Source organism: Micromys minutus (assembly GCF_963924665.1).
Source record: "Micromys minutus genome assembly, chromosome: 1".
NCBI lineage: Eukaryota > Metazoa > Chordata > Mammalia > Rodentia > Muridae > Micromys > Micromys minutus.
Window position 1 is genome coordinate 100,145,296 of NC_137969.1, and position 71,702 is coordinate 100,216,997.

Here is a 71,702-nt window from a genome sequence, read left to right on the forward strand (position 1 = left end):
CTGGTCCTATCCCAGGAGCAAAAACCATGTCAGTCTGTCTCCACCAAGGCCATGCCGGACCCGGCAACTGTGACCCCCGTGAGAGCAGAAATTAAGTTATATACCTTCAACATCCAATGGAACAGGATATACATTACTGCTCCAGAATGGAGGGAAGGGAGCATAGTTAGGCCAAACTCAGCAGGGCAAACTCCAGATTCTGTAGCTCTATGTCTGATATCCAGGGGTTTAGCTGCCTCTTTCCTTCTTTCAGCTTTGCTCACTGCAATAAATCTCTCCCTTGTGCTGGCTCCACACTCTGTTGGAAGCTTCTCTTGGCAGACATCCCACAGCTCTGGCATCTCTAACATCTTTGAGTCTCCACGAAAGTCCAGGCTTCACCATCACTGCGGTGGGCTGCTAAACTACACAGACCATCTCATGAAAGCATTCTTAAGGAAAAAACTCCGAATGCTAACATTATCTTGGGTGAGCCGTCATTGGTCATACATTTCTGTACAATGTGTCCCTGACCTCAAGATTAAGAACAGCCTGACTCTTAACTGCTGCCTTTTTGCTTCTGTAAACAACGCTTGCTTGCTTCCTGCGGATGTCCACAGCCATGGATGTGTGACACAATTATGGTTTTTTTTGCTGTAAAAGCTGAAGCAAATTTGGAGGTTGGGGCTGCTTCCCATTGCCCATTGCTCTGATTGGGTTAGCCCGGCTGGTAGAAAATGAAGGCTCCATGTCGCTTGTCTCGAGTGGTCTCTACAGGTATCCCATATCATCTGGAGGTCCCACTGAGACTCCAGAGGTGGAACTCCTCCTAGGCCAGGGTAAGGGTTGTTGGCCGTAGGGGAGGGCACTGTGAGAACACTCCTCACCCCAGGAATTAACTATCCCTCACCAACTTGTCTTCTAAAACTTTTTGAAGGGTCCACCTGTGTACCTGTATCTGGGACCGCTGGAGGTAAGAAAAACCTGTGTTTCTGGTTTCTGGCCGGTCTGGGATGCCAATTGGGAGAACTCACGAAAAAACTGGACATGGCATAAAAATTTCTGAGACTAGGATGCACACCCTCAGGATGTGGTTTGTCTTGTGGACACTGATTTGTGTCCTGTGTGTCTGATGGTTTCATTTTTGTCTCTGCCTTTATCTGTGTTTCTGTGACTCCGTTAATCATTTTCAGTTATGGCAAACATGGGGAACTGAACCTCATCAATGCTTTCACACACACACACACACACACACACACACACACACACACATACATACAGAGCATGTTACAGGCTTCAAAATGTGGGAATCCACATTTGTAGTCCACTTCTCCAAGGGAACTCCGTTGGCCAGATTTTCGTGTACGTTGGCCTGATACCTGGTCACTTGTCATAAAGGTTGCTGGCAGGATTTAGTCCATTGTTCTAGATACATGGATCAGTTTCCCAGTCCTGGGAACAGGAACACAGTCTTCCTGGCTGCTGGACTACCACAACCATTGCTAAGACTCCGGAAGGTCTTAGCAATGTGGGAGGAAGGGCCTCCCATACTCCTAGTTTCGGCTGCCACCCTATCCTCTGCCTGTGACTCCTGAACCTACTGCCCCTGACCAATTGTGTCCTTAGTCTTTCCCACACCCTACTGGGTCCTTCTGTGCCTGACCTCCAGACCAGTTACCCTTTCAGGTCCTTGGCCACCTTCCCCAAAGGAAGCCTCAGGCAATGAAGGATGATGAAATTCTCCCTATAGCTCCATTTATGGTCTAAATGTTCCTGTTTCCACCATCAGTTTTAATCCAGGAAAAGTCAAACCTTCCTTCTCAAGACAAACCTTAAGGTGAGAATCAAGGAACACCACAGTCTCTAAGGAACCCCCTCTCGTTCTGGAAACTGTCTTTCCTTTTACCAGACTTCTGTGAGACCCCAACACTGAACTAAAGAGGGGGCTCTTGATACCTATCGCCTGACTCTGATCAATGTTCTCTCTCTGCAGTACTGCCTGGTGGGCCACAGATTTGTCTAAGGCTAGAGAACTGTTGCAGGGGCCAGCGGGAATTCCTGCCACAGTTCTGGTAAAGCTGGTAGAAGCCTACTGGACCTATAATCCACTGAGCTGGAAACCCCGGAGAACAGACAGGTGATCAGCATAGCCTCTGTCACCCAGTAGGCCCTGGATATTAGAAAGAATTTTTAGAAGCTAGAAGGCTTTGAGGGAAAGAGGTGTCAGAGCCCTCAGAAGTAGCTCAGAGAGTCTTTAATAACAGAGATTTAGCCAGGAGGCAGAGGCAGCTGGATCTTTGAACCCCAGGCCAGCCTGGTCTACAGAGAGTTTCAGGATAGCCAAGGCTGTATGTAGAGAAACTCTGTCTTGAAAAAAACAAACACAAGATGATAATAGAGAAATTGAGAAGGTAGATGGGCAGAAAGTTTAGAAAGGCAACTATGAGAACATTAGGAGGAACAGAAATGGAAGATCCACCAGATGGTAATGGACAAAGCCTCTAGAGGTGAACAAGGTATGTACCAAGACCACTCAGACCCCCTCTAGCCCAGGATCAATGTGCACACTATAAAAAAAAAAAAGACATTGGAAAAATGATGTTCAAACTAGCAGGTTGAAATGACCAAGGTAAAAGTCCTTCAACTAGAACCTGAAACTGCCTGACAGAACCAGGGCTTGTTTCCAGTATGTCCAAGTCAACCCTGAAAGTGGTAGGCAGGGCAGTTGGTTTCCTGGTAGACACTGGGGCAACTTCTTCAGTCCTAAAGAATCCTGATAGACCCCTGGCATGAAGAGATTAAATTAAAACCCAAGGTGCAATAGGGGAATTCGGTGATTGCTCCTGGACAAATTGGGTTCTGGACTTAGGAAGGGGTACAGTCACCATATGTTCCTGATTATGCCAGCCTGCCTCTATCCCCCACTAGTCTGAGATCTATAACACAAACTACAGGGCACTATTACCTCCTCTGATCCATAAACCCAACACTAACGATTACAGGCCAGCCTATGACTTAAGGGAGGTAAGGAAACAGGTAGAGACTATCCATCCCATAGTTACAAACCTGTTTTCCCTCTTCAGTCTCCTCTTGTCCTGAGAAAAATAATCTAGCCTGTTCTGGACCTGAAGGATGCTTTCTTCAGCCTGTGGCCGGCTAGGGTGAGCTGACCTAATTTTGCTTTTAAATGGAAGGATCCAGAAGAGAAATTTTTAATGGAAAATGTACTTGGGCTAGATTGCCACAGGATTTAAAAATTTGCCCACCTTGTCTGACAAGGCTTTTGGTGCAGATCATTGTGCCTTAGGCAGAATTACTCAGAGATTACCCTCTTACAGTATGTAGCTGATCTACTTTTGGCCTCTAATGTTGAGGCCAATTGTAAACATGCTGAAGAAGGTCTACTGTGAAAGTTTCAAGACTGTGGCTACTGTGTCTCTACCCAGAAGGCCCAATTATATACCACAGAACCTAGATACCTGGGCTAACAGGTAGGAAACAGGAAAGCACTTTGTCCCAGAGATTTGTTAGGAGTCCTACAAACCCCTCAGCTAGAGCCCAAGAGGCAAACCTGAGAATTTCTCAGGATGGTGTGATATTATCTACTAAGGATTTCAAGTTTTGCTGAAATTACAAAGCCATTTTCCTGTTTTAGCTGAGAGCCTGCTTTCCTCTCACGGGGTGAAAAGGAACAAGAGATCTTTGAGACTTTAAACAGGTCTTCACCATAGCACTGACTCTCCCTGACGTAACTATGTCATTGCATTTGCTTTTAAACTGAGGCCTGGGAATAGCAAAGGGAGTCCTAACCCAAACTTTAGGACCCTGGAGATGACCTAATGCTGACGTAACCAATGGATTAGACTGCTGGCTGGTACCCAAGGAGAAGGAATAGCCCTTTTTCTTTTTTCTTTTTAAAGAATTATTTATTTATTCCATGTATATGAGTATACTGTAGCTATCCTTAGACACACTAGAAAAGGGCCTCGGATGCCATTACAGATGGTTATGAGCCACCATGTGGATACTGGGAGTCGAACTCAGGACCTCTGGAAGAGCAGAGCAGTCAGTGCTCTTAACCACTGAGTCATCTCTCCAGCCCCTGGAAGCAGCCCTTTTCAAGGAGGCTGACAAACAAACAATAGGTCAGTCAGAACCTTGGTCTGACTTCTCCACATGTGGTGGAGGCTTTCCTTTGTACCACCCCTGACTGATGGCCACCCAGTATCAGGCCTTTCTCCTTGACCAGCCCCACACCCAGTTCAGAAAGACCACTGCTTTTACTGTGGCTGCAGACTCCTCCCAGATGATAACCCCAATGAGCCCCTTCATGACTGCCTTGAAGTGGTCCACACTAAGTGTTCTTCACATTGTGTAAAGGTCAGTCTGTATTTTCAACTGCTAATTCTGGATGCAGAGAGCTAAGTGCTGGCAGGATTTTGATATGGTCATTTCTGTGTCCCATTGCCGGGTTTTCTACTTTGTAAATGTTCATTCTTCCTCACCAGCCTAAGGGCATAATGGAACTGTAACATAGGTTGTCTAGATACTGACTGGTTGTCATAAAAAGCCGACAGCCAAAGCTTGGGCGGGAAGCAGAGGGCAGAACTTCTGGGAAGGGAGAGTTCAGCAGGGAGAGGAAAGCAGAAGCGAGAGATTTGAGAGTGGACGTGTAGGGAAGTGGACCAGACCAGAGCAAGGTACAGAACTGTCCATGTGGCAGGTTGTAGGCAAAGATCGTTGGGTTAAGTTAGATGAGTGAGCTGGGAAACTGGCCAAGTAAAAGCCCAACGCTTTAAGTCCCATCAGGCAGCCTCTGTGTCATTATACCTCTGGGTCTGAGGAAGTCCTCCTATATCTAAGGGTTTTAACCAGGCCTCTTCAACATCCCCCGGGTTTCAGCCCAGTGAGGTACTGAACACTGAAATAAGTTCTTCATGTCACAAGTAAAAGAAAAGAGGATCTGGAACATGATCAGGTAGTGTACAAGTTGTATCCAAACAACCACTGAGCCAGCCGTCAATCCAAGGTACCCACGGGAGTCAGGAAGTAAGGGGAGATTCCCGGAGAACATCACTGTGGTGGTGTTCACAAGCGGTGGACTTCACTGCGGTAAACCCAGGCCAAAATGACTTAAAGTACCTCCTGATATTTATAGATCCCTTTGGGTAGATGCTTTTCCTAGCAGCTTGCAAAAGGTGCAGGTTACGGTAAAGAAGCTAGTATAGGAAGTAGGTCAATGATTTGTCATCCTGTTGGCAACAAGGGCCAACAGTGGCCTGGCTTTCATAGCTGGAATCTCTCAATTACCAGCTAAAGTCTTATGAATAACTTGCCTACATATCTCTGGGCTTGGCACAGGTAGAAAGGATGGATTGAACCCTGAAGAAAATGCTAACAAAATTAGCAATGGAGACCAGTGAAGGTTTGGTTTGTCCTCTTATGGGCCCAGTGTACTTTTTCTCTCTGTGTTTCTCTAGCTGTCCTGGAACTAGCTCTATAGACCAGGCTGGTATTGATCACAGAGCTCTGCCCACCTCTGCCCTCTGAGTGCTGGGATTAAAGGTATGTGCCACCACAACCTGGCTCACTTTAATCTTTTTTCTGCCGTGTACTTCTTATAGAGGGGAATTTTCTCCATTTGAAACTTATTTTGGCTGACCTCCTTCTCTTCTACCTAGACTATAAAATGTACACGCAGCTGAAATTCCTAACCATTCCCTTCTCCAGTCCCACAAAAGGTTCTTCAGCATGTCCCCCAAACTGTGAGAGAGACCCAGCCAAGAGCCTCTGACTTGACTTCCCATCCTTACCAAGCCAATGATGCTTTTGATGTCTGGGTTAAGAGATATCATCTAGAGACATCTGAGCCTTGCTGGACCATATCCTGTGGTTCTCAACATACCCATTGCTATTGAGGTTGCTGGGATCACTCCTCTGGATTCATCACACCCAGCTCAAACAGGCAACATACACTCCTGACCATCTCTCATTCAGAGGACCCTTTAAAGGTTAAATTTGCCTGGTAGGACTGCAAAGGAGCACCCAGGCTACAGGCAAGGCCTGTAGTGCATTTTCCTAATTAGTGATTGATGGGGGGATAGGGGCAGTCTGCTGTGTCTGATGCCAGTAAGCAGCTCCCCTTCATAGCCTCTGCATCAGCTCCTGCCTCAAGGTTTTTGCTCTGAGTTTCTGTCCTGACTTCCTTTGGTGATGAATAGTGATATGGAAGTGTAAACCTTTCCTCCCCAACCTGATTTTTGGTCATGACATATCACTGTAGCCCTAGGAATGTTAGCTAAGATAGGTATCCCTAAGCCTATCAGTTATAAGGAGTCTTACAAATGGTGATGGGCTTCTAATGACAAAGCACTAGATAACTCCACACTCCCTATGTTATAGCACATCTTAATGAGATGCTAAAATACAAAGCTGCACCCAGAAATGCTTAGACACCCCTGAGGTACAAATAAATTGTTCCCATACTGAGGGCATTCTGAACGGGACAGGCCACATTTCTTTGCCTGAAGGATGGTTCTTCACCTTCAAACAATACACGTGCAATTCCATTCCTGACAGCCTGTCTCATAATACCTGTTGCTGTTTAAGCAGACTGTCTAATTTTTCCTACAGTCCGGGAAGACAAAGCCCAATGTCAGACACCAATGTCAGAGGCAGAGTGAGCCCCTGCCTGAAGACTGTGATAACATAGCCCTCTTCTCAAAACCTGAGGCTGTGGCCATCACATTCTCTGTGATGACTGTGTGCACTGATAACCAGCTTACCTGGAGAGCCTGCAACATAGGTAAAGGTTTATACTATCCCTCTGTGGCTGTTGCCTTAGTAAATAAGAAACAAAAAGACCCGGCAGGCTATACTGTTTAACTGGGCTGCTGCTGATCGCCTGCTGTTACTGTAACCTCAAGGATACCAATTTAGGGAAATGTGCTGTTTTAATCTGACAGTAGCAACTCAGTTAATGAAAAAAAAAAAAAAAAAAAAAAAAAAACAATCAGAGTTACAAAAACTTGCAAAAAGGGTTCCTCAGGGTGGGGCTGAGATCTGATTGGATGGCTCACTTCACGGTTACCCAATTTTACCTGGGTAGGGTGGGTGATTATTTTTCCTGTGCCTTTTTGTTTTATACATCCTGATGCTCATTTATAGATGTCAGTGACAACCTTTTTGTATCCCCACCACATCAATTAAAAACAAAACAAACAAAACAAAACAAACAAACCTAACAGGCTGAAGAGATGGCTCAGTGGTTAAGAGTACTGACTGCTCTTCCAGAGGTCCTGAGTTCAAATCCCAGCAACCACATGGTGGCTCACAACCATCTGTAATGGGATCTGATGCCCTCTTCTGGTATGTGAAGACAGCAACAGTGTGCTTTTATATAATAAATAAATACATCTTTTAAAACAAAAGGGCCCTAACATTAAATTCTCCAAACGATTAGTGGATAATCCAACTCATTCTCCTAGAGCCAGTGGTGAATGTGATGAACTACTGCCATCTTGTATAAAAGTTTTTTTTTTTTTTTTTTTTTTTTAAGTATACTTTGCTTAGGTTGGAGAGATGGCTCAGCAGTTAAGGGCCCTGGCTGCTCTTCCTGAGGTACAGAGTTCAATTCCCAGCAACCACATGGTGGCTCACAATTATCTGTAATGGTGTGTCTGAAGACAGCTGCAGTGTACTCATATACAGAAATAAATAAGAAAAAAATAGTGTACTCAGCTGAGTGATGGTGGTACACACCTTTCATCCCAGCACTCAAGAGGCAGAGGCAGGAAGACCTGGGAGTTCGAGGCCAGCCTGGTCTACAGAGTGAGTTTCAGGACAAGCAGGGCTACAAGAGCAGCCCTGATAGGAGACAAAACAACAAAACCAAAATACTTTTCTCTGTCAAATCTTAGGCCTGTGACTTGGGGAAACCCATTTTGTCCCTTTCTTCAGTTTCCTTACCTAATACAAGGAAGCATGGGCCCTCAGTATCTGTAAAATACATATTCATATGAAATATTTGAAAAAGAAGGGAAGGAGGGAAAGCTAGACAAGTGGTTTTCTGCCCAAAGACTTTAGTGATTTCATTGATATTTTAGCTCTGTCTGAAATCTTTGTAGTTTCTAAAAGGTTCTGATGGGATAAAGTGGAAGAATGTGGAAGCAGGAGCTACATGCTTATGTGGCTTTATTTATTATTTAGGATTTATCTTTCCTTATAAGGCTGGTTGCAGATTCTTAGAAACTCCTCATTAGTTATTTTGTAATATTACCCAAGTAAAGTTCACAGTGCACAGTGAAGACTGGGTAGGGATAGTCATTGTAATAACTCATTAAGGAAACAACTGAATAAGCTATTATACCTCTCTGAGCTGCCTTGAAAGACCCCTTCTCAAGGAAAAAAAGGACAAGAAACAGACCCCAAGCAATTAGAAGTCTGTATATACTTATGAAAGAGAACAAATTATGTAAGGAAGGCTGTGTCTTGCTATAAACCCTGCTAAGATACTCATGCAAGACCACACTTTTTTTTCCCTTCGATATTTTAAAAAGATTTTATGTGAATGAGGGTTTTTGCATGGGGGCTGGGAAGCCAGAAGAAGGCACCAGATCTCTTGGAACCAGAGTTACCAAGAGTTGTGGGCCACTTTGTGGGTGCCTGGGAGGGAAAAGTGATCCCCTGCTAGGGCAGCAAGTGCTCTTAAATGGAGCTCTTAAATCTCTCTCTCTCTCAATTCCATTTTCCTTTAAAAAAAATTAAAAATACTATTAGTCCAGCATGGTGGAGCACTCTTTTAATCCAGCATTTGAGAGGCAGAGGTATGTGGATCTCTGAGTTCAAGGCTAGCCTGGTCTACAGAGGGGGTTCCAGAACAGCCAGGGATACAGAGAAATCCTGTTGCAATCCCTCCCATCCCAATCTAAAAAATCAAATTTTCTTGAGAATATTCATTGTATATGGTACTTTTAAAAAAGACTTTTAAAGATTTATTTTTTTATTATATATAAGTACAGTGTAGCTGTCTTCAGACACACCAGAAGAGGACATTAGATCCAACTACAGATGGTTGTGAGCTACCATGTGGTTGCTGGGATTTGAACTCAGGACCTCTGGAAGAGCAGTCACTGCTGAGCCATCTCTCCAGTCCCATATATGGTACTGTTTTATAAGGATTTCTTTCTTTCACTTTTCACATTTTATTTAGTAAACATCGGGTCCCTACTATGTGCAAAATACCAGTGGAGGGGGCCAAGACTGCTGGGCCATAAAAACTGACCTCAAGAAATTATATTCAGGTTGAGAGACAGCTATTAATGAATCAACAGACGAGAATCCTCAGGAAAAGGACAAGGGGATTCCAGTTCCAGGCTGAGTACAGAACATAGTATTCAGGGATAGACCCATTTAAAATGAGTTTATGTATCTGCACGTGCGAGCACATGTCTTTGGACACCAGAGGACAATACCGGGGGTGGTTCTGCTGGCTCCATTCCTTGCTTTGTCACAGGGTTGCTCGTTAACCCAGGACTTGCCAAGGAAGTAAGATGGCTGACCAGTGAGTCCTAGGGAATCTGCCTGTCCCTGTGTCCCCAGTGATGGGGTTATAAGCCTGCGACACCACAGATGGCTTCATAAGGACATTTTCACACAAATATTTATGTTGAATATATTCCTCCAGTCCCCCCCCCATCCCTGCACTGCTTTTTTCCCAGTGCTTGGCGCATCCTGGCAGTGCACCATTTTTTCCCCCCAACCAGGTATCTTTTGGTTTAAGAGAGACATAAGAAGTGGGAGGATCTGAGATGTGAGCATGGCACACACAAATGGTTATTTTTACTTTCCACCATTTCCTTTCAGTTTACTATCATGCATGTGCAATATATCTTTTAACAACCAAGATCAAAAGACAAAACATCTCGGGAGGCAGGCAGGCAGATCTCTGTGTGTTCGAGGCTAGCCTGGTCTACTCACTCTGTACAGCCAGGGATACACGGAGAGATTCTGTCTTGAAAAACCAAAACCCAACCATAACAAAGAAAATTCGGATGGTGTGGCTCAGGAGTTCCAGGGCAGACAGGGCTACACAGAGAAACCAACCTTGTGTTCAAAAAATAAAAACAAAACTCCCAAACAAACCAAATCTCAAATCAATCAAACAAGTTTATCCAACTCCAAATCAATTCTTTCATTCCACAAACATCTAACCTTTCTCCTGGAGTGAGAACCTGCTATGGCCTTTTGCTTTAAGGGCAGGATGAAGACCTTGCAGTGAAAAAACATTCTAGGAAAAAAACCCGATATTTTACTTGTAGGTAAACTGGAGGCTTTAGGTTGGTTTCCCCCCCATGCTCCCCCTCCCCCTTCACCCCCCCCCCCCTACCCCGCCAATAAGCAGGACTACCAAGAAACAGGTGAGAAGACCATTAAAAAGCTAAAGGTGGACACGCGCTGCATGCCGGGATTTGTAGTCCGGCACGGGCGAGAAGCGCCTGCGTGGAGCGACGCGGCGCTTTTTCGGCGCACGCGCGCGGCGACGGCGCCAGGTTCCGCGTCTCCAGCTTCCGGCGCGCGGTCCTTGCGGAGGGAGGCATGGCGGCGCCCACCGCGGTCCTGGGGCCCTCGGCCCTTGGCCAGAGCGGCCCCGGCTCGATGGCGCCCTGGTGCTCCGTGAGTAGTGGCCCGTCGCGTTACGTGCTCGGGATGCAGGAGCTGTTCCGAGGTCACAGTAAGACCCGCGAGTTCCCGGCGCACAGTGCCAAGGTGCACTCGGTGGCCTGGAGCTGCGATGGTCGTCGGTTGGCGTCGGGGTCCTTCGACAAGACTGCCAGTGTGTTCTTGCTGGAGAAGGACCGACTGGTGAGTTTGTGTGGCACGGGCCTGGCCGGAAGAGGGCTGTGTGTGGAGGGAGAGAAGGCAGGGTGGGTTAGAGAATGGAGGGAGAAGGGCACAGCATGTCGTTGGCGGTGATGAGGAAAGGGTTTGAGGGGCTGGAAGAGTTGGGGTGAGGCCGCCTGCCGGTGAGCAGTGGCAGTAAAGAGGTGTGGCGGGCCAGGGGAGGTTGGAGTTAGGTGGCCGAGAGTGGTGAGGGTCTACAAGAGCCCTGGGTAGGAATCCTCGGTGAGGAATGGCTAGGGACTGATTGGGTGGTTGGTAGAGTCCCTAGGGTGGAGAGGAGGGTTTTATTTGAAAATGACAGTGCATCTTTTGGGAGTGGACAGGTGGGTTGGGTGGTGGTGTTAAAAAGCTCAGGGAGGTCCATGGGAGTTGAAGTTTCGGGAAAAGGGCCGGATTTTTTTTTTTTTTCCTGAATTATCCAGATCTTTGCTGGTTTCAAGATACCACTGTTTGGATAAAAGTGGCATCTGGATTCTGTTCTTCTAAGGTCAAAGAAAACAACTACCGGGGACATGGGGATAGCGTGGATCAGCTTTGCTGGCATCCAAGCAACCCTGACCTCTTTGTCACCGCATCTGGGGATAAGACCATTCGCATCTGGGATGTGAGGACTACAAAATGCATCGCCACTGTGAACACGAAAGGTAGTGTGGTCTTCAGCAACCATTCACTGTGTTCTTTGTAGCTGGCGCTCTACCTTGTAGGTTATCAGGATGGGATGCATATGTCTTCCAGGAGAAGACAAGGACAGAATTTGAGCACTTTTCTGACAGGTCATAGACATATAGGTGAGCAGTTGGAGCCATACAAAGAGTAGTGTGTGCAGAGGCATGGAGAATTTGGGAGATTCTGGCAGGTTACAATGGCTGAGAAATCCTGGGTGATCTGGAATTAAATGTAATTGCATTACATTTAAAGTCTGTGTTCAGAGAAGCAGTGTGGTAGTTTGTGTAAGCTTGGCCCAGGGACTGGCACTATTAGGAGGTGTGGCTTTATTGGAGGAAGTGTGTCACTGTGGGCATGGGCTTTGAGACCCTCATCCTAACTGCCTGGAAGCCAGTCTTACGTCTGCCTTTGATTAAGATGTAGAACTCTGTTCCTCCAGCCCCACATCTGCCTGAATGCTGCCCATGCTCCTGCCTTGATGATAATGGATTGAATCTCTGAACCTGTAAGCCAGCTCCAATTAAATTTTGTCCTTATAAGAGTTGCCTTGGTCATGGTGTCTGTTCACAGCAGTAAAACCTAAATTAAGACAGGCAGTTCTGTTGATTTTAGATTTTGTGTGTGTGTGTGTGTGTACTCGTGTGTGCACCACATGTGTATAGGTGCCAGAAGAGGGTGTCTTATCCTCCATAAATGTATTTATAGGTTACTATGAATTGTGGGTGTTGGGAATTGAACTTGGGTCTCCTGGGGGGGAAAAAAACAAGTGCTCTTAATCACTGAGCCATCTCTCTAGTACCATGGGGGGGACGGGGGTTTGAGGGGGAGACAGGGTTTCTTTGTGTAGCCCTGGCTATCCTAGAACTCACTCTGTAGACCAGGCTAGACTCCTGAACTCAGAGATCCACCTGCCTCCGCCTCCCAAGTGCTAGGTTTAAAGGCACCACCAAGCTCTCACAACAGAATTCTTGATATACTTTTTGATAGATTTTAAACTGCACTGTAGACAGTAAAATGTTAAAAAAAAATTGATGCTTTGATTTAATGGAGTTGAAAAGTTTAACTTCTGTGCTCATTGTGGACACGCCAGCCTTTGAGACTGGTGCCAGGGGTGGAATGGGGTGGTGCTTTTGACAAATGTTTAGACTTACGGTTGCCCTCTTGGTCAACAGAAGCTTCTTTTCATTGACTTGGTGACGAATTAGTGCTGAAAGCAGCTCTGATCTTCTTTCCAGGAGAACAGAATAAGCTCTGGAGGCTGAAGGGCACAGGTGAGCTTGCTGACGGATTGTATCTGGGTTCCCAGGGGAGAACATTAACATCTGCTGGAGTCCTGATGGGCAGACCATCGCAGTGGGCAACAAGGACGATGTTGTGACCTTCATTGATGCCAAGACGCACCGCTCCAAGGCGGAGGAGCAGTTCAAGTTTGAGGTCAATGAGATTTCGTGGAACAACGACAACAATATGTTCTTCCTGACCAACGGCAACGGCTGTATCAACATCCTCAGGTGAGGTTCCGGCCGGGGGGTTGTCAGACCTCTGCGTTGGCTGCCCTGTCAAGGTTAGAGATGATTTAGCTGTCAGCCTGAGCTGAGGCTTGTGCAGATTCAGTTATCAGCCAGCCAGCCCGGGAACTTGATGCACCTTAAATCGTGGCTAATTCATTCTCTTAAAGTTTCAGCATAAATATAATTTCCTTCTAGCAAAGTCACTTCATCCTATCCTCTCCAATATTCGAGGGCTTTAGTGTATCTTATGTCCTTCTTATTTCTTCGTATGTATGTGTGTATGTATGTATGTATGTTCTTTGGTGGTTTGCCTGCATGTATGTCTGTGTGAGGGTGTCAGGTCCCCTGGAACTAGAATTATAGATAGTTGGGAACTGCCATGTGGTTGCTGGGAACTGGACCTGGGTCCTCTGGAAGAACAACCAGTGCTCTTAACTGCCGAGTCATCTCTCCAGCCCCAGGAAGCATTTCTTTAATGCTCTATTATAATGTCCACTTTATTTCTCTCATTTCACTAGCAATTTCATGGCGGAGAGGACTGTGTTTGTATTGTTTTCCATTGATTTACTAATACCTAACTTAGTGCTGGTCTTAATAGTGGGATATCAGTAAGTATTCAGTATAAGTAAGTGGAAATGTGAAATCAAGATTCAGGGCGTTGAGGCTGTGCTCATTGCAGTGCCAGTGAGTAGTGCAAGACAGTTGGCCATAGTTTCTTGGGTGGAGAGGATGAAGATTGCTGTGAATCCCGGAGCTTTTAATTTTGCAAAGCCTACTTTTAATGATGGCTCTTGTACCGGCTGGTTTTGTGTCAACTTGGCACAAGCTGGAGTTATCACAAAGGAGCCTCCCTTGAGGAAATGCCTCTAAGAGATCCAACTGTAAGGCATTTTCTCAACTAGTGATCAAGGGAGAAGGGCCCTGCCCATTGTGGGTGGTGCCATCCCTGGGCTGATAGACCTGGGTTCTATAAGAAAGCAGGCTGAGCAAGCCAGGGGAGCAAGCTAGTAAGTAACATCCCTCCATGGCCTCTGCATCAGTTCCTGCTTCCTGACTTGCTTGAGTTCTAGACTTCCTTTGGTGATAAACAGCATGTGGAAGTGTAATAAACCCTTTCCTCCCTAACTTGCTTCTTGGTCATAATGTTTTGTGCAGGACTAGAAACCCTGACTAAGACAGCTCTTAAATGATTTAACCTCCCTTCCAACTCACTATTTACCAGAGGTAGTGGGAAAAAGGGATAGAGGGGCAGTAGACCTGTTTAGAGATTGTTCTTTGGAGCAACTCCTATCTGAGTTGTCAGGAAGTCAGCAGTTCAGTTCACAGGTCAGCAGCGGCAGTTCGATCTACTAAGAACTACTTCATGAATATATTCTAGCTTGGTAGAGTCAGGAGAGCAGCATGAGTCAGCAGTGGTGGCACGGCCTAGCAGAGACCCATAGGCCAGCTGAATGGCAAGAGTCAGCAGGAGGAACTGGAGCAAGTAGGGACACACTGGAGTTCTCTTTCAACAAAATGGAGGTCAGCGAAGATGTGAGAAGCATAGAGCTAGCTCTACAGACGCTTTGTTTCTTCCTTTAGGGATGTTTTTGTTACTGTTTTTTCATTGGTATCTTAGTGCCCTGTCCCTCTTCTGCACATTGACGGCTGTGTGTCTTGTTTCTCAGCTACCCAGAACTGAAGCCTGTGCAGTCCATCAATGCCCACCCTTCTAACTGCATCTGTATCAAGTTTGACCCCATGGGGAAATACTTTGCCACAGGAAGTGCAGATGCCTTGGTCAGCCTTTGGGATGTTGACGAGTTGGTGTGTGTGCGGTGCTTTTCCAGGTATGTAGCTGACAGGCTTTTCCTGTGGGAAATCAACCTTTCCTCCCTTTTTTTGGGATAACTGATGTTTTGGGGTAACTGTGTTTCTTTCCATCCTGTCATAGACTTGATTGGCCTGTGAGGACCCTCAGTTTTAGCCATGATGGGAAAATGCTGGCATCAGCCTCAGAGGATCATTTCATTGATATAGCTGAAGTGGAGACAGGTATTTGAATTTGAATCCTTCGTGTTTGATACCTGGCCTCAGGCCTTTTCAGCTCTGTGCACTGCTGCTTCACCAGTGCAGATGGGTTTGTTCTGTGGAGACTGTTGTTGAGACCATCAGTTTCATGTAGTTATGGGACGGAAGGACAGGAGCAGAGTGCCAGGTCTGAAGAGAAGTGCCAGCAGAAACACTGCGTTTCCTTATTTCTTCCGTTCTTGAAAACACGTTCTTATCGAAGATGGGTTTTTTTTTGTTTGTTTTGTTTTTTTTAGACAGGGTCTCACTTTGTAGCCACTCTGAGTGGCTGGAACTCAGATGTAGATGAGACTGTCTTTGAATTTGCAGAGAGCATCTGTCCCTGCTTTCCGAGCGCTGGGATTAAAGCAGGCCGTCATGCCTAGCTAGACACAGAACAGGCACTCATGCGTACTACTCCTAAACCCACTGCCCCCTTTCTGACAGCTGTCGGTTTTCTGTATTCCTTGGTCTTGCTTCTGTGAAGTTGTTTGTGAATATGTGATTTTATGTATATGTAAAATTTGGATACCCAAATGAGAGCAAACATGGAGTATTACTTTAAATACTTCATATATATAACAAAAATGTATTTATGTATATACATGAGTACATTTTAGTAGTATACAATATAATTTGTGGACCATATAGTTGACCTGTTAGATATATACCATTCTGCATATCCGGCATCTTTATATTGGTACCATACTTTAAGTCTTATAAAAATAAAAACAAAACAAACCCAAAAACATTTATTTATTTGCTGTTTGTGGCTGTTTTGCATGTATGTATATCTGTGCATTACAGTGTGCCTTTTGCTCAGGGAGGCCAGAAGAGGGAGTTGGATGCCTAGGTGCTGGATCCCATTGGGTTGGAGTTAACAGATAGCTGTGAGCTGCCATGTAGGTGCTGGGATTTGAACCTGGATCCTTTAGAAGAACAGCCAGTGCTCATAGTTGTTAAATCATCTCTCCAGCTCCCACATTATAAGTCTTAACTCTTAGAGAGAAAATTTGGAGCAGACCTAAAAGAAATCGTATAATTTAAACACATTTGGGAAAAAAAATTATTTGCAAGGCTTTGTGGCTTTGGAGACAAACTGCCTTCATTTTCCTAAGGTACCACGCCCTCTCATTTAAGAAGCATCTCTGCCTCACAGGCCTGCCACTGGCATGCAGTAAAGTTCAGGCTGTCTGAGGTGCTTACCAAACCGTAGCTGGTAGTTGTTTTTCCTGGGAACATAGAGTAGAGGCCTGCCTGTCACCTGCTTGTGTGTGACATCTCTGTACTCCAGCTACTTGATGAATGTGCTACTTAATAACATTCTTTCTGTTCCTTTCTATAGGAGACAAGCTATGGGAGGTGCAATGTGAGTCCCCAACTTTCACCGTGGCTTGGCACCCTAAGAGGCCTCTGCTGGCTTTTGCCTGTGATGACAAAGATGGCAAATATGACAGTAGTCGGGAGGCTGGAACTGTGAAGCTATTTGGGCTTCCCAATGACTCCTGAGAGGACCTGACAGGGAGAGGAGGCTGGGTGCAAACCTTTTGTATAGTTTATGTTATCTTTTGGATGTTGTGGGCACCCTAAATGCTTATCAATGTCATAAGTTAAAAGAAAAACCAAAACCAAAATTGGTCAGGCTGTGCATACGTTAACCCTCTGTGGTACTGGAGAATTGAACTATCCTTACTTGTAAGCAAGTGCTCTACCACTTAGCTCCATCCCCAGCCCCCACTTCCTGGATTTTGTTTTGATGTATTTTGTTTTAGGCAGCTAGCTAATAAGGACTTTGTAAGTATGGGTCACGAACTGTTGTTTTAGGGTTCTCTATATATGGGACTTTTATCAGAGTGGTGTAGTCTGGATAGTCATTCCAACAGCTGTCTCTTGATAGAAAGGCCAAGGGGGCAGTAGTTGTTGAGACTTAGCCTGGAAGTCCCAGCAGTGCTAAGCTGGTGCTGGAGTCCTGAGGAATTCCAGGAGAACGGCTGATCTTTGGTCTGTTGGAACCCTGAAGAAATAGGCGTCCCACCCCAAAGGATCAAGAGAAGTCTTTCACAGCTGTGCCCTGCTGGGTGGGTTTCAGTGGTTTCCAGATGCTGCCAAGTTGACAACTACAATTACTCACCACATGACTAGCCTAGCATGCCCTCTGGGAGTGCCCTGTGTTCTGGGTTTTAATATGGCAGTTTGTTGGCCATCTTGCTTAGACAGTGCCTGGGCGGGTAGCATAGGGATGGGATTTTTAAAAACAATTTTGAGACCTGAGCATTCAATAAAACTGGCTTTCATTATGAGGTGTTTGAGTTACTGTTAATATTTTTATTCCAGGAAGACACTCCAGTTTTAAATTCTGTTTTGGTTTTAAGTCTGAGAGTTTATGATCTTGTCTAACATTCTAACCAAGATTCCTGAACGGCAGAGCTGGGCTGCTGCGGTGTTTTAAAGTCTGTTTACATGAGTGTGTGCACACCTGGCCTCGTTCTACCTGGTTTTATATAGAACGAATGCAGGCAAACAAATACTGTAAAACAAATACAAAATCAGACTGAGATAAATTAGAAAGTCAAGGCTGAGGAAATGTAACTGGTGTTTGAGGAGTGAGTCCAGATATGGGTGATCCGACTAACGTGAGTGAACTTCCATAGCAAACTGAAGATGGAGGAAAGTCAGTTTGCTGTCTGCTTTGACACAAGTTCTCAGTGTGTTGCGCAGCCTGGGACTTGTTATGTAACCCAAGTTGGCCTGAACTCACTGTCCTCCTGCCTTAGCCCTGAATGCTGCCATTACAGGCAGCTGTCACCTTTGTTGCTGGAATCTTTCTGGAAGAAACACTCTGACACCAGTGGGTGGAAGAGGGGTCACTGGTGGATAAACCAGGATGGCTGAAAGGCCTCAGGCCCAAGTCCTGTCTGCATTCCCAACTTATACTTTAGGAACCACAAGGTGGCTTGAAGAAGCAACTGAGATTTCACAGAAGCATCTCCGCAGGTTGTTAAGGGCAACGGTGAGGAGCAATGGAGCTCCTTCTCCAGGTCGTTCTGTTCCAGGCAGCAAGTGAAGTCATTCTTGGCAAATAGGTCAAGCAGTACTTTTAAGTACATCACTAAGTAAGTCAATAAATGAGCATCGAATAATTGGTCTTTTCTACCTTCTACTTCACTGTGCCTTGCTGCTTAAGGGAAACGCTCTGCAGGGCTGGTGAGATGCTCAGTGGGCAGAGGCATCTGAGTCCTAACCTGACAACCTGTGTTCAGTTCCCAGGATCCACGTGGTGGGGGGAGCGCATCAGCTCTCTACAGTGCTGGCCTCTGGCCTCTGCTGTTCTCAGGGAGAAATTAGACACTGCCAAGCAATGTTGACTGTTTTATGTGCGCATAGTGAGTCTTTAAATTTTTAAAAGCTTTTGCTGCTTTGAGGCAGGGTCTTGCAGTGTGGAGGGCATTTTTGACTCTACGGTCTTGGGGATTATGGGTAGTACTGCTAGTCATCATGTGATCAAGTTAAGATCCAGGTTTTCCGGAAAGCCTAGATGAGCCCTAACTTTGTGTCTGCAGATCACCATTTGATGTGTTTCACAGGAAGGAAGCCTTGGGTTCCTGGTGAGTGAGGTGATCTGTTGATCTCAGTCTTGGGCTTTCTAACATCCAGGAAGGTCATGGACCTTCCTTGCTACCTGTTTAAGTTCCTGTCTCCACAGCACACTTGCACACATTGTTCTTGTTTTCTAATTCCTGTGGCCACTATTGTACCTCTTTGTTCCCCCAGTGTTGGAGGAGGACTGGTTTCAAACTCAGTTGATTGCGTCCTCATCTGTGTGGTAAGAGGAAGGTGCATACTGCTTATCTAGAGATCTGTCACCTGGTGGAGGTCTACAGCTATACTTGAGTCCCCTGGGGAAGGGCTCCCCTTAGTGGCAGTCTTTGCACAGTGCTCCCTCTCTCCCCTCCTTTCCTCCCTCCCTATGCCCCTCCCTGTGAGCAGGGAGAGTCCATACAGAATTTCAGCTCAGCCAGAACTACAATACCAAGACCCTATCTCAGGGAGGTGGGGGTGAGGTGGGGACACTGCTGTGGCAGCTCTGGTTCTGTGATGGCATGAGATGCCACATGGTAAGCTTGCATGAGGTGTGTGTGAGGAGGCTTTGTCCAGCCTTTTTAACCTATGCAAGGCAAGGCTTGAAGACAGGGCAGTGGCAGAGTGGATTAGTAGGCAGGGCAGCGAGTCCTGGGCATATGCTGGTTTCCAAGGGCAAAGAAGTAGAAGAAAGGAATATTTTGAGGCCAGTGTTACTCACAGAAGATGGTTGTGGCATCTTGTGGGACGTTCGGGGGTAGAGACAGGCGAGTCAAACCCTGAAAGGCCAGTGTGTGCCCATGTGTATAATGTGATGTGTGGGTGGCCTTAGTCTAGAGAGTGGGAGGGAGGGCCTGGAGAGAGGGCTCAGCAGCTAAGAGCACTTGCTGCTCATGCAGAGGACACAGAGTCTGTTCCAAGCATCCACATGGTGGCTCCCAACTATCTGTACCTCCGTTGCAGGAAGATCACTATCTCTGGCTTCCACAGACACTGCATGCATGTGGTGTACATACATAAATGCAGACAAAACAGTCACATACATAAAAACAAAACAAGTCATAGGCATGTCCTTGAGCCATTAACACTGAAGCGTAGACCATCCCTGAAGGCTTCATCATAGAGAAAACCATGGAAGATCCTTACAAAGCTGAAAGGTCAGCCCTGAGAGTAGGAAGCAGAGACACCACCTACTGGAGCGCACTGCAGACTCGGTACCTAAGCGCAGGTGAGCTGTTGCTTTTTCTCCTGAGACTGGCATGGTCCAGGTGACACTCCAACTCTGAACCTGCCACAGTGATGCACCAGACCCACTCTGATCAGTAAGGAGTAAAGTGTCAAACAGCACCTGCCTGGCACAGGAATTGTGCTTACTAAATCCCTTCCCTGGAGAGGTAGGACAACTCCCGAGGGAGAGCACAGGGACTGCAGACCTGTCACTTGTCCCTCTCCCTCAGCTGATAGTCCTCCCACTCCCCACCCCACAGATGAATGAGCCACACTCATCACTGCAGGGGGAGAAGCTATGGAGAAGGTTTAGCCACCATATCTGGGCACAGCAGGTGGCAAGGAGGAGAATTAGAGGTAGGTTTTGCTCACAGCCTGTTTGGATCTGTGATGGGTTTGTGTGTGATGAACAAGGAGAGTGTAACTCAGAACTGCATGCTAGTGGGTAGTAAGAGGAGAAGGGCAAAGCTCCAGGTAGGAGGAGGAGGAAAGGGAGGAGGGGGATGAAGAGGAGGCTGTTTCCATGCAAGTCTTGTACTGTATGTTCCCGTGTGGAGCAGAGACCACATGAGGAAGAAGGCAGTAGCTGGCAGCCATGCTCTGGGCCCATCACCCGAGCAAAGGGGAGATGCACATTGGTCTACATAGGCTTTTATAAAGTTGGGGTGAGGCAAGGTTTGCAAATGAACATTTAATGCATCTCAGTATCTCCTCCCACAGCTTTAACACTGTGTTATTTACCTTTTATAGCTGTGATAAATACCATGACCAAAAGCAACTTTGGGGAGCTTTTTATTTTGGTTGATGGTTCCACAGGGTGAGTCCGTAATGACTGAGGGAAGAATGGCTGGCAGTGCAGACAACTAACCCACCCCATATTTAAGGACAATGCAAAGCAGAGGGAGGGCAGGCTGGACATGGGCTATAAACCTGCCAACTCAAAACCCATTCTTAATGATGTACTTCCTCTAGCAAGGCTGCACCTCCTAAAATGTTCCATTACTTCCCCAAGCAGCACCACCCAGTGGGGACCGAGTTTTCAAATACAGGAGCCTAGGGGGGACATTTTCATTAAATCCATAGTATACTGTTGCCATAAAAAAAGGTTCTGTTGTTACCAGTCCCGAGGTCTCCGAGGGAGCTGCTCCTTTGTGGAGCCAGGCACCCGGTCCCATATGGTTCTCTAGGTGGTTAGTTACCAAGCCTGGCACCCATGCATCTTGTTCCACGGGTCCTGCGTGCCATCATCTCACACAGGCAACAGAGCTGGGACTGCACACTCCAGCTGCCTCTCAGCCATTGCTGTCACATGCTGTCCTCCACAGCCCGGTAAAATCATGACTCAACAATAACTTATCAAACAGATTTATATATCAAATTCTCAGTCCACAATACATCCAAACAATAAATTCACTGCCAATTAATAAAGATAAAAACTGCCCACCTAGACAAGATAAAACCAACCTAGTTCACCTTGATCTGAGCCATCCTCCTGCCGCCTCCATCTTGAATCTCCCGCTTCTCTTCTGCCTTAACCAAAAAAACCTTGTCCCCGCCCCACTCTCTACTGTCCAATCGTGTATCACCTTGACATCGACCTACAGTATACTGAAAACTTTAATTAGTAATTAAGATTTACCTTTGGTCTTTTTATGTTTGAAATTATTGCCAAATGGAGGTATAATGCTTGACTTTTATATTTTTGGGATGTTGGGTCTTCAATCCAGGACCTCACGCATGGTAGGGAAGTGCTCTGCAACTGGGCCATACCCCCATTCCCAAGCTGTGAATTTAAAGACATCTAACAACCTCATCTTTTATACATTAGGGAAAGAGGACTGAGTGCTATGTGTCAGTCAAAGAACAGTACCATAGTCACAGAGCCACCTGAGTATACTCAGTCACCTCACTCAGAGGCCACCGTGAAGGAATGGCAAGCTCACGCTGTCCCTAACTCCACTGTTCATGAATGACACTGTTCAGGGAGTGGGGGCAGATGGAGCAAAGAGCCAGAACACCCAGCGATGCCTTTGAGCACAGGCAATTAGAGCATGGTCTCAGCCGTAGCAGAATGTGGATCAGAGCCAACCTGAAAGCTTTTCTCCTGGATAGAGATGTCACTGTGAAGTTTCATGTCGATGGTGACGAGGACCAAGATTCTGTTGGGAGCAGTTCTTTACTGAACGTGTATGATAGACCATATCTCCAGACCTGAACATTCTCACCATCGTTGTTGGGTTAACTGGAAAGCATCTGAGGTCATCTCAGAGCATCTCTCTGCTGGACTTGTACAGGGGAAAAGCGGATGAACCCTCTGCTGTACCCATTCGGCAGGAACGTTAGGACTGTGTCCCGAATCCGGGGTCAATGCATTGGTTTGAAGCCCATGTTCCTTCCACTGGGTTACAACCTTGCCTTGGACCACAAATCTAGCTTCAGGTAGAGGACACCTAACAGGCGTACGGATGTAAAACCTCAGGAACTATAGGGGCTTTGCTGTCCACATTGGGATTCATGTGGCTGTAGGTGGGACAGGTGCCAATGTGCTTGTTCACTGTGTATTCAGAGAAAAGTGAGCAGGAGGCAACTGACAGGCGAAGGCAGGGGAGTCCCTTCAGCCTCGATACCTATCCTGTGGAGCACCTGAGCAAGGTGCAGAGCCCTCAGGTGCACAGACCCATTGTCACAGACCCAGGAGCACCCAGGTTCATGTAGACATGGTTACGGTTCAGTGTGGGAGTCGTGAAGGTTGACCCTGGTTGACGACATTTGGAACCCACTAGAACCCAAGCAGCTGGGTACACCTGTGGGGGATTTGGCAGTTGGATCATTTGATCTGGGAAGAGCCACACTTAACATGGGCCACACATTCTGTTTGCAGCCACACATAAGAGGTCATGGAAGAAGCAAACTTTTGCTTTTTGCCTGCTTGTTCTTATTCTCTTTGTCCATCTGTCCTGCTGCTGAAGCATCCCTTTGGTGCTTTCAGAACCTACTTCTTTGTGATTCCCAGACTAGACTGAAGAAAGTATCTCTTTAGGAATTCCTCATGACTCCAGCACCAGATTAGCACTGCAGAAACACCCAGTCTCGTGGACCAAGCAACTAACTACCCTGTTCTTGGCCTTTGTATCAGAATACAGCCATTGTTGAACCATTTGGACCATGCCCTGTTAGTCTAAGAAATCCTCTTTTATTATAGATGTTCCTTCTATCGGCTCCACTCTTTAGAGAACTCTGACTAATACAGTGGTTTCATCAAAGAACAGTCAGGATCTGGGGGTGATGTCTCATTTTGTAAAAGAGAGAAATGATCTTATTTGATCTCAGAAGCTAGGAAAAAGCTAGATGTAGAAGCTATCTATGGTAAGATAGAGATAGGAGCATTGACTTGAAGCTCCCTGGCCAACATACAGAACAGTATCCCAAACAACAGGAGAGTGTATGTCAAAACAAGCTGCAAGTCAGTTGCATAGTAGGGTATGCCTTTAACTCCAAAACTTGGGAGGCAGAGGCAGGCAGATCTCTGTGAGTTCTAGTCTTCATAGTGAGATCTAGAACAGCCAGAGGTACATAGTGAGACCCTGTCTTGAAAAAACAAAACCAAGAAAAACAGTAAACAAACAAACAAACAAGGTGGAAGAAGGAAAGAACAAATTCTGGGCAAGTTCCTAGACCTTCTGTGGGAGTAATGTTTTCATGTACCGGGTAAAGTTTCTCCCTGTGATGTAAATGCTGGATTTCTGAAATGGCAGACGTCTGGTTCCAGGCCAGACTTTGGTATTGTTAAGCCACACCTGTCTCAATATTTTGTGAACATTCCCTCTTTCAGCTTCTGTTTGGCTTATTAAAAAGCTGATGGCCTATAGCAAAGGCAGGGAGTAGCAGGTGGAACTTTCAGGGGGAGAGATGATGCTGGGAAAGAGTCAGGCACAGGGAGATGTACCACCCAGACTCAGAGGAAGTCAGATGTATGAAACTGAGGAGAGGTAACTAACCAGCCATGTGGCAGACTTAGATTAGTATAAATGGGTTGGTATAAGTTAAAAGCTAATTGGAGAGTGACCCTAGCTTAATTAAGTCCATAAACATTGGACATGAATAAGTTGCTGTGTCATTATTTGGGAGCTGGGGAGGGCTTAGAAAAAGCCTAGATGATTACAGCCTTCTCATGGGTGCCCTTACTTAAGCACATAAGCCATAGAGACAAACCTTTAGAAGAGGAACCCTGGTTAGATCTCTTGTGCTCAGGACATTAAACTGGCCTCTCAGTGCACGGCCCCTGGCTCTCAGGCTGTGCTCTTGGACAGTTAGAGCCCCATTCAGCAGCTTGGCCTTTGGTCCTCTCAGATTTCAGCTGGCTTCCCCTCGTCCAGTGTTTCAGCTCCACAGATCCACTGGAAGCCGGTTTTATTCGTCGTCAGTGTTGAGATTCATATGGTTCTGTGTGGGGAAGGTGCCCTGGTGAAACCAGAGTACAGTACTTGTCACTGCGCCGGGATGCTCATCTGTTGGCTTATTTTGTGATTGTCTCGCTAATCTGCCACATGTGCTGGGGACCTTGTCTGACACAATCATTGATCTACCTCCTAATCATGGTCTAATCATGGGCCCAATACTACCGGGTAAGTGTTCAGTAAGTACTGAGTACAGAGATGTATGGGAAAGGGCTCGCCATCTTGAATAGGGTGACAAATAAGTTTAGAGAGCCCAGCTAAACATGAGAACTGTCTGGTGTTCAGACCCTGCCTCAGATCTTACCCAGCTCCCCGGGAGTTCTAACAGTAACTCCATTGGGGACTCTCCCTTCAACCTGTTGGTTTTCTCAGTACAGACAAGGAGGCATGCCTGTACTTGGAGGAAGACTTCCTTGAGGAGGCATCACGGTGTGTGCTAGGTGAGAGAGGTTTCAGTCAGAGACCTGACTTGGTCAGGAGTAGGGACAAAGGCTCAGATAGGGGAGACATGAGAAGGACATTTCCTTACAGCCCCTGCATTGAGGATGGCGCTCACTACCCAAGCTCCCGCACATTTCTACTTTGCCTGCCATGGTCTAACCCACAGCTTCTTCAACTCTGGAGACCCTGCATGTGGTTGCGCAGTCGAACTGGTGCTATCGCTAAGAATTTGGTTACGCGAGTTTTGGAGCAGGAAGAGTCGGGTGGGGGAGAGGACACCTACAGACCCACAGCAGTTGGCGCCATGGGTGAGACTTGTGCAAGGTCAAGCCAGAGAGAATTCTAACATGGGGGACAGGGTAGGGGTGGTCATCAGATCCGAGCCCTAGAGCTGAGGATGCGTGAGCAACTGTGGGGATAGTCAGTTTCCTTCAGCCACGTGGTCTCTGGGAGGACCATGCTCCAGTTGATGGCCCTATACCCATACTCACACTAGCAGTGCTGGTGGATTCTGGGTAAACTGTAAAGGGAAACAATACACTTGAAGTTGGGCAAGGAGGTGGAGTCAAAGCACATCCAATACACATGCAAAACGCTCAATCACCCCACCCCCCAAAAACAAACAAACAAAAAAACCCCCACACTTGGTCATAATATAAGGTTTCAGAGTCCACCATGAGCAAAAGTGAAGTCGAAATCAAGTTCACAGTCTGAGGAGTACTGAGTGTCCACTGCAGCCCTGGTTCCGAACACTGTACCCTCTGTGCTGTGTGCCGCCGTGGTCCTCAGTGCTGACGACTGGTCGCAGATCCTCAGCTCAGGGTTGAGACTTCTGCCCATCATGAGCTGCGGTGTTTTTACGGCACATGCTAAGTTTTATGCTCTTACACAGAATGGTCTGATTATGGAAAAACAAAGGCTTCAATGTTTCTCAGTGTCTTAGCAGGTAAGGACCAGATTAGTCTGTCTTTGGGTCATTTTGAGTTAGGATATTTGATTTTAAAGATTGCTTTTGAATTGTTGAGTTTCACTTTAAAAAATCGTTACATGAATGTTGACTTTGAATTAGAACAGTTTGCAACAACTTCTGGAGGGGTCTAAATACACTTCTGTCATATTGTACTGTGTATGTGAAATAGTGTTCTCATTACTGACCATTTTAAATCAAAATACTTACGGACTCTGAAAGACATGGAAAATATCCCACACTTTCAAATATCCTATTAATATTTTATGCTTTATACAAAAGCCAGACACAGTGCTATGGTATGAAAATTTGCTTTAGTTTTTAATAAGTGATAACGTGTATACCAAATAATTTAAAAATGAATTTTCTAGCTGGGTGTCATGGGTCATAGCTTTATGTCATGGGTCATACCTCCCAGTCAGTGTTTGGGAGGTAGAGACGGGCAGATCTCTGTGTGTTCAAGACCAGTTAGAGCTACATAATAAAATGTAAACAAGATCTCTAAATACCAAAATTTATGTTTTATTTGTAGCAAGTGCTTGATTTGTATTCCTATTTTTAAAAAGACTTATTTATTTATACTGTGGCTATCTTCAGACACACCAGAAGAGGGCATCAGATGTGGTTGCTGGGAATCGAACTCAGGACCTCTGGAAGAGTATAGTTAGTGCTCTTAACCACTGATCCATTTCTCTAGCCCTGATTTGTATTCCTGTTTTACGTACTTACATGCCCTTGGTTGTGTAAGAATTTTCTGGCCAAAAGAGATCATAAGACATATAAGAGGCCCGGGTCTCATCCTTCCTGATCCTGGGCCTCCCGTTCCTCTTCAGACTTTGGGCTCTCCCTATGTGGGATCAGGAGGTCCAGAATGAAATGTCTGCACTGGGACCCTTTGATGAAATAAATCAGAGCCTATCGATACTGGCAAGCCTATGTTTATTGGCATCTCAGCATCCACAGGTGTGCGACCCTGACTCTGCTTCCAATCAATTTGGCTTTTGAGGGTAGGAAGTGCCTAGACAGCCACGTCGTGTGGCTCAGGCTTTTGGCTGCATGCAGGCGGATCTTTCCAGACTCCAACCTCCCCCAAATAGGGGCATTTCCACAGGTGAGAAGTGTCTTCCTCGCTCTGTGCGCTCAGAGTCTCAGAGAGCCCCGCTGAAGGGAGGAGGGGTGGTGGAGAAGCACTTTGGGGCTGGCTGTGAAGGGGCGGACAGTTGAGCCCTGCGGGGTCAGTTTAAGCAGTTGGACGTTCTACTTTAAGGACCACCTGGGGCAGCCTGGAGCCTTGCAGATCAGAAGGGAGCAGCGTTGGAGGCTGCCGCATGGCATCAGCTCAGAAAAGCCCCAGAATCAGCTTAAACTCCTGCTGTTAGGTCTGGACCCCGCGTTTTTAGCTCTTGTGTTGGCCAGGCATCGCTGTAACAGGATACTGGAACTTAAAAGGAGATGTTTATTTCAGTGGAGGGAGAGGGGGGAAGAGGAAGAGGGGTGGAAAGAAATAGGGAGCAGTAGGTAGAAATATCCTTTTTAAAAGGGATGCCCTAGTGAACCGCTTCCTCTGACTAGGCCCCACCTCCTGAATTTCACCACCGTCTAATCTCTCCATCAAAGCTAGTCAAGCTTCCAAACTTAATGCCTAACACTGTCCAGGAAGACACTGCTGCTGCTGGTGATTTCCTTAGGTACTAGAACACAGGTCTGGCATGTAGACGGATTAGACTGCACGGTAACTGGAGTAACTGGAGTAACTGGAGACTACTCCGCACAGTTCCTGCGAACAGCATCCCGCAGTAGGAGGCTGTTTGTTATCTTATTGGTTCCACTAGGAAGGATATAGCAGAGTCTAGAGAGCAAGGGTCTCAGACTAGCGGCTGAACGAGGGAGAGTTTGCAGAGGTGGTTTTCAGGTTCGAAACTCGGTGATACTCCCTCTGTTAAGTGATACTCCCTCCGTTAAGACCTGTGGACCACTACCCCATATGGCCACTAGAGGGAAGCAGAGACAAAGCTGCGGGCGGAAACTTGCTCCAGGATGCAGTGCAGCTGTCTGTTTTCAACCTTTAAACCCTGTTGTGGAGCTGGACTGTTGTCTCTGCCTTGAACCGCTGGGCACATGCTGATGCTTTTGAAAAAACACTCGAGGGTCCCTCGTGCTCCTGCTTGTCCCGTGCCTGGGGGGTCAGCAGAAATGTGTGTTTTAATTTCTGAAGACAGACAGGACAGAACGTGGGGCCCGCTCCCTGCAGCTCTGCCAGATGCTTGGGGTCCGATCCATCTTGCACCTTTTCTGCTTGCCAGCTCTCTCCTGTATTCTTTGATCTTGTGTGTAGGGTATTAAACTGAGCCTCAGATCCTTAATCCATTTTGAAGGCTGGCCGGGAGCAGCGTATCTATGGGCCCACTAAACATCACTGGCTGGATTTCTTTAGAGAGAGGAGGGAGGTTTTCCTTCCAAGGTCATGGAGTGTGAGGAGGGGGAGAAAGACAATAGAATCACCTTCATAGCCTTCATGCCAAGCCCTGGACATTAATTTATCCCGTAAACATCCGTAAGAAGTAGGTTGGGGAGATAGCCTCAGTGGATAAAATGCTTTTTTTGCCATTCAAACACAAAGACTCCACTCTGATCCCCAGAATACATTTAAAGAAGCCCAGTGTGGTTGTAGTTTTAGCACCCTGGAGGCAGAGATGGGTTGATCCCTGGGTTTACTAACCAGCCAGCCTAGCTAAAATTGCAAATTTGAGAAAAACAAAGTGGAGAGCTCCCAAGGAAACATACAGGGGGTTGATTTCTGTACCACATACCACGAACACATAGCTGTACACACCTTCACACAGAGGGTGTACCCTGCCACAGAGATGTGAGTTCAACATACCCTGAACACACCGTGCCCTGTGAGCTTTACATATTATCTTTCCCAGCTGCCCATGAGGTATTTTAATTCCAAGGAAGGTGCCACTCAAGGGAAGTATATTAGTTAATTTTCTCCTTGCTGGAACCAAATGCCCAGGAGGAAAAAGAAGAGCACAGTTTAGATTTCTTCCAGGTTTATTTTTGGCTCATGGCTTGAGGGTATGGTCTATGGCTGTGCAGACTTGGTGACTGTACCATGTGGCACCTGGTCACAGTTCATCCACAGCAGAGGGAGAGGCCAGCATGTGACCCCAACCCATGGATGGTGCCCCCACGTTAAAGGCACCTCTCACCATCTCAGTTAAACCTGTCTGGAAAAACCCCTCACATAAGCTGAAGAAGAGCTGGCTTCTTGGTGATTCTAAATGCAGTCAGGTTGACAGTTGAGACTGACCATAGGCTACAGGGCTCAACGACGGTCCTATCAGCTATTCCAACCGGGTGTGCCTGATGCCACACCCAAGCCTTCTCCTTTTTAAAGTTTCGGGAATGGTCCATGTCACTTTTGTCCAGGCTCTTTCCAGACTGAGCATATAGACATTAACCACGAGGAAGGAGAAAGCCGAAGCTATAACAAATCACCCCAGAAATCCTAGCTCCCACAGCAGGCCTGCCAGTTAAAAGCACAGGTTCAGTATTGGGCTGCTTGGGTTTGAGTCCTGAGTCACCCACCAGAGACACTCTTCACTCCCCCCTCCCGTGTGTGTGTGTGTGTGTGTGTGTGTGTGTGTTTGTGTAAAGAGGTTTAGTAGAGAAGGGAAGACCCTCCTTTAAAAAAAAAGGGCCAGGACCCCCAAATCCTTTTTGAGGTCATACTATCAATAAGATAAGGATCTTTTATAAGACTCAGACTGATCTCTCTCTCTCTCTCTCTCTCTCCAGATTTGATCTCCATCAGATCTCATTACGGATGGTTGTGAGCCACCATGTGGTTGCTGGGATTTGAACTCAGGACCTCTGGAAGAGCAGTCAGTGCATTTAACCTTGGAGCCATCTCTCCAGTCCCTGTGGGGCATCTTCTTGACCAATGATTTTTTGGGAGGATCCAGTCCACAGTGAGGGGTGCTATCTTTGGGCTGTTGGTTCTGGGTTGTATAAGCAGGCTGAGCAAGCCACAGGGAGCAAACCAGTAAACAGCATTTCTGTCCATGGGGGTCTGCTTCAGTTCATTCAAGTTCCTATTTGAGCTTCTGTTCTGATGCCCCTTCATGATAGACTATAAGCCATGTGCTGAAATAAACTCTTTTCTCTCTAAGTTGCTTTTGGTCATTTTATCATGGCAAAAGAAAGTAACTAAGACATGTGGTCAAGACTGGGGTGAGAGCTCTGGTCTGGTTTCAGGCATGGTGGAGTTCGGATACATGGATAAGAAGAAAGCAAAGGATGGCCAGGCTGGAATGAAGTGTCCCCTTGGACCTACTGTACCTCCATTTTCACAAAGCATCACTGGAACAAGAACCAGTTGGGTCTTTATTCAGCCAGTATGTTGAAGTCGGTCACTGAGGCATAACATTGGATTTTGATTTAGTCCCTGCCCTCAGGTGCCCTGGGTTTCATGGCACAACACCCAGGGGAACAAGTGACAATTATTTGTGACTAGAAGGAATCAAGACAGACTTGAGAAGAAAAGAAAGTCACTGGCTCATGTATGTAGGACATACTGCATTAAGGCTGGACCCCCAGGGTCTCAGCATGCATCCTCAGGGTCTCTGATTTTTCTCTGTTGGTTTTACCCTTTGTCAAGCTACCCCTTGGTGGAGGCACAGGTGGCACATGGCTCCTGGATTCCGTGGTAATAGTTCGGCCATCCCAACAGAAAAGTTGTACATCCTCCACATTCGCTTCCTCTGCTATCATTGGCGTTGAGTCTCATTGGATGCTGTGCTGGCTGGTCTCATGTCAACCTGACACACAAACCAGAGGTCTCTGAAAGGAGGGGACCCTGACTGAGGAAATACCTCTGCTAAGATCTAGCTATAAGGGACTCAGTGATTAAGAGCACTGATTGCTCTTTCAGAGGTCCTGAGTTCAAATCCCAGCAACCACATGGTGGCTCACAACCATCTGTCACAAGATCTGATGCCCTCTTTCGGTGTGCCTGAAAATAAATAAATACATCTTTAAAATAAACAAACAAACAAACAAATCTTAAAAAAAGAGATCTGGCTGTCAGGCATTTTCTTATATAGTGATTGATGTGGCTGGTTCCATCCTTGGGCTGATGGTCCTGGGTTCTGTGAGAAAGAAAGGTTGAGCAAGCCAGGGTAAGCAATCCAGTAAGTAACATCCCTCCATGACCTCTGCATCAGCTCCTGCTTCCTGACCTGCTTGAGTTCCAGTCCTGACTTCCTTTGGTGATAAACAGCATGTGGAAGTATAAGCTAAATAAACCCTTTCCTCCCCAACTTGCCTTTTGGCCATGGGGTTTTGTTGCAGCAATAGAAAGCCTAAGACAGAAGTTGTTGTACAGGCATTCATTTCCCATGGTCAGGGCCAGCCCCACACACCTGAGCTTCAAGGAGCATAGAGTAGGGCAAGAGCAATGTAGCTCACCCAGAGAAAATTCAGATCTGCCACTAGAGGCAGAGGCAGCGAAGGTCTTGGTTTTCTATAGCTGTCCTACTACAACTACCGAAGAACAGAATCTGATGGAGCTCTGTGGACTGATACTCAGTTCTGCCATTAGCAGCTGGGTCACGTCATCTGTCATCCTGAGCCTAGCATCCCAACTGAAAAGTGAAACGATCGATCGAACACATTGTCACCATTAAGACAGTGGTTCCCAACCTTCCCGATGCTGCGACCCTTCAACACAGTTCCTCATATTGTGGTGACCCCAGGCATCAAGTTATCTTTGTCACTACTTCATAATTATAATTTTGCTGCTGTTATCTGGTTTGTAGGGTATCTGATATATGGCCCCTAATGGGGTTGAGAACCACTGCTTTAAGATGATGTGAAAACACATTGCAAAGAGCCAGTCTCCCTGGGGGGCACCATTTTGAATTGTTGTAGGATGAACCTTGACAGGTTTGAATCATTAACCAATCAGATGCTACCCACAGACATGGCTGCCAGGCACCGTGGATGGAACCAGCTACGCTTGGTTCAGACCCTAAACTTGGCCTTTTTAGTGTCATTGTTTTCCTCTCTGAAATGGAGATTATTATTCCTGCCTCACAGTGCCGTTAAGGAAAAAGCCGAGAGGTGAGGTCTATCTAGAAACGCCATGCATGCCCACTAGCTTGTGCTGGGCACATCCCAACTGTAGCTAGTGATAGATGACTTTTTAGCACAGTTTCTACTCCTGACCATGTTGGCAGTGCAGCTAGGCATCTATCAGAACAGACACACTCTCTGGGAACAAAACCTAGCCCTTCTGGATAGAGGATTCAGTTGCCTGTCAGCCATGGTCCTTGGGTGCGAGGATGGTGGTGGTGGGGGCGTTCTGTGTAGACTGAGCCTTCTCTTTTTCCGTGGGCTGGACAGTCTTGTAATCACATGTCACTCCTCAATACCCACAGGCACTGTTATCAGCTTGTCTTTCATTGCCACCACAAGGCTTCCAGCCAGCCAGTCATCTGGAGTGTGCTAATTCTTCTCGGTTGCTGCCAGAGACTGGGGATCAGCACTGTATTAGGACAAGTTGTAAGTAAACATACATGACTCAGTGTGGCCTGACTTCCTACCACGTTGTCTTAGAATTGGACAGCCTCAAACCTAAGACTGATTGGGGAAAGAGAATGTATATGTTATTTAATTCAGACAATTCATTTTTTTCTTCCACAGAGGAAATTGACAATGCTTTGTGGGAAATCTGACCACAGACACCGTTCCCAGAGATCATGTCTTCTGAATCTTTGAAATCCTGATTGTCGCCCGGAGTTTCGATCAGTCGGTCACTCCGCCATCTTCTCATGTAAGCTTAGGTTTTGTTTGTACATTGTAAAAACAGAGTTGGAAGGAGACAATCTCTGTCTTTCAAGTCTCAGGAACTTTCCTTCCTTCCTCCCTTTTCCTCCCTCCTCTGCAGCCCCTTCCCCTCTCCCTCCTCAAAATGCTCCTTTCTTTCTCCATCCACCCACATATCCATCCCCTCATTTCCCCATGCGTTCTTTTTAGTCATCTGTTTATCTAACCACACAGCATCAGTCCACATGCCCCTCTCATTCTACTTCTCTTTCCCTATCTCCACTAACACATGTATCTATGGCTCTAACCACTTTTGGCAATCAGTGCATCTCAACCCAGAGTCCTGGGCTATGGAGTAGACCACACTGAATAGCAATCCTTTCTCTTTAGGCTTTCATACCTCTCATCTGTGGGCGCAGACATACCTGCATCTAAGAATGTAGACAGGGATTCTTGTATAAGAAAAGAGACCTGCCTCTTATTCCTGAGAAGGCTTCATTCAGAGGGTGGTGGCAGTTATCTCTTGGGTAGGAATCTCCAGTGGTAATGACCAGGAAGAAAGTCCTAGGTTGGGGGAACAAATGGAGAAACCAGAGTATCTGGTGGGCTCAGGAGGGGGAGGAATATAATGTCCTTTGATGGCCCTTTCAGGGAGTGCCTATCTAGTTAATAGTTGAGAGAGGTTGTCAAAGGAGGACCTTGAATATCAGACTTGGAGCCAGAATGCTTCCCTGTGGGTATCTGGAAACCACTGCAGGGCTTTCAGTGGGCCAGGACTTAGGTCAGTGAGCATTTAGAAGATTACTCTTGGTGGTTGGATCAGAGGAACGACCGGCAGTATTTAGAGTATTTAAAGCCTGCTCTAATAGCCCACCTTGATGAGTCTACCTCCTGAGTACGGAGATGCCCTGTGAGCATCTGCTAGATTAAAGGATGTGTTACAATCCCCTCAATCCACACAGGAGACAGGAGTGTAAGCTGGCTGAGGTATCAGTTGTATAAGTTCTGCTCTGGGCAGGCAGGCATGCAACTGAGGCTTAGCTGTCTCAGAAAGAACCTGGTTGTTTAGTGGAGGAGTTACAGCAGGAGAGGACACGCAGTTGCTACCAAGCCCCAGGCTTGCCTCTGAGGGAAAAGAGGTGAAATTAAAAGGGAGGATGGATAGCTTGAGGGTTAAAAAGGTTGGCTTGAGACTTCTTACGACTTGGAACCCTAAAGGCAAAGAGAACAGAACTCAGATCGATCTTAAAGAGATTCCATAAAGTTGGAATATGTGGGAGGATCCAGACATAGAGGATAAAGAGAGCAAGTTAAAGATATCCTGATAGAGGATCCAGAGAAAGGAAAAAAACCCCACAATCCAAAACTGTCACAGCCTGGCCCAGAAGGCTGTGGGACAAGGGACAGATGAGATCACTGAGTGCTATGGCAGTGTAGAAACGGAGTAATGTCAACTACTCCCTCCCTTCCCAAGATGAACACTACATCATCAAAGAAGTGTGGAGCAAATCAGTTTTATTGGACTGGCTTGTAAGAGCCATTGTGGATCTGTGGTTGTCACCAGCCCTGGGATTATCAGGGCAGGAAGACAATAGAGGTAGGGCGGGTGTTGCTGAGAGAGGAAGTTCTCCATATTCAGTTCACTGGAGAAGTGAAAAGGAGTCTGTCTGGTCAGCAGAAACCTCCGGAATGCTGGGAATGCTTTCTGGCTTTAGTGGCTCAGCTGACAGCCAGGGCACACTATTGAACAACCGAATGGCTTTGGTCTGAATAAAAACAGGGTGCATACCAGGTAAAGACAAACTGAGAGATTGGTTTATTCAAGCATTCAAAGGCAAAGGCCTGGATGGAGTTGGATTATCTTGAGAAAAAAAAAAGTCACGGGGAGAGCCAAGGGTTGTGTTAGCCAGTCTCCAGAAGCCAGTAAACTCTGAGCAACAGTTTATATAAGAAAAAAAAAAAAAAATCAAGCCAGTCCAAGCGATGGGCAATTCCTCCTCCCAGAGTGTGAAGTATACAGTGGAGGTAGAGACTGTTCACCCAGGATGGGGCCCTTGTGACAGCCAGGCATGGCTGATAGAAAGGCTTCCTGAACAAAGGAGCCAGCTCCAGCGGCAGGGATGACAGGCCAGAGAGCAGCTCTTGCTTGGGCCTGAGGCAGATCAAACAGCCCAAGCTGGCCCCGTTGATATCCTTAGAGGCAAAGCAGTACACAGCAACCCTACGACAAGAGCAGTACCCAAGATGAGGAGGGCAGGTGGTTCAAGGAAGACGTCTGGAGATTACAGCTTAGGTGGGGTAGCGTCTCCCATACATGCTTCTGTTTCTCGAGTTGCTTTTTGGCTAAAGGGTTGCTAAAGTGGTGAGAAGTTCTCAAGTGGTGTTGGGTCTCACCGGTGTTTATTTTTTGGTAACCCCTTAGTTGAAGACTAACTTGTACTTACTTGGAATGGGAGATCTCGGCCTTCAGAGATTCTGCCCACTCTCTGTTAAAAAAAAAAAAAAAATGTTTGTTACATAATGGTAACCTTTGAGTGTCTCACATATTTATACATCTTTTTTCTAAAAGACAGCTTAAAAAACCCAGTCTGATTTTAAAAAAGGTTATCCCATATGTTTGGGGAGGTAGGGAGAAGACACTCTGAAAGGCCTTTAAGGCTGCCACCCCCTCCCCCCAAATCTCAGTGCCAGAGGTGGCCTACTTCCTTGTGGGTTGTTGGCTAGGGAGGTCCTATAACAATAAGGACATTGTTAATGCTATTGGTAGCATGCTAGAACCAGACAATAAAACCTTATCTCAGTAGACATTGTCCATACGTTGGTTACAAGGCCCAGAAATGAGAGCGGAACTGATCTGAAGCCTTCTTCTTGCCCCTGGCCTTCATAATGCTGAAGTTCTCCACGGAGTTCTAGTGGGTAGAACTTTCCATCCTCCTACTTGGCTGTTGTCCCTGTAGAGGCCACTATTATGATGCCAAGGAAGATGCGACTACAAGTGTAGAAGTGACCTAGACAGTTTTGGGTACAACCAACAGCTTACTGATTAAAGGCCACCCTGTAGTCTGTGAAGTCATTTCTGGTATTATAAATCAGGAGGTAAAAGTTACATCTGGGGCAGGAGAGATGGCTCAGCGGTTAAGAGCACTGACTGCTCTTCCAGAGGTCCTGAGTTCAAATCCCAGCAACCACATGGTGGCTCATCTGTAATGAGATCTTATGCCCTCTTCTGGTATGTCTGAAGACAGCAACAGTGTACTCAGATACATAAGATAAATAAATCTTTTTTAAAAAGTTACATCTGGGGAAGCCATAGGTACTAGCGGAAAAACAACTACCATTGTTTTTAGTGATGCCCATAATGTAGCTGTCAACCTGCCTTGTAAGAATTAATGTCTGCGCCCACAGATCACTGTTGTCAGGTGATCATGGAAGGAAACTTTCCTTATAAATGATGGTGGTACTTCCTAGAGGGCCACACTTGCTTCAGAAATACTTCAGATCAAATCTAGAAAGAAGCAAAAGACCTCTCTACATGGAACCCTTTGAAACACTCAAGGTATTAAAGAAGACCATAGAAGATGGAAAGGTTTCTCATGCTCACAATTTGAAGGGATTAATATTGTGAAAATGACTAACTTACCAAAATCAATCTACTGATCCAGTAAAATCCTCATCAAAATTTCAAAGGCCCTTCCATAGACAAAACAAACCAAAAACCACCCTACCTCTTGGGTGTTTTTTTTCCCAAAGGGCTCTAAGAGCTGAGGATTACAATCTTACAATCTTATATATTTACTAACATGTTTCCATTTTTTGGTGCTTTCTACTCCATTGTGAAGCAATTCTGGACTTCTATAAAAATATGATTTTCTTTTATGTAGGGGCTTCGCTTAATATTAAAAAATATTTATTGCATTTGTAGGAGTGTTTTGCTCACATGTATGTTTGTGCACCATAGTAAGTGCCTGGTACCCACAAAGGTCAGAAGAGGGCATCAGATCTCCTGGGACTAGAGCTGTGGATGATTGTAAGATAGCAGGTGCTGGGAACTGAGCCCAGGGCCCCTAGAAGAGCAGCCAGTGCTCTAACCATTGAGCAACTTCTCTAGTCCTCTGTTAACTTTTCTTATGGTGTGGGTTTGACAGTCACTATCTTCAACTCTTACACACCATGAAGAAGCCATCCTCACCATGGCTTAAAAAATATCCTCACTGTGTAATAGATTTCCACATTGACAGGTCCTTGATGCAGCGAGTCTACCATCTTCTCCACTGGGTTATTTCTGACATGACGTCTGTGCCTCCATCACCTCTCCAGATCAATGTATCATGTGCCTTTTTATTCTCTGGCTGCCTTTAAGGTGTTTGCTGGTTTTGATAAAATTGGCTGTGCTGTGTTGAGTCCTCATCTTTACACCATTTTTTTTTATTGTTTCTTTGAACATTTCTCATCACTCTATGACTTGGATTGTGTACGTAAGAGATGGCCTGACCCTTGACTACGAGTTGGTGTGTGTGGGCACATAATATTTTTGAAAAAGTATTAGTGTAGTTTTCAGCGGCTCCCTTTGGGTGTACTTCATTTCTAGCTCAGATAGCTGCTTAGCTTTTAGGATTTGTGGATTATAGTTATCTTAACCATTTTAACATCCTATGTGCTAATGTTTCAGCACTCAGTTCCAGCTCGTGGATGATTCTCTTCCTTGTGGTTTATCCCTACTCCTTGCATTTTTCAGTAATCTTGGGCCAATACCAATGGGTGTGAGTTTTGTTACTGTTGGATATGTTTGTGTTTCTCTGGAATTAAGTCAGCTTATTTGAAAACAATTTGATCTCATTGGGTCCTCCTTTTGGGATTTGTTGGGAAGGCTCATAACAAGTATTTTCATCTCGGGGTAATGACTTCATATGACTCCAGAAAGACCCTCAGGGTGCTCCATCGGACGTGCCAGGAAGTTTTAGCCTCAACTCTCTGACTGGTGGCAGGGTTTCCAGCCCTGTGTGAATGCCGGGTAGCAGTTCCTCCAGCTCTTTCAGACAAGTTCTTTGCACAGCTTCAGTATTCTCCCTGTCTTACCAGCTAATGGGGCCTGCTTGCTGTTCTGGGTAGCTTTCTGGTCTGTCTCCTTCTTCCTCTTTCTTCCTCTCCCTCTTCTTCTTCTGTTTATTTACTTATTAATTATATATAAGTACACTGTAGCTGTCTTCAGACACACAAGAAGAGGGCATCAGATCCCATTACAGATGGTTGTAAGCCACCATGTGTTTGCTGGGATTTGAACTCAGGACCTCTGGAAGAGCAGTTAGTGCTCTTAACCGCTGAGCCATCTCTCCAGTTCTGTTCTCTGTTTCCTAACGTGGGAATTTTAGCTGTCCTGGTCTAGCTCCTTGACTTTCTGGTATCTGTTGACATCTGCTTCTTATGCCCAGGCACAGATTTTATGTCTCCCAGAGACCATGGCCCTCTGTTACCTGATGTTTAATGTCTTAGAAACTGTGTTTCATATATTTTAATGGCTTTGGTGTTTCCAGTGGGAAGATAACCAAACAAAACCATCTGTTGACTACTGTTTCTAAGAGCTCTTGGAAAACCAGTCTGCCTCCATTGTAGGATGGAGAGCCATCTTCGAGTAAAGACAAACTAGGCTCATCATTCCTATTTGTGATTAAACCTGTTTCTCAAGAATTGGGCTATGCTCCACCCATAACCTTAACCACAAATGGTTCTCTGTGAGCCTGTTCCAGGAAATGGCAACCACATGCTTATTTCGAAAAGTTGTAATGACCATCTTGCAACCTGTTTCAGAAGGTTGTTATGCCCACCCTGTTATGTTTTGCTTCTCTAACGCTGACTATTTTGTTCACTAAAGGATCCATTTGGAAACCCCCTACCCTGAGCTATAGCACCTTATCTTCTCCATGTCCAATGCTGACCTCTTTAACTCTACCACTCATGTGAATAAAAATGCTTGCTTTAGTTAATGGCTGACTTTAGTTAATATGGCAATGGTGATTAGGGTTGGTGGCTGTGCTCCTCACATCTTTGGGATTAACATTCTGTGGATTGGCTGTCATCCCTGAGTCAGTGTGGTGTTTCCTCCCACACTATTTAACAAAGGATTAGTGAATATCTCACTGAAGAAATAATTTTAGGCTTCATCGTAGAGATGTAGAATCAGATGAGATAAAGCTTAATTATCAGCACACAGCAGAATGAAGATTCAATCGACCCGGTCTTTATATCAGAACATAGGTAGAGGGAATGTCTCTTTAAATAAAGGGAAAACATTTGTTAGACATTTAAACCTATCTCTAGTTAATATGAATTAATGTTGAGTCTCGAATGTTCCTTTTTAATTTTGTGGTTTTCAATGAGGGCCTCCCCGTCTCCTTTCCTTCCTCCTATTCCTTCTCTTCCTCCTCTTCCTCTTCTTCATCTTCCTGGAGCCTAACTTGTTAACACATATACAAGGGAATGGTAACACCTAAGTTGCAGAGGTTCCTCATGCGTTATAGGCGGTGATGCCTATAGCTGGGCTCCAAGCAGTATTTGGTAATGTAAATAGGGACCTCCCTCCTCAGTCTCTTGATTGCAGACTGACTGTGGGCAGAGGAGCAGCGTAAGATAGGATCTGTGGGGACTGTGGGAGCCGACGATGGTGGTGTTGGAGGTCACATAAATCATCATGTAAAGGAACAGGGCTCATTTGTAATTCTGGCAGTTCTAATACGTGGGCATTTGAACTCTGGGTATAGACCAAAGTTTCTAAGATAGGTCAAAAACCTCAGTTTGTTTTGTGGATTCTCTTGATTCCCCCCACCCCCAAATGTCAATATATAATTAAAACGGAAACTATGTAGGGCAAACAATGTAGTTCTTGACTGCAGGTGGAAGGTATTCTGGGTAACAGAACTCTCTTGGGACAAGGCTGGCTGGAGACAAAACTAGACTGTTTTTTCTCAGAAACTACAGTACGGTGGGGGAAAAGACTTACAGATAGGAAGAAGAGATTGTTATAGATTTGGATATCGTGGGATTAAACCTTCATTATCCTTGGCCTCCTTGGGCTTACAACCTAAGAATGGTTCGTGCCCCCACCCCTACCCTGTACCCCTGCCTCTCTCTTTCTTTTTCTTTTTTGAATTTAAATGCACTTTATTTTTAGACAACCCACATGACGTGTTTTTCTTTAAAAAACAATGCCTCCACTCCAAATAAATCACGATCAAAATAAGAGCTCAAGATGACATCAGTCCTATTTGTCCTAAGTCCTGGTGTTGTATAGATGGTAAGCAGCAGCCAATTACGGTGACAGGTGATAGATCCAATTTGTTAACATTTTTCCATCTCTAAGCCATCCTTAAAGAAAATCATGAATGGAGTCGCACCATCCTCACGGTGGTCCAGGAGAGCAACTGTGCCATCTGGATTCATGTTCTCACCAATAAAAAACCGGTAGTTATTGAAGTTAGCAAGGATGTGCTTAATTTGCTCTGCAGCTCCAGTCATAAAAGGCTTCACTCTCTCTGGTTTATGTTCTTCAAGTTTGCCTCTGAGTGATGTCATGTAGTCTTTGATGTACTTTTTGTAGGCCTCTTTTGTGAAGCTAGTTTCTTGTAAGTGATAGTTCATGACAATGTCAACACCGGTGACCACTGTGCTTTCGGTACCTTCGCCCTCCGGACCTTCAGCGGAAGCGTTTCCACCAATGAGCGAGTCATCGCTGGCACCCTCTGTTCTACTGACCATCTTGCCCTCCACCTCCAGGCACAGCGCGTCCGCGATCTCCCGGATCTTGTAGATGTTGGAGAACATCTCGTCATGGCTGATGAGGTCCCGGTAGATGATCATGGACCGGCTGGGGACAGCCTGACAGAGCGGAGCGAGCTTGGTGGAGCTTGAGCGGCGCTGGGGGCGGGAAGAGGGGGGGAGCGGGCAGAAAAGGCTCTGCCTCTCTCTTTCTATTTCTTTTGTCAAAATGCTGAAATCGATGTGGTAAAATGTTTTCTTAGGGAAGAAGGGCTTTCTCTATCATTTGATTTATTCCTCCAATGAGTAATAATACCATATTCCTTGGAGAGCATTTAAAACTTAGATAATAAAAGGCTGAGAGTTCATCAAGGTGGGGTGAGGAGGGGGCAAGCCTGGGACCCCGATCTCCAGTGCCCATTTCCCATAGACCACACAGTGCTCAGGTGGGGAAGGAGAAATGGGTCTTGAGGGTACTTGAACGCCCAAGGCTCATGCTAGTCTTAGGGAGCCTTTAGCCAACACTGTGTTTGATCTGATCAACCCTGCTTCAGAGCAGAACTGAGGTCCAGAGGGATGAGGAAAAGATTCACCCAAAGGCAGCATCCTGGAAGTCTAGGAAGGAAGGCACTGAAGAGTCCTTAGCGTTTTCAAGCCGTCTGAGGATGAACATACTAGGCATGTGGTCCGTTACAATTTGCAGATTACCCCAAACTCTCCGTGGATTCTCAAAGGGTCAGTGATTCCAGTCTGGTAAAGCACTGCTGGTTTAGGCAGAGACCTTTCTGATTTTAAAGCCACTGTGGTTTGGTTTTCTGCACCAGCTCCTAGATAAGAGAACACTTCCCAGAGTCAAACTCAGAAGGTCTTCATAGGGGACACGGCTCTTTGGCTAGCTAGCTTACTTTCCCATTTGTTTGACAAATACCCTCTGGAGTCCTGACATACGATTCAGCCATCTTGCAATGCTTTAAGCAATGTCCCTGCTGTCCTTAAATTTTATTTTATTTTTTGTGATGGCGTAAAGGCAATAAATCAATAAAGATGCAAAGGTTCAACAAATGCTATGAAGGCTGGGATGTCCAGTGGATGTGACTGACCATGTATCACATGGTCAGAGAGGCGTCTCTGGCAGTCATTTAACCAGAGACCAGATGAAAAAACATAGCCACATGATTTAAACGGATAAGTGAAGATAAATAACTCTCTTTATCTTCCATAAAAAGTGTTGATATGAGGATAAAGCTCTACTCTAAGTGATTTTGTATTGAATAAAACTAGTTTCCCAGGCCGCACACTAAGGTCCCCAGAGACTCCTTTTTACAAGCAGCTTTGACTCCATCTTGGGGGGGAAAAGATGGCTGTAGCCCTGGATAGACCCAGAAACAGCACCATCTGCTAGGCAGCTTCCACCAGCACAGACTGTAAATGGCTTATTCCTGGGAACAGAAAGGGAGCCACCCTCTCAATTTATCGGAGTGATTTCAAACTGTGAGGGTACAGGGGTGCACTAAAATTATATCAGTAAGACCAGAGCAAGAACTTAGACACACCAGACCAAGGAAAGGTTGTAACCCCTCTCACTTCAAGCCAATTGACCCGTGCCAGCGAATCAACTGATACTCGGCTGGTCTGCGGGTCAAAGGTTCTTCATTGCCTGGTGGGAACTCAGCTCATCAGTTAGTCCCACGTTTGATTGCGTCTGCGAACTAAGGGTCCAATCGGAAGCTAACTTCTGTGATTGTGGGCAGAGTTGGGATGGGGTGGGATGGACTGGGTGGAGCCAATACGTTGATCTCTGCCCCCAACCGCTCCTAAGCAGCTACAGACCTACCAGAATAGAGGGAAGACCTCTGGGAGAGAGGGGAATGCCCCAGGCCACTTCCCTCTGCGGGACTCCCAGCTCCGAGAGTCCCCACTGTATTCAAGGGGTCTGTACCGCTTGCTTGCTAACCAACGGCACTCTGCTCTGCCCACATCACCTGACTTTTTATTCTCTAGTCAACAGAGAAAAAGATTCATCAGCCCGGCCTCTCCTCTTCTGTCACCCCCTTTCATCTCCCCGTAACTGTCTTTCTATTCTGAGTCCCAGCGATCGCTCTTTTGCTTCCTGTCCCTATGTGGGTTATTAGTCCATTCTGGACATTTCATATGAGTGGAACTGTGCCTGGGAGGTTCTTTATATATTAATATTCGGTGATATATAAATATTAAAAATCAGGCACCATATATGTTGTACAGGTATGTTCTCTCAAACCTGTGGCTGCTTTTTCTTTTATACTTAATAGCTTTTTAGTCACACTGTATTTTTTTTTTGTTTAGATTTATTTATTTACGTGGGCACACTGTAGCTGTCTTCAGACACACCAGAAGAGGGCATCAGATCCTATTACAGATGGTTGTGAGCCACCATGTGGTTGCTGGGATTTGAATTCAGGACCTCTGGAAGAGCAGTCTTAACTACTCACTAAGCTTTCTCTCCAGCCCCCACACATTGAAATTTTATTTCAAGCACACTTTAATGCAATGAGCTGTGTTAATATCTGATTATACGGCCCTCCAAAAACCCAAACTTAGAGCCGAGGATAACTAGGATAACTGTTTTTCTGTAGAGCAGAATTCTTAATTTCGATCAAGAACAGCTTATTTTCCCCCCTCTCACGAGTCATTCTCTTAGAGTTGTAATGAAGAAATCTTTGTCTTAACGTAGAATCATTAACATGGATGGAAGGCTCAAGAAGAAAATTGAAGAAGTCGCACTGGGGAGGTTTTCACAAGCTAGGTCCCAAATGGAAAAACCTTGCCTTCAGCCAGACCTGGAGCTGCAGAGCATTCTGACACCCAAGTCAGGACTGCAGCCCAGAGCCAGCATCCTGCCTCTGCTCAGGTCTGCACACTAAGAACCTGGACCACCCTTGAGTTGCATAGCTGGGACCACCTATTTGGAAGTTCCATGCCCAGGTCTCACACTCCCCTCCCACACTTCCCACATGGAGCTGAAGAGCCGCCAGTGTGAACTGTCCCTCCCGCCCTACACCGAGAGACTCACAGGCCAGGAAGTGGTACACAAAGTTGTTATAATTGGACAAATATTTTTCCAGGATGGACCCCTGCATGCCCAGACTACTGCCTCCCGCTATAGGCATGGCTCTGATAACACTTTGATTCTGCTTTTGTTCAAAGGATGAATAAATTCACTGCCTGTTGGTGCCTTCCTGCTATGGTGGGAGCCAGTTGACCACAATAACAATTTCTCCTGTTTTTTTTTTTTTTTTTTTTCTTTTTTACTGTCAAAGGTCTTTATTTTAAAGAGACACCAGAAATAAAATTTTAATAGTAAGTAAAACATGTTTATAGCCCCTTGCTTTTTACCTATTAGTTTATAGTGCAATAAATATTTGGTCATACTTGGTCCCTTTTGATGTATAAAAATCAGATTTTCCTGTAGTCAATTTCATGCTCTTTGCTAGTTACTAAATTATCCACTGTCAGCCAAGCTGCAGGTATCTCTGGTATAGCTCATACCTTGGACTAGTTGTTTTTGGTCAGGTCCTTGAGTTTGCTGAACATTGTTGAAGATAGGAACACGAAGGCCCAAGGAAATGCAACATGATGTGGGAGGGATGTCCTGCAGGGCCCCACTTAGACACTGTAAGGCTCAGTGACAACCTGGGATCTTGCTCCCTAAAGCTAAAGAGCTCTATGTTTCTTGGACCCCCCCATTTTACATGTATGTTTAACTATTTAAACACTGTAACAAATTGCAGCAGATGATTTAGGAAGGTCCCTTAAGGGCTCCTGTGTCAAAAGTTTTGTCCTCAGGATGGTGTCAGCATTCACTACTGGTTGGTCCCTCTGGTCACTAAGATCATGCCCTTGAAGGGGTTGTGAGACCCCTGTCTCTTCTCCTTCTATTTTGTTTTCTGGGTCAGGCTTCCTGAGGTATTATCTCACCACATGTCCCAAATCATAGGGTCAGTTGATCTTGTACTGACACCCTTCTACTGTGAGCCAAATATGTTAACACTTTTGTTGTTGTTGCTGTAGCGGACACCTGAAATCATTTAAAGGAGAAAGGCTTTATTCTGAAACACGAGTTCAGGCTTTTCATACCCTTTGGAAGGAGCATCTGATGAAGGAGTGTGTTGACCTCATGGTTCTGGGGTTGGAGCGGGGAACAGTGTCAGCCCCAAATACACCCTCCAAATGTATACTTACAGTGACCCACTTCCTTCAACCAGGCCCAACCTTCCATATGTAGCTCTACCATTTTGAAAGCTCAGATTTATCAATGCACACAATTGTTGGTCAGGCACAAGACCTCATTATCTAATTGTCTCTGGAATCACTATCCTTTTTGGACATAACCTGGAAGTGGGCATTATGAATCTCCTAGAAGGTTAATTAAGTTAATAATCAAGCTTGAACATCACAGTTAACAGGTATGGGGGTACTCCGATGGGTCTGGGGGTGCTCTGATGGGTGTAGGGGCACTCTGGTTGTGACGTCTGCCACCCCAGTGGTTGCCAGGGTTGATTCGAGTGATATGTCTGGTTAGGTGGATGTCTGATTCTTCTTTCATGGCTAATGTTAAGTCAAAAAGGAAAGCCTTCCCTGAACAGAGGACTGACTGTCAAGGGTATTCTAGTGTGCCAGAACCTTCAAATAAGCTCTTAAACATCACAGTTAATTTTTTTTTTTTACTTAAAAAATTTTTTTTGAGACAGGGTTTCTTTGTGTATCCCTGACTGTCCTGGAACTAGATCTGTAGACCAGTCTAGCTTCAGTCTCTCAGAGATTCACCTGTCTGTGGCTCCTGTGTGCTGGGATTAAAGGCGTGCACCACCACTGCTTGGTTCATTCCAGTTAATTTTATGCCTAATAGTTTGTTACAGAAATAGTGATAATGGGATATAGCAAGAGCCATTGTGCATGTTGTGCTGTGATGAGCATCTTGGTGACAAACAGCAGTTTCTTCTCACTAAAGTTTCTCCTGTTATATCTGCATAATTAAAGGGAATCCTGAGATTGCAAGCAAATCTAGCTCTTGAATGCTCTTAGCATTCTTGATTCCTATTCTTGGGCAGGCTGGAAGTCTTTAAAATATTTGCACGCTAACCATACTTGGATGTTTTGAAGGCCTAAAAACATTGGCTCTGGATTGTGGTGTGTTGACATATGACACATCTGTCATCCATGGCTGATTTCTTACTCTTTTATCCATCACCCTGTTCTTGTATCCACGACTGACCCATATTATGGTTTGGATTTTAAGTGTCCTCTCAGTTCCCACACACATAGGGCTTGGCTTCCAGTCACTGGTACTACTAGAAAGTGATGGACGCTTTGGGAGACCGAGTTCTGCTAAAAGGAGTTTAGGTCATTGACACGTGCTCTCGAGAAAATTTTGGGATTCTGGTCTCTCCTCTCTCTCTGATGAATGGACTCAAGAGGTAAAACAGCCTCCCTTTTTATGTGTCCCCACCATGAGCACAATCCAACAGGGCTAAGTGAGTTGGGCTGTGAAGCCTTCAAAACTTTCCTTCCAAACAGTATATTGCCATGGGGATTTCATCACAGTGATGGGAAGTTGACATACACAACCTATAAGAAGTCAATGTTGTCCACTGTGGTGGTTTGCATGTGCTTGCCCTCTGGGAAGTGACACTAGTAGGAGGTGTGGCCTTGTTGGAGGTCTCATTTTATACTCAGGCTCCACCCAGGGCAGAAGAGGTTCTCCTGACTACTTTCAGGTCAAGATGTAGAACTCTCTCCTCTTCCAGCACCATGCCTGCCCTGCTCCCCACCATGATGATAATGGACTGAACTTCTGAAACCGTAAGCCAGCCACAATTAAATGCTTTCTTATTATAAGAGTTGTCTTAGTCACGGTGTCTCTCCACAGCAATAAAGCCCAAACTAAGACCCCACTTATGGAAGAGGTACCCAAACTAGGATGGTGTTTCTTCATCAGAGTCCCTGGCATGTGAGCTGAGGCATATGATGGATGCTGTGGTCCAACTGGGATGTGGGCAATCTCCGATGTTCTTTCTCTCCTTCCATAGAGGATAGGTCTTTACTGTGGTCGAATGAGAAATGATGTTGAGGGTGGAACTAAAGGTGGTCGGTTGGGGGTATGGAGGAGAGCTCCCAAGGACAGTTCTTTAACTGTACTGACCAGTGAGGAGCAGGAAGCCAGTCTTTGTTAAGATGCTGAGTTGTGAATGTATCACAGCACACTCTAGTCATTCCTAGGTAATACTGGACTAAGCAAATAGGATGCAACTTTTAACAGAACGGAGCTTGTGGTTTAGTTTGTATTGGGTTTCTTCTATTATTTGTGGACATCTTAAGCATTCTTCTGTCTCTAGAAGGTTCTAGAATCAGCTACTGACTTTAAGCTGGACTTTACTACGGAGGGGGAACCAAGAGAGGTCATTTGCCTGGGGCTACTGAATGGAGACAAAGCTAGACTCCAACTCTGATATCAGTAGCTGAGGCCCTTTCTTTTGGTAAGGGCCGTTGAATTTTCCCATCTCCTTTCTAGGCACACGTGCTTCATACAAGACTTGTCTTCATCTTTCAGCTCCGCACCTGCCTGCTTTGTGCAATTTGTTACCTAGCTCCCAGTGACTAGATTTGCGATGGTCATGTGACTCAGAGCGATCAAATCCCAGCCAGTCCCAGCATCTTCGCTGTATCTCCTGGGCTGCTGAGTCAGCATGGGTCATCTGTTTCTCGGGCTCTCCTAGTTCGCTTACATTAGAAATGGAGCCAGGAGTGGGAAGCAGAGTGGAAGACGCCCGCAGACAGAGGGGCGGCGACAGCGTCTGAGTACCCGGATCCAGCCCCGCCCAAAACCAGAACCAGCGCCTTTCCTTTCCTTTCCTTTTCTTCTTTTTCTTTTTTTGGTTTTGTTTTGTTGTTGTTTTGATGGACGTTTTCAACCCTTGAGCCTGACTCATACACACCGCCGTCACTTTCGTATCAAAGCGTGATTGGGTGACTTGTTTGGTGTTGTTTTCTGGTGACACTGAGGAGGCTCACTTGTGATCAGAGGCTTCCATTCCTGTGAGACTTCCATTCCTGTGAGGCTGTGACTCCCTTAGGAATGGCCACACAGTAGCTCTCTGCTGTCTTTAACTCTACCAGAGGCCTGATGCTCTTGGAGTCCTGAACACAACAGTCACCGAAGACTGAACTGCTACTGGGGCATTGCTGAAAGGGAAAGAGATTTCTACAAAAACCGTGCCAAGTGTGAGGAGCAAGCTCTCAGAAATAAGATGTACAGACAAAGCACTAACAGATATTTAATGTCACTAAGACTACCAGGAAAGCAGATTTGGTCACTAATGAGCGTAGTAAAGGTTATCTGGGGGTAGGGAAACACTCATGGGCTGCCGGGAACTTTAGAGGAATATGGCCGTGCCTGTCAGAGCTTAACTTGGTAGTGAGCCTCGGAGAAGACATATACGCCTTCCTGCTAAGAATAAGCGACAGTGGATCTGCAGAGACGCCAGTAGATGCAGATGGATAGGAAAGTGTTTGTGATAGTAAAAATACTGGTGGCCATTACCCAGTGGAAGGGAACTGGATACTGTTTTTATCAGTCCCGGGACATCGAAACCATGAATCCATCCCAGTTGCTGAGAAGAATGAGGTCGCTCAGGATGTATAGGGACGGGAAGGTGTTGAGGATCTGAGGTGCTGTTAACGTGGAGACTAAAATAAACTCTTCCCAAAGTTAGGACGAAGGTGGGAAGTAGGACTAGGGAGCCAGGGGACATTAATCTCTGACTAATTAATTTTCTTCCAGGATGGAAAGATGGCTCACTGGCTAAGTGCAGGGTGGGGTGGGGGGGTGGACTGGGGGAGTGGGGTGTGGGGTGGGGTGGGGGTTGGGGGTTTTCTCTGGCAGACAAGTTCCATCCTCTGTAGAGTCAGTTCCAGGGGATCTGATGCCCTCTTCTGGGCTCTGCAGGTACCTGTACTCACTCAGGCACCCCCTTCTCCATTAAAAAAAATTAAAGTAAAAAAAAAAAAATCTTACAATGCATTTTTAATTATCTTAGATATTCATTTGAAAACTAATATTAATAATACATGAAGTGGAAAAAAATGTGAAGGCTCAAGGGGGATGTGCCAGTTATCCGTAACCAACTGATATGGAAATGGTTTATACCTAGTGTGTACTTACTGCTCTTGGGAGAAGGAGGAGAATGACAAAGAAGGCAGAAGGACACTGGGGTTACCTCTCTGCCTTTCTCAATCATTCTTTGTACACAATCTGGCATGAGGCTTCCCGAGCACCACTGAAGAACTTACAAACCCTTGGGGGTACCATACCCGTGGGCCCAGCTGTGGTTCTCCTAGGTCTGGATCCTGAACTTGGGGGACTAGACAGTGAGGCACTGGGTCCCCCAGGCCCGGCCCCTTCCTGCCAGCTCCCTTGAGCCAGGTCGGCCTGGCTGATATTCAAACACTCATTAGGCAAGACAGATCTGTAGGCAAATATTTATCCCTGTGCAGCTGCGGGCTGCAGGTGCCGGGCAGAGTCCTGTTTACCCAGTGTGCAGCCAAGCAGGATGCTGCCTGTTTACTGAGTGCCCTTTCTAGCTCTGCTTAGAGGCCCACCTGGGAGCAGGCAAGGGCAGAGTCAAGTGAGAAGCCATGAGATGCTACCCTGGCAGGCAAAGGCCTCGGGATCAGGTCCTGAGTATAGACGTGGTTTATATGGTAAAGTGAGCAGCGCTCCCTTCCTCTTCTTGAAATGGTCTCCCACGCTGTCTGCTAAGGCAACTGTCTTAGTCAGGGTTTCTATTCCTGAACAAAACATCATGACCAAGAAGCAAGTTGGGGAGGAAAGGGTTTATTCAGCTTATACTTCCACATGCTGCTCATCACCAAAGGAAGTCAGGACTGGAACTCAAGCAGGTCAGGAAGCAGGAGCTGATGCAGAGGCCATGGAGGGATGTCACTTACTGGCTTGCTTCCCCTGGCTTGCTCAGCCTGCTTTCTTATAGAACCCAGGTCTACCAGCCCAGGGATGGCACCACCCACAATGGGTTGGGCCCTTCCCCCTTTGATCACTAGTTGAGAAAATGCCTTACAGCTGGATCTCATGGAGGCATTTCCTCAATGGAGGCTCCTTTCTCTGTGATAACTCCGGCTTGTGTCAAGTTGACACAAAACCAGACAGTACATTAACTCAGTGTCCTCCTTCCTCTCTCCAGATCTTTCTTTGGATTCAGCTTCCATACTCAGAAGGGTTTTTATGACCTCACTTCTATTGCAGAACGGTTGGGGGTTTGTATTAGTCAGGGTTCTCTAGAGTCATAGAACTTATGATAGTCTCTATATAGTAAGGTATTTTTTGGTGACTTACAGTCTGTAGTCCAACTCCCCAACAATGGTCAGCAGCAGCTGTGAATGGATCTAGCAGTTGCTCAGTCCCACAAGGCAATCAGGCAAAGAGAGAGAGAGGCTTTCTTCTTTCAATGTAGGTCTACAACAGAAGGTGTGTCCCAGATTAAAACTGTGTACCATTGCTTTGTCCCAGATGACCTTCAGCTCAGAGATTTCCTAGCCTTAGACTCCTAAGATTCATAGCCACTATGCCTCAAAATCAGGATCACAGGTGAGCGTCCCAATTCTGGATTGTGGTTCGTTCCAGATAGTCAAGTTGACAATATCAGGAATAGCTACTACAGGGCTACTAACAGGCATCATTGTGACTTGATCTCAGATATCATACAGTCATGAAGATGCTAGCATAGGGTTGTTTCCTGGACCACCTGCCAGTACCAAGGGATGATGCCCAGGGTCTGTCCGTACTTTATTTTATTTTGTGATGCTGGGAAATCCAATCCAAAGCTTCAGGCAAAGGCTCTGCTCCTCCTGGGCTCTCTATGCTTGGAACCATTTCTAGATGACTTACAGTGTCTAACCCAGGCTAAATGCAGCATAAAAGTTTGACATACCAAACAGTTCAGAGAACAAAACCAAACACAACCGAATCTCTACATACTAAACCCAGCGGGGACCCAGAGATATGAGGGGTAACCCTGATTTTTGAACATTTATTATTTTAAATCTATGTGCATGAGTGTTTTGCCTGTGTGTTTATTTGTGCACCGTGCATATACCTGGTAACCAAGGTGGCCAGATGACGTGGTTGGATTCCCTGAAACTGGGCTTGCAGTCCTGTGAGCTGCCGTGTGGCTATTGGGCATCTCTCCTTTCTTCAGACTTATGTTTCCACACTCACGTGGTTCAGGTTGAGATAATAGGTGGGCAAGGATGGGGGGGGGCTTTGCACACTGCTCTCTCTCCCCAGCACTCCCCAGGGAGCCTAGGCAGCAGATATCTTCTTAGGGTCCGCCTGAGCAAAGCCATTCAAAAGGCTTTGAATACTACACCATGGAGAAGGTTTTTCTCCAGCCAGAGACAGGAAATGGCTGGGTAAGGAAGTGTAAATAATATAAGCATGAAAATGATCATACAGATGCGCCCAAGTGAACGATATAAATTGTGCAAGGCTCTGCAGAATTTGCTCTCCCGGCCACACCCCTTCGCCGTCTCTGGTCCCTGCTCTTTGCTATTTCTTTGTAAGTTAAAAGAAATGATTTATTTCTATTTCATACATGTGGGTATTTTGCCTGCACGTACGTCTTGCACCATTTGTGTGCATTGCCTGTTCAGGACGGCAGAATTGGATCTCACGGAGCTGTGGGTACAGACAGCCGTGAGCTACCGTGCGGGTGTTGGGAATCAAACAAGAGTCTGGAAGAGCAGCCAGTACTCTAACCACTGAACCACCTCTCCAGTCCCCTCTGTTATTTCTTGAGCCTGGAAATGTTCCAGCCTCGGGTCTGTCAGGCTGAGGTTTACAGCATCTCTACCCTCCCCACGCTCCAAGGTGATGGTGTTAGGGGCGGGGCCCTTGGGAGGCAACAGGTTATAAGGAGCGGTCCGCATCGACAGAATGAGTGTCAGCAATACACGTCTGTCGTAAGTGCTGTGCTTCAGCGCACCTTTCAGAGTCTGCACGTGAAACTCACCCCCTCTACCCCCAGTGTCGTAGGACTGAGAGATGGGACGTCTAAGAGGGGCTCGTCAGAAGGGCTCTGAAGAGCTGAATATTGCTGCCTCACAAGTGGAAACCTGATACAAGAATGAATTTAGTCCCCTCTCTCTCTTTCTCCATCCTTCCTCCCCGCCCCCATATTCTCTTGTTCTCACGTCTTCTTATACGATGGGGTGGTTCTGTTTTGAAAATAAATGACCTAACCTGTAGCTTTTGTTATAGCAGCTCAAAATGGACTAAGTCAAACATTCACGATGCTTTGCTGTAAGGGCTTAAACAGACAAGCCAGGGCCTTCAACCTCCGTTCCCTCGGCTAGAATTCTTTCCCTGGAACGGCATAGTGGCTGCCCTTACTTGATTGTCTCTTACCCACCAATGTCACCTGACCTGAGAGCCTTCCTCATGCCACAAAGGAGCCTCATTACCCAGTGCCCCCATCCTGCTGTCTGCCTCGCCCCAGGGACAGGAAAGTAGGAATGCCACGCATGTGTGTCCTGCCGGAGGCCCAGAACACGGAGCTTTAGGCTCACCGATTGCTTGTGTGTGTGAAATACTAAGCCAAAAGACCCAGGTTCTGGAATGAGCTAACTGCTACTCACATGGGTCCACGGTGGCCCTGTTTGCTGATCCCTCAGTTTGTCCCCTTTGCTCTGCACGTCAGCAGGAAAGGGATTGTGACAAGCCTTCGAGAGTGATTAGTGATGGCCCAGGAGCTTCGCAGCCCACAGAACTGGCACGGGAGGCCCGCAGGCTCATGGCTGCAGCAAAATTAGGTTTAAAAATGTGATGCGTGGGAATCGTAGCAGGGTGGGAAGGGTCTGTGACGTGAAGCAGGTATTCCCCGAGTTTAGCTGCCAGCTCAGCTGTTTACTGTGTGACTCGAGACCAAGAAAGGCCCTACTGTGAGCCTTGGCTAACCCTTGAATAGGAACAGTATAGAAGACATTTCAACAGGGCCATTTCCTGGACTGCACTGTTTGCTCTGCATCCTTTTAGGGACCCGGGTAAGCTGAGGCATGTGCTTTGCTTAACTAGTTGATCATTTCTGTATACAGTAACATAACAGTATTTCCCATGTACTGATCATACTAGTAGTTTGCTCTAAACTGAAGCTACCCTACTTCATTCTGGCTCCTCTGCAACATGTGTGTGTGTGTGTGTGTGTGTGTGTGTGTGTGTGTGTGTGTTGCAAATGATGCCACATAACTCAGAGCAATGGAAGGTCTCAGATTGGATGGCATACTGTCATTTCCGGGATCCACCAACTTTTTGTCCTGGGGTAGAACTTTGTTCCTTTAAAAAAACAATTTTAATTTATTTATTGTCTTAGACAAGGTTTCACTATGTAGTTCAGCCTAGTCTTGAACTCATGGCCTTTCTGCCTCAGCCTCCAGAGTGCAAGAAGTCAGGTGTGTGCTGTCACACCTTGGCTTGTTCCTGTTTTATAGGTTATGGAAAAAGAGGCCCAGGGAGACCAGAGATTTGCCTTGGGCAAAATTGGGTAGAGCTGGGACCCAGATTTATCAGTTTCTGTCTTATGTTTTCCTCTGTCCCATCTTTGTCCTTTGGGGCAACAGCAAAGTGTCACATTTCTCCTGGACAGTAAGTGACTGCAGAGGGGTGGTTCTTGTCCAGTGTTGGCTCCATAATCAGCTTTAGGCTCAAGTATCAGTGGGGTAGGGTGTGTGTGGATCACTGGCGAAGAGAGGAAACCTATTTGAGTCTACAAATGGTCTTTTCTTCCTCTCTATCTGCATCTCTTTCTCCCCTTCCCCCTCTTGCCTCCCAGAGAGTTCCACACTAATTAATCAGCAGACATTAGCTGTTCCAGCTGGGACCAAGTAGGGTAGACTCATTAGTACAGAATGACATTAATATAACTTTTTTTTTTTTTTGGAGACAAATCAATGATTCAGGGTAGATGCCTAAGGAGGGCTGCCTGTCGAAGTGGAATGAGCAAAGAAATAGGTGTAAGATGCAGAGAGGAAACCATGGGAATACAGAAGCAGGACCAGCAAGCCTAGTCTCCAAGGTGACTGGACAGAGGACCAGAGCAACTGTAGCTTAGGCAGCGATTTTGTCCTCCCATGCTAACTGGTGTTGACTGGTTTATTTTCTCAGAAGCTTTGGTGGAAATCCAGAGGCTCTCTACTCTGTAGCTGATATACTCTCCCTCCCTATGCTAGCTTCTCACCAGACTAAGAACCTCGTCAATGTGGGACAGGGATTCTTCCTATTGCTGACTGGTTGGTTCCTCTGGGGGCCATGTAGAATAGCACTAAGGATATGAATCCAGAAAGTATCACTTCTTCATAGGTCTCCTTGGGATGGACAGGTGGGAAAACAATGCTGTGCAGTAGCCTAGATGGTTTGGAACAGGGGCTGTTGAGGACCATAGGGTGACATCCTTTGTGGTTTGTGGAGCATGTACCTACCAGAGGAGAAGAAATGTCCTTCATTCCTTCATTTCTTCCTTCCTTCCTTCCCTCTCTCCCTCCCTCCTTCCTTCCTTCCATACTGGACCCCAGATCTACAGCAGCAGTGTATAGGGCTTCCTTTTCCTCTCACCCTCAAGCATTTGTTATTTACTTTTTTTCTTTAAAGATTTATTTGTTTCATGTATGTGCTTACACCGTTGCTGTCCTCAGACAGACCAGAAGAGGATATCAGATCCCATTACAGACGGTTATGAGCCACCCTGCGGATGCTGGAAATTGAACTCAGGACCTCTGGAAGAGCAGTCAGTGCTCTTAACTGCTGAGCCATCTCTCCAGCCTGCCATTTGCTTTTTTATTGGTGGTTATTCTGACGCTCATTAATTTGCATTTCTCTGATGATTAAGGATGCTGAACATTTCCCCCATATGTTCATTCGTCATCTGTACTTCATGTTTGGAGAACTGTCTGTTCGCTCACTGGATCTTTTATTTATCGAGGGTTCCCCCCCTTGGTATTTAGGTTTTTAAAAGTTCATTATATATTCCAGATATTAATCATCTGTCAGATGTAAAGCTAGCAAGGGCTTTCCATTCTCTATATATCTCCTTCTCTCTTATTGTGTGTGTGTGTGTGTGTGTGTGTGTGTGTGTGTGTGCATAATCTGTGTGTGAGCATATGTGCCATAGTGTGTAGGTATTGACTGGAAAACAACTTTGTGGCATTGGCCTTCTCAAGCCCATTTCTCCAGGCTTCCGAAGCACGCACCTTTATCCTCTGAGGTATCTCTCCTGCCCCTAGGCTGTCTCACAATCCAATTAGCTGTTAAACCGCGGTGTCAAGGCCCTTTAATTTCACGGAATCCCATTTTTTTCAGCTCATGGCAATATATCCTGAGCCACGGCAATCCTCTTCAGGAAGTGCTTGCCTATGTTTACATCCTGGGGTGTTTCCTCTACATTTCGCTCTAACAGTTGCCAGTGTTCCCGGTCTCACAGGAACGCCTCTGTTCTGCGCTGCATTGGTTGATGTAAATAGTGAGAAATAGAGACCTGGTTGTATTCTTCTCCGATGGGTGTCCAGCTTTCACAGAGTCCTCTACTGAAGAGGCTGTCTTTTCTTCCAAACATAGCCTTCGTGTCTTTGGAAGGAAAAACCCGGGTTACTGTAGCTGTGTGTGTATACCACTCTCTTCTGCGGATCAGTATGCCTGGTTTTGTTACCATGGATTTGTGGTATAACCTGATATTTTCTATCTCTGTGAAGAATGGCATTAGATGGGGATTGCACTGAATCTATAGATCGCTTTAGGGTGTGTAGTTGTTTTTCCTGTGTCAATTCTGTCCACTCATGAGCATCATGTTCTTTTATTCAGCATTTTAAAAAATATCATTGGTAATATCTTTGACTTCTTCCGATTTGTTTGTCTGGGACAGGGTCTCACTCTGTAGCTCTGGCTGACCTGGAACTCACTCTGTGGAACAGGCTGGCCTTGAACCCACAGAGATCCGCTGGAGTGTTGGGATTGAAAGTGTGCTCTTTTTATTCTTGGTTATTTTGGAAGCTGTTGTGAATGGGGGTTGCTTGGCTGATTTCTTTGTCAGCACGTCTGGTGTTGTAGATAGGCATACTTCATGCTGTAGGGATTGACTCTTGCATGTTGATTTCCTAGCCTGATGTTTTGCTGAAAGTGTTGATCAGTTCTGAGAGTTTGCTGGTGGTGTCCTTAGGGCATCTTATACGCAGAATCATATCACCTGCAAACATGATGGTTTTTACTGCCTTGACTATTTGTATCTATTTCTTTCTTTCTCTTGTGCTATTGCTTGAACTCTGACCTCAAGGACTGCCCGGAAGGGTTGATGGTCATACTTATTTTATTTTCAATGGAAATTCTTTGAATCTGTGATGGCTAGTATTGCCCACTTGATGCGTGTGATGGTTTGTATAGGAATGGTCCACATAGATTCATGTGTTTGAATTCGTGGCATGTAGGGAGTGGCCTTGCTGGAGTGGGTGTGGCCTTGTTGGAGCAAGTATGCCACTATGGGTGTGGGCTTTGAGATCTCCTATGCTCAAGCTCCACCTAGTGCGACACAGTCTCCTGCTACTTGCCGATCAAGCTATAGAGACTTTCAGCTTCTTCTCCAGCACCAAGTCTGCCTGCATGCCACCATGCTTCCCACTATTGTGATAATGGACTGAACTTCTGCAACCATAAGCCAGCCTCAATGAAATGTTTTTCTATATAAGAGCTGCCTTGGTAATGGTGTGTCTCTTCACAGCAATCAAACCCTAAGTAAGACAGCGTGATCTAGACTCAGGAGACAAGCATGTCTGTGGGCATGTCTGTGTAGGAGTTGAGTTGTATATATTGGGGTAATTAAAGTGGGAAAGCCTCTCCTCACTTAAATATGGGCAGCACTGCCCTATTGGTTGAGGTCTAAAACTCATTAAAAGGGAGAAAGTGATCTGAACCCTGGCTTTCATCTCTTCCTGCTTCCTGATGGGATGTATGATGTGAGCAGCCAACTCATGTTCTTCGAGCAATGATGGACTACACCCTCAAACTGTGAGCCCAAGTTAATTAACCCTTCTTCCCTTAATTTTCTTTTGTCAGGTGTTTTGATAAAATATGACCTTGTGATTCTTAGGCCTTTGGATCTGGTTTGCGGTAGGAACACAGAAGAATTTGCAGCTCTGTTCTTGGAAGAGCCCCTAGAATGAAGGGTCTCTGTCCTGGTTGTTAATGATGTACAGTGTGGCTTTTCTGAGTTCTCTCTTTGTCTTAAGAGGAGGTTCCAAGCATTGGCAGTTGCCTTTACTTCCTTGGGAACAGAGGACTCCCTGTCTGAGGCTGAGCCCGTGGGATGGCCTCTGGACTCTTTTTAGTCTGCCTTCTAATACTTTTCTTTCTTTGGTTATTGCCACCCAAAGTTGCTCTTCAACTCACCCCTCCTCAGAGGTCCCAGTGGTCTGCATGAGTGTGCTAGACACCATTGTCCTTATGTGGGGGCGCATTTAAAAATAGACTCGGGGCTGGTGAGGTGGCTCAGTGGTTAAGAGCACTAGCTGCTCTTCTAGAAGACCCTGGCTCACTTCCCAGCACCCCCATGGCAGCTCACAACTGTCTTAATTCCAGTTCCAGTGGATGTAATACCTTCTCACAGACATATATACGGGTAAACAATAAAGCACATAAAAATAAATAAATCACTTAAAAAATAGGCTCTTAGCAATGTCACAGTGTACAACACATTGTTAGTAATTGTAGCCACCATTATTGACCAGCATTTCCTCAGTTCTCTTACTCACCTAGCCCCTGGTAATCTGTTTAATATTATTTATTTAATCTATATGAGCACACTGTCACTGTCCTCAGACACACCAGAAGAGGGCATCAGATCCCATTACAGATGGTTGTGAGCCACCATGTGGTTGCTGGGAATTGAACTCGGGACCTCTGGAAGAGCAGTCAGTGCTCTTACCCACTGAGCCATCTCTCTAGCCCCCTTTTTTGGTTTTCAAGACAGGGTTTCTCTGGGTAGCCCTGGCTGTCCTGGAATTTGCTTTGTACATCAGGCTGGCCTCAAGACTCACCCGCCTCTGCCTCCAAGTGGTGAAGTAAGTGAGAGCACCACCATAGTGCGCTTACGATTTTACTGTTTTCCTCTCCTTTGTTTCTCTCCTCCCCACCCCTCTGACATCTTTAAAGTTCACATATAAATGTGATAACACGTGACATTTGTCTTTCTATGTCAGCTCATTTCTCTTTACGTAAATTTGACTGGGCATCCTGATAGTTTCTTGCTAGTTTTGAGACTTTGGCTTTGCTCTGAAATGGAAGCCACTGGAAGGTTTGAGACCAAGTGGAAGGGATGTAATCAGTCTGGGAACTTGTCATGCACAGGTCTGAAAGCAAAGGCAGAAGCCTGCTTTGTAACTTTGCTGATCAGGAATGGAAGGATCACTGTCAGGGAAGGGAGTGCTGTGGAAATGCTTGGCATGGTTTGAAGACAGAGCTGAGCCTATGTGTTAACAGGTCAGCTGTGGGTTGGGAGAGGAAAAGGGTGGTTTAAGCAGGACTCCAGGGCTTTGGGCTTGAACAGCCGAGTAAGATCACAAGGAGAAACTCTTGTATACCTATCAAGGTTAAGAGATGTTTATGAGATAGCAGGAGGGGTCATGGGGTAGATAGCAGTTGTGTTAGGATTTCCATTGCTGTGCAGATACACATGACCAAGGCAACTCTTATAAGGACAGTCATTTAATTGGGCTGGCTTACAGGTTCTGAGGTTCAGTCCATTATCATGGCTGGAAGCATGGTGACATGCAGGCAGACATGGAGCTGGGAAGGGCAGAGAGCTCTATATCTTGTTCCAAAGGCAACCAGAAGAAAGACTCTTCCACATTGGGCAGAGCTTGAGCTCTAGAAGCCTTCAAAGCTCCCTATCCAGTGACACACTTCCTCCAACAAGGCCACACCTCCTGATAGTAGCACTTCCCATGGACCAAGCATATTCAAACCACCACAGCTGTGGTCAGGGTACTTGCCTTAGTTGTCATCAAGAGCCTAGCACCTGGTTGAGGATACCATAGAGGTGCGCAGACAGATGTGCTGTTCACACAGACTTCGAGAGTCTGGTGTGCTGAGCCTCTGTGGAACACTGAGAAGGGCTGGTTCTTCTCATGTGCTACAGAAATTGGTCTAGCTTTAAGAACAGGATGCCGTGGGGCTTCTGGGCAGGGAACTGACACAGCAGATCTCTGTTATAAAGGTCCTGAGTGGGAGAGAGGGTTTGAAGAGCTGTGAGGGGAATTGATGGTGACATCCCTGGCACCACTTAAGGAGGCTTGGCTCAGGGTAGTGGCTGGAGTTCAGGGGTAGGAAGTTATAAGGGAGGATGGGTTTGTGTGTGGTACTGTGGGGCTGGGTACCAGATGGATGTGGGAAGCAGGAAGATGGATACTAGAGCCTTTGAAAGCTCTCACAGGGTTGTGGATGCAAGATGAGGGTCCTCCTGTTTGTCTCAGAGGAGTGCAGACTGTCTTCACTTCATTCCCCAGCACCCTATGGCCACCGTGCATGTTAACAAGGAACACTCCTCAGAGGGAACATATGTGCTGTTATTTTTAGGTGATTAGCCACACATTGTAGACTGTTTGACAGTCGTGGGTAAACAAAAGCCATTTGTCAAGATGAGATGTTCCAGCCTTGTCCCCTTCAGCAGGCCAGTTGCCGCACTGTGAATTTCTGTTGCATCCGCAGTGACGCTAATTAGCACCATGGCTCCTGAGTAATAACGCCTGTGTCTGCTCAGGCTCCTGCAAGCGATGCCTTCCTCCGGAAGCAAAAGTCACAGGTGCATCTTTTCTTGCTGCCATTTTTAGAGTTGGAGACGCTAAGGCTAATGGAGGGAGAGTAAGTTCCTTACGGCTCTGTTATCCTTGGATCTGAAGGATTCTAAAGCCCGAGGCTGGTGAGGGGCTTCTCTCTACTTTTGAATCTCTCTCTTCTCGGTTCCCGAGAAACTCAGACAGTACCTAGACATGAGGTGGATAGAGGATTTCGATTCTTCACACTTAGCTCAAGTTTGGTTCCTGGGGATTCTGTCCAAGACATTCTCCCATCTTTGTTCATAGTGATTTAAGTAACTAGGCAATGCCCCAAAGCCCTATTGTGGAGTTGCTAAGGGAGTGAAAACCTGAGCTGTGGTCTTGGCCCAGCTCACAGGAGTGCCCTGGGCCCATGGTCTCACCCAGTGGTCTCCAAATCACCACACACATATGAGTTCTACATGAGTGGATTTTTACCAGTGATGGCTTAAAAATAGAAGTTTTTGTTTGTGCTGAACATGCACAGACTTTTCTTGTCCTTATTCCCTAAATAATGGAGTATAACAGTTACAGGCCATTTCGTGATGTCAGGGGTTACTAGTCATCTACAGACAATTTACAGCACTCAGGGAGAGGTGTGTAGGTTACACATACATGCCCATGCCGTTGTGTATTGAGACCTGATTATGCCAGATTGGCATCCATGGGGGTCCTAGACCCTCCCACCCTGGCAAATGAAGAAAAGACTGTTATTTTATCACAGAATTCTGAATGTACCAAGACAGATATCATCTGTGCTTTCAGGCCTTCCGTTCTTCCCTGCTGCTGTGAGAACTGAACTTCCAAGTCTGTTCTCCTGAAAGCTGAAAGCCTTGGGGAATGGCTGCTGTTTGGATCCCATACACAGTGCTGGCTGCTGGTGCGTATGTGTGGGGAGTGGGATTCTGGTCTTGTATAGTCCGTATCTGACATCTCCTGGGCTATGTCCTCAGAACTCAGTTTCGTGTTCCTCACGGCATGTATTGATGACATCCTGCAGCTCTTCAGAGGTGCAGTCCCCTCTTTCCTACCAAGCCCAATATGTGATTTATTCCTTGTCATTGGCTTAGTCTGTTTCCTGTTGCTATGTTGGGATACCTGAGACTGGGAACATAAAAAGAAGTGAGGTTGGCGCATGCATCCAGGTACCGGGAGGTCCAAGAGTATGGCTTTAGACTCTCACAAGGTGACTGCCTCATGGGGAAGAGAGAAGGGGAGAGGAGGGGTCACCCTTGTGCTGAATCCATGTGCTCAGGAGGAAACATTCAATTCCACGAATGTGAGAAGTCTCTGAGAAACAGCAGTCATCCACACAGGGGGCGGTGCCTACTAGAACTAAACATCTATCTCTTCAGGCCCCACGTCTCGGGACTACCATGGTGAAAATTCAATTTTTATCCACATTATGAAAAAAACCCAGCCATATTTGAACCATAGCTTTGGCCCGGTGGCCAGGAAGAAAAATGAAGATTCGAAGCAGGAGACATGACAAGAGGGTTAACCTTCAGCAGGGAAGGAGGCCTATTTATGTGGGTTCCTAGGGCTAGAAGGATCTGGAGAAGAAATATCTGCCAAATCTTCATTCCATATATTACCAGTGATGCTTTGTGCTTCTGAAATGAGAGCCCCTAGGGGCCAGCAGGGGGCCCTTCTGTTTTTTACTTGTCTTGTCATTGCTGGTTAGCTATGCACACCTTTTAAAAAATAGCCAGCCAGTTGAATGGTCCTTCTAGTCCCCTTCACAAATGTGGTTTCTTCATCACCTGTGCCAGGGCCTACCATGATGGGCACCTCAGTGCCAGCCAGCGGCAGGCAGCTCAGCCTCAGGCCTGTCCCAGGATCTGCTTTTCTGACTGACTTTTTCTAACACCTGTTGCAAGCTGGGTTCCTGGAAAGAATCCTGACAGCTCAGCCTGTGGGACATGAATTAACAGCTACTCTTAGCTCAGCCCTTGCAGAAGAGAACTGACAGAAGGCGGGCAGAGGGAAGTTAAGCTAAGACATGCAGCAGCAGCCTCAGCTGACGTGTAGGAGTTCTGAAAGTGTCCCAACCCTTGGGCCAGAGGTTCTAGTCTTTGGAGCCTGGTACTGATCAGTTACTAGCGTTGATCAGCCCTGGGGGCAGTCTTTGGGTAAGAGGACCCCTTTCAGATGAGGAAAGTGCCAGAAGCTAAGAGCCATCTGATGATGGCACACCCTCCCCCTCCCCTGTACCTGAGAAACAGGTTTAATTCTACAGGGGGACATATTTGGTGTGTCACAGTATTTATTGCACCACCTGTAAATCTATTCCAAAACTCTGAAAAGGAGTCCTTACATAGCATTTGGCTAAGTGAGAAGTAGCTACATCAAATAGACAGTTATTTGTGGGTCTTTTCAAGTGATAACACTTCAACTCAGTTTTATTTAAGGGTATGGCTCCTAGTAGGATGACCATGCTCCAGTGGACGGCCCCACATTCAGGGGTATATGTGCAGGGTTCACCTGGAACACAGCCAGCAGAGGTGAGCTGACAGCTGTCCCCTGATCTCCATTGTCAGGCCATGGCTCTGCCTGGAGTCCTGCCAGTATCAGGAGCATCCGCCCAACACCAGGGAAAACCAGATGGATAAAGGATATCTTAAGAACACGATCAACAGGAGTCAGGGCAACATGGCGCCACAGAGCCCAGATACTCTATTACAGCAAGCCCTGCATATTCTAACACAGCCAGAGTGCATGAAGATGAGCTTAAATCCTATCTTACAAAGATGATAGAGGCCTTTAAAGAAGAAATGAATACATTCCTTGAAGAAATGCAGGAAAATACAATTAGACAGGAGAAGGAAATGAATAAAACTGTTCAAGACCTAAATATGGAAAGAGAAGCAACAAAGAACACATACTGAGATAATCCTAGAAAGATTAGAGATTAAAGAAGGAAAGTCTAGGGAAGAGAACAGGGACTACAGACATGAACCTCACCAACGGAGTACAGGAGATGGAAGAGAAAACTCTGAGGTGTAGAAGATTTGATTGAAGAAATTGATGCATCAGTCAAAGAAAATGTTAAATTAAAAAGGTTCCTGACACAAAACAGGAAATCCAGGACACTATGAAAAGACCAAACCTAAGAGTAGTAGGAGAAAATTCCCAGCTTTGAGGCCCAGAAAATATTTTCAACAAAATAGTAGACAAAAATTTCCCCAACCAGAAGAAAGATATGCCTATAAACATACATGAAGTTTACAGAACACCAAATAGATTGGACCAGAAAAGAAAATCCTCCTGCTACTTAAAAATCAAAACACTAAACATACAGAACAAAGAAAGGATATTAAAAGCTACAAGTGAAAAAAGCCAAGTAACATATAAAGGCAGATCTATCAGAACTGCATCTTACTTCTCAACAGAGACGTAAAAGCCACAATGGCCTGGGCATCTGCAGACTCTGAGACCACAGATGTCAGTCAGCCCAGGTTACTATACCCAGCAAAACTTTTAATCACCATAGATGGAGAAACCAAGCTATTCCATGAAAAAACAAATTTAAACAATATCTGTCCACAAATTCAGCCCTACAGAAGATACTAGAAGGAAAACTTCAACCCAAGGAGGTTAACTACACTCAAGAAAACACAGGAAATAAATGACCCACACCAGAAAATCAAAGGAAGGGAAGCGTGCACACACACTACTACTAACATAAAAATAATAGGAATTAAGAATCATTAGTCATTAATATCTCTCAACATCAATGGATTAAATTTCCCAATAAAAAGACACAGCTTAACAAAATGGATGAGAAATCAGGATTCATTATCATTCTGCTACACATAAGAAACATACTTCAGCAACAAAGGTAGACAGTACCTCAGAGTAAAGGGCTAAAAAAGATTTTCCAAGTAAATGGGTCCAAAAAACAAACTGGAGTAGTCATTCTAATATCTAATAAAATAGAATTTTAACCAAAATTAAGCAAAAGAGATGGAGAAGGACACTTCATAGTCATCAAAGAAAAAAACCACAAAGATGACTTCTCAATTCTGAACATCTATGCCCCAAATGCAAGGGTACCTACATTCAGAAAAGAAACATTATTAAAGCTTAAATCACACATTGAGCCCCATACATTATTAGTGGGAGATTTCAATGCTCTACTCTCATCAATGGACAGGCCATTGAGATAGAAACTAAACAGAGAAATGAAACTAACAGAGGTTATGAATCAAATGAACCTAACAGATATCTACAGAACATTTCACAAAAACACAAAAGAATACATCTTATTTTTATCATCTCATGGACCCTTCTCCATAGTTGGCCATGTGCTCAGTCATAAAGCAAGCCTTAACAGATACAAGAAAGTTGAAATAACCCCTTGTAGCTTATAAGGCCATCATGGATGGTCTTCAAGCTGGACTTCAAGAACAACAGAACAGTCACCATGATACTTAAACCATACAGACTCTACAAAGAGAGACATTCAGACCAATTTCCCTTATGAACATTGATGCAACTCTACTCAATTAAATACTTACAAGCTGAATCCAAGAACACATCAAAAACATCATCCACTGTGATCAATAGGCTTCATTCCAGGAATGTAGAAATGGCTCAATATATGAAAATCCATCAATGTAATTCACCATATAAACAAAATGAAAGAACAAAACCATGCGACCATCTTATTAGATGCTGAACGAACAAGCCTTTGACCAAATCTGTTTTAACATGACACCCATTCATATTAAAAGTCTTGGAGACATCAGGGATATGAGGCAAGGATCTAAACACAACAAAGGCAATAAATATACAGCAAACCAATAGCCAACATCAAATTAAATGGAGAGAAACTTAAAGTAAGTCCACTAAAATCAGAGATAAACAAGACTGTCCATTTTTTTTTTTTTTTTTTTTTTTTTTGGTATCAATTCAATATAGTACTTGAAATTCTAGCTAAAGCAGAACTTAAACTCTGCACAAAACTCAAGTCCAAGTGGATCAAAGATCTCAACATATATCAGATCTCAACTAAATCTGATAGAAGAGAAAGTGGGGAAAGCCTTGAACTCACTGGCACAGGAGACAGCTGCTTGAACAGCAATGGCTCAGCCACTAAGATAATCAATTAACATGCGAGGCCCCATGAAACTGAATCGCCTCTAAAAAGCCAAAGACACCATCACAAAATTGCAGCCTACAGAGTGGCTAACAATCTTCAACAAACATACATCCAGCAGAGGGCTGATATCCAAAATATATAAAGAACTCAAGAAACCAGACACCAACAAATCAAATAATCCAATTAAAAATGTGCTATAAGAAGACAGAATGATGGCTCAGAAGTTAAGAGCACTGACTGCTCTTTCAGAGGTCCTGAGTTCAATTCCCAGCAACCACATGGTGGCTCCCAACCATCTGTAATGGGATCTTGGGATCTGATGCCCTCTTATGATGTGTCTGAAGACAGCTACAGTGTACTCATGATAAATCTTAAAAACAAACAAACAAACAAACAAAAAATGGGGTAGAGATCTAAACAGAAAAATTTCAACAGAGGAATCTCTAATGGCCAAGAAACACTTAAAAAAAGTTTGACACCCTTAGTCATCAGGGAAATGCACATTAGCCATAAAGAACAGGATAAACATGCTACAATCCACAAAGACGCTAACAAGGAGGGCTCAAGAGAGGATGCTTAAATCTCACTCAGAAGGGGAAATAAAACAGACATCAGTGGTGGACGGAGGGAGGGAACTAGGTGGGGGGGAGGTGAAGATCGGAAACAGGATAGGGATCAGGTGTGGGGAGGGGAAGAGAGATTATAATCGGTTGGAGCCATCTCTGGGATGATCTGGAGACTTGGGATGGGGGAGGCTCCCAGGAGTCTAAGGGGTGACCCTAGCTGAGGCTCCTAGCATCTGGGGAGATATAGCCACCCCCTATAGCCAGTCAGGACTTCCAGTGTAGGAAGAAGGACACCAACCCACCCACAAAACCTCCAAAATGTGTCCTGCCTACAAGATGTACAGGGATAAAGATGGAACAGAGATTGAGGGAATGACCAACCAATGACTGGCTCAACCTGTGGAAGAGAGACAACCCCTGACACTATTAATGATACTGTGCTATGCTTGCAGACAGGAGCCTGTCCTCTTAAATGCTCCATCCAGCAGCTGATGGAAACAGATGCAGAGACCATAGCCAAACATTAGGCAGAGCTTGGAGAGTCTTGTGGGAAGAGTGAGGAAAAGGACTGAGAGAGCCGGAGAGGTCAAAGACACCACAAGATCTATAGAGTCAACTAACGGTGGCCTGTGTGGGCTCACAGAGACTGAACCAATGATAGAGCATGAATGACTGGCCCTAGATCCCCTATAAAACAGATGTGCAGCTTGATCTTCATGTGAGTCCCCTAACAACTGGAGAGGGGGCTGTCTCTGACTCTGTTGTCTGCCTTTGGATACCCTTCCTCTAGCTGGGCTGCCTTGTTAGGCCTCAGTGGGAGAGGATACATGTAGTCTTCAAACAAAAAAAGAAAAGGAAAAAAAAAAGGAGTATACGGTGGTAAAGATGGAGTCAGTGGGGGCCTAAGAAGCCGGCAGTGGGTCTGGAGGGGGTTAGGAGGAAGAGTGGAGGGGTGAACATCACTAAAAGACATTGTGAGAAGTTCTAAAAGGATTAAGACAAATATTTTTAAAACTTTAACTCAAAATACCTTAGGCGGTAAGAGAAAGTCATTTGTTCATGTACTCAGGAAAATACCTTCAGGAATGGATGGATGGATGCAGGAAATGGCTTTGGTTGTCATGTAACTCAGTCTATCAACAGGCCCTGAAGAGTCCCCTCTCCCCCACCCTTGTCTCTTGTCTCTAAGTCTTCTGAGTTGGCCTCATTTCAGGCAGTCTCCCTTTGTGAACCAAGGCCCACATGTCACCAGCAGGGTGACACCAGCAGAACAGGGTAAAATCAAGACTGAAACAGGAACAACCAACCAACCAACCAACCACAACTGGTTAGCAGCACCAGGTTAAATCACATGGGAAGATAGTCACTGAGCCAGACCTGGGTCATAGGCCTTCCCTAGACTCCATCCAACCCCTCTTGATAGGAAGCTAAAGAGATTTCTCAAGAGTTTGAGATCACACACACACACACACACACACACACACACACACACACACACACACACACACAAAGAAAAAAAACAAAGAGAAAAATTTAATCAAAGACAGCAGACAGCTTCATCCTTCATCAGTGGGATGACTTTGCCACCCTTCCAGAAGTAGTGGGGGGCATAAGGTTGGTCTTCCAGTGAAGGGTTAATGACCTAAGAGCCTCAGAAAAGCAGAGAAACTCCTGGTAGGCAAGTTGACTGGCTAATAACACCTGCAGGTAGTTAGGGGACCTGAAGTCAACATATTGGTAAGAACCTCCATTAGAATTTACAACCTTGGCTCTGCAGAAAATAGATTTGCAGATGGAATTTTCTACCCCCAAAATTCCATTCTTGGGTTTATAAAACTCTCAACCCCCTGCACCTTGGACAGAGCACAGTCTCCACTCCTGGGAAGAGACTGCTGCCCTTCACTGACAACCTGATTCTGTTCTAGTTGGTCCCCCACAATATAATTTAACAACCTAAGTAGAACACATACTAAGTTCAGGACTGTGGCTCACATGCCCACATGTATACCTCATTTGTGTGGTTGCCAGGAAACACCCAGCACAGTGTTCCGCCCATATTTCCAGAGTACATTTATATGGCTCCAGCTTCCGGATAAATGGAAGAAAAATGTATTGGGGGTTGTGGACAGAATGGTATTGTACTGGCTGGTTTTGTGTCAACTTGACCCAAGTTGGAGTTACCACAGAGAAAGGAGCCTCAGTTGGAGGAAGTGCCTCCATGAGAACCAGCTGTAAGGCATTTTCTCCACTAGTGATCAAGGGGGGTAGAGCCCACCATTGTGGGTGGTGCCATCCCCGGGCTGGTAGACCTGGGTTCTATAAGAAAGCAGGCTGAGCAAGCCAGGAGAAGCAAGCCAGTAAGTGACATCCCTCATGGCCTCTGCATCAGCTCCTGCTTCCTGACCTGCTTGAGTTCCAGTCCTGACTTCCTTTGGTGATGAACAGCAATGTGGAAGTGTAAGCAGAACAAACCCTTTCCTCCCCAACTTGTTTCTTAGTCATGATGCTTTGTGCAGGAATAGAAACCCTGACTAAGACAGGTATGGGTTTTGTGTGACCTTGGGGCTGTCTTCTGTTGCTACTGAGCGCTAGCATTCTGTGAGCATGTTTACCTGAGGCGCCAGAGCAGATTCTGGCCGGGAGAATTAAGTTGAGGACACGTTGTAAAGAGCAGCCTGGCCAGAAGCCCGGCACACCGTTTGCTCGGGTATTAACACGAGAATATTTTAAGCTGCTCTTCTTGGACAATCAGAGAGTCTGATTAGGAGATGGTGGTTGCCCTGGAAACACAGGTTTCTCTGTGCAAAAAGGTCAGGAACCCCTAAGGTCTGAGTTTGTCTTTTTGTCTTTACTTGGGGCAGAGACCTGAGGGTTTTGATCTGAGGAAAAGCCTTTCCGGTTATGGCATAGTCAGCTGCCAGTTGCCCAAAGGCCTTCTTTATGGCCTATGACTTCTGGACCCCAGTTTCTAAAAGAAAAAAAAAAAAAAAACAAACAAACTGATAGTAGGTCTTTTGCTCAGTAACCCTCAGAAGACCATACTGTTTGTCCGGGCTCTCATTTGGAGACTGAGCTGAGAGGCCAGCACAGATCCCTGTTCAGTTTTTCAAGTGTTCATTCCCTCTGTTGGTCTCGTATTCACTTGGTGCATAACTCTTAGCATCTACTTTTACCACCTCCGGACTGGCTCTGGTGACCATGTCTCTTTGGATTTCTTCATAGTGTGTTAATTTCCTGAGATCGAACAGGGAGGCTGAGGGCGAGGCCACACTTAGTACTCAGTAGCAGCCAGTGCCCTGGCTGACAGACTGTTGATCCGGGCCAACAGAGGCAGTGTTGGGAGGTGATGTGGTCTACCCGGAGAAGGTTACTGGCCCCCTCCTCCGCTCTGCTTCTTGTCCTACTTTGTGACTGTTAGGCATGTGTTCCCAGTATTCTGAGGGTGACTCAGCCAAGAAGGCCCTCATTAGAGGCTAAATGAATGAAGCTGACCAGTGTTGGACTTTCCACCTTTAAACTTGAAGCTAAATAAACTGTCTCTTTACACAATACCTAGCCTCAGGCATTTCACTAAATAACGGAAAATGTTCTGTCAGAGAGATCTGGCACAGTGCGGGCCAGCAACCAGCATCCCGTGAGTCTGTTTGGCCTTCAGACGTCTCTCTTGGCCACCAGGATTTAAAAGCATTCACAATTGTTCATATCCACTGGGAGACTAATTTCAAGGCGTTACTTTATATAACACTAAGAAAAGGCTGAACACTAATATACCACAGCTGGAGCCTAGCTCCCCCCTCTGTCGTCAGCGGTATTACTCTGAAAATACTCTATTTTTGCGCTGGTATAATTAGAAATTAGGGAACCAGAATGGAGCTTCCTTAAAAACACTAACAAGAGAATTAGGATATGATGAAGCAACGTACATTCTAGGGGCATATGCCCCTCTCCTCCAGTTTCAAAACAGACATGAAGAGGGGCTTGTATAATGTTCTTGGTGTTAGGATTCTATAAACTCCACCCCACAGTTACCTGGCACTATAAAAGGGGCTGCTTGCCCCCCCCCCACTCTCTTGCTCTCTCCTCTCACCTTCTTGCTTTTGCCCTTACTCCTTTATCCCTCCTCTCCCCATTCCCTTCCTCCCTGATTTCTCCATGTGCTCATGGCCGGCCTCTACTCCTCTACTTCTCTCTCTCTCTCTCTCTCTCTCTCTCTCTCTCTCTCTCTCTCTCTCTTCTCCTGTTCCCTGTTCCTCTCTCTACCCTGACCCCTATCTTGTTCTACCAAACCTCTCCACATGTAACCGTGTTGGTTTGGTGTGGTTTGTCTGGATGCGAGCTGAGAAATTTATCCCGACACATGGGTCGCTTTATCCATTGTAGTGAAAACATGGTGTCCTTTCAAGTGCCCACTGACAGATGCGTGGATATAACTCACAGTAAAATACTGTCCAGTCTTTAAAACAGAAAATGTGATACGATCTACTACTTCGGCAGAACTTGCGGACAATACGCTTGGTGGGATAAGCCTGGGTCACAGGGTTCTACTTATATGAAGTAGCTACAGGATAGTGGCTTTTACCCAGACAGGAAGGGTGGTGGCTGGGGAAGACAAAGGCGTTGGATGGATGGATGGATGGATGGATGGATGGATGGATGGATGGATGGATGGCTCTTTAAGGGTGTGACTGCTGGAAAATCTGAACACCTTGGACGAGGTGTGACTTAATACTGGGCACAAAACAAATTCAGCTATTTCATGTTAAATTTGCTTTCTGGCTTCTCCGCAATTGCAGATTCCAGCGACTTGGGTTCCACATCTTTGTGGGAACTCAGAGGGAAAGCCGTGGTTTTCTCCCCTCAGCGATTTAAACATTTGATTCCTTTGTGGTAAGCAAATAGCATCACTTTTCGGGTTCAGCCATCCAAACAATACAAAATAGTATAGAATAAAAATCGGACCCCTACATCTGCTCTGTTCTCACCCCACCCCCACAAACAAATCCTTCTGTTAGCTTCTGGTGAGTCTTCCCAGCCATGTTTATGCAGATGCAAACAGGTAGGACTGGGTTCCCTTTCATCTCTCTTTCATTTATAGTAGGCTTTGTCTCTGCTTTGATCACTTAATGATGTGTCTGTCAGCTACTTCCTGAAGCCACAGACTGAAGCTGGCTCCTCACCCTACATCCTCCCCCGTGGAAGCCCTCTGTCTTAGCACATCTTCTTTTTATGGTTGGGCTCTGGGGAGATTAGGATTCAACCTACCAGGCTCTGCCAGGACCAGCAGAAGGATGCATTTTGGGGCTTCTCTTGGGTTCAGAGTGTACGTGGACCTTTCAGTGTGCTTTAAAGATGGAGGATCAGGACGCCAAAATGAACAAGGTCCAGAGACTTGATGATCTTTTAAATAGAATTGTTTTTCTTTATGTATACGTGTGGGTATGTCTGTGTTTAAACGTGGTTACCACACAGGGCAGAAGAGGGTGTTGGACCCACTGGAGCTGCCTAATAACATGGATGTTGGGAGCTGAACTTGGTTCCGCTGTACAAGCATCAAGCGCTGTTAACTGCTGATCCATTAGCCTTGAGTTTGAAAGACCTCCGAAGGGAGACCCTCACTCAAATCTCAGGAGAGGCGCGCACCCAGTGAGGCACCGAGACCAGACTTGTTGCAATCGCATGAGGAAGTTTATTGAAAGTGAAACAGAGTGAGATCTCAGGCCAGCATGCTGGGGTCGAGACTCATACACCACGCAGGGGTAGAGGAGTTCGACCCCGGCCTGAACTTGTAACAGGCTTATAAAGGCAAAAATCACAAAAGAGGGGGAGGACAGGGGGAATGAGGAAATTCAAAGCGGGCAATGAGGAAATTCAAAGGGAAGGAATCATACATTTTTTATCAGTGCACCCGGGGCACATCTAGGGCGTTGAAACATTCCACAGAGGTCGTCTGGACCTTCTGTGGTTATTTTAGGAACTCAAATCTCAAGAAAGTGGGATTTCCTGGGAGCGATTTCCTGCAGAGGAAATCCCTAGGGCAAGGAATCAGTGTCCTTTGACAACCTTTTACTCTTCAAGTTCACAGCCTTGTGGGGGTAAAATGGGTAACTTGACTGCCAGGAACTAGTTACCAAGAGGCTTGTCTCTGGATGTGTTTGAGGGAGTTTCTATAGAGGTTTAGATGAGGAAGGAAACTCACCCTGAATCTGAGTGGCACCATCCCAAGGGTTGGGACAGTACAGTGACTTAAAGAAGAACAGTAGGTGGGTGGGTGTGGGACAGTGGGAGAGGGTTCGGCTATTAAAACACCGGCTGTTCTTTCAGAGGACCTTGGTTCAGTTCCCAGCATCCACATGGCAGCCCACAACTGTCGGTAACTCCAGTTCCAGGGTCTCTAAAGACTTCTTCTATCCTCTTCGGACACCAGGCCCACAGATGGTACACAGACACACATGCAGACAAAATAACCATAGATACAAAAATAAATAACTAAAAGAAATTTTAAAATATTTATTTACTTTTTGTATATGAGTACATTGTAGCTGTCTTCAGACACACCAGAAGAAGGTGTGGGATCCCATTACAGATGGTTGTGAGCCACCATGTGGTTGCTGGGAACTGAACTCAGGACCTCTGGAAGAGCAGTTAGTGCTCTTAACCACTGAGCCGTCTCTCCAGCCCCCAATAGATAATTTTTTTTAAAGGGAGAAAGCCAGTGTGGTACCAGGATTCATCTCTCGCTGCCTCTTGGCAGTGAATGCAGTGTGTTCAGCCGCCTCA

At 45.9% G+C, this 71,702-nt stretch overlaps 2 protein-coding genes across 2 annotated transcripts; one reads left to right on the forward strand and one right to left on the reverse strand.

The window, feature by feature from the left end:
* Window positions 1-10,560: 10,560 nt before the first annotated feature.
* Window positions 10,561-17,373, forward strand: THOC3 (THO complex subunit 3). The gene is made up of 6 exons (XM_080925098.1): window positions 10,561-10,842; window positions 11,369-11,525; window positions 12,854-13,058; window positions 14,726-14,887; window positions 14,992-15,092; window positions 16,453-17,373. The coding sequence occupies exons 1-6, from the start codon at window positions 10,576-10,578 to the stop codon at window positions 16,614-16,616; spliced, it is 1,056 nt and encodes a 351-aa protein (XP_080781224.1). The 5' UTR covers window positions 10,561-10,575; the 3' UTR covers window positions 16,617-17,373.
* A 22,505-nt stretch (window positions 17,374-39,878) lies between these two features.
* LOC308436425 (translationally-controlled tumor protein-like) lies at window positions 39,879-40,460 on the reverse strand (the record flags this gene model as incomplete). Its single annotated transcript, XM_080937332.1, has 1 exon — window positions 39,879-40,460. One exon carries the CDS (start codon window positions 40,458-40,460, stop codon window positions 39,942-39,944), a length of 519 nt encoding a protein of 172 aa, XP_080793458.1. The 3' UTR covers window positions 39,879-39,941.
* Between the last annotated feature and the right edge of the window lie 31,242 nt (window positions 40,461-71,702).

Bases quoted from the DNA above. Each gene is read 5' to 3' on its own strand.
- THOC3 (XM_080925098.1), top strand. From the start codon at position 10,576: ATGGCGGCGCCCACCGCGGTCCTGGGGCCCTCGGCCCTTGGCCAGAGC. The intron at 14,888-14,991 runs GTATGTAGCTGA...ATCCTGTCATAG, and splicing joins TGTGTGCGGTGCTTTTCCAG to ACTTGATTGGCCTGTGAGGA. The intron at 15,093-16,452 runs GTATTTGAATTT...TCCTTTCTATAG, and splicing joins TATAGCTGAAGTGGAGACAG to GAGACAAGCTATGGGAGGTG.